The sequence below is a fragment of the Ceratotherium simum genome, chromosome 8 (assembly GCF_057802395.1).
Source record: "Ceratotherium simum simum isolate JZ-2026a chromosome 8, ASM5780239v1, whole genome shotgun sequence".
Lineage (NCBI taxonomy): Eukaryota > Metazoa > Chordata > Mammalia > Perissodactyla > Rhinocerotidae > Ceratotherium > Ceratotherium simum.
This window is the reverse complement of record NC_141907.1, coordinates 64,700,390-64,772,478: the sequence shown is the minus strand read 5'-3', so window position 1 is coordinate 64,772,478 and position 72,089 is coordinate 64,700,390. Positions and strand designations below refer to the sequence as shown.

At 37.1% G+C, this 72,089-nt stretch overlaps 1 protein-coding gene across 1 annotated transcript; it reads left to right on the top strand.

Moving 5' to 3' along the window:
* Window positions 1-47,026: 47,026 nt before the first annotated feature.
* Window positions 47,027-48,703, top strand: GK2 (glycerol kinase 2). Its single transcript, XM_004430872.3, has one exon. It carries the CDS (start codon window positions 47,042-47,044, stop codon window positions 48,701-48,703), a length of 1,662 nt encoding a protein of 553 aa, XP_004430929.1. The 5' UTR covers window positions 47,027-47,041.
* Window positions 48,704-72,089: the final 23,386 nt, after the last annotated feature.

Sequence of the window (72,089 nt, the reverse complement as noted above, 5' to 3'; positions counted from 1 at the left end):
TGAAGCTTGTGGGCACACTTCCACAGTTCATTGCTTCAAACTCATGATGCTTGGCTCTTATTCTTGGGTTTGTCTGTTAACAATAAGGCAAGACAGGTTACAGAACCCACTGGGATTTCATTCAGTGCAAATACAAAAGATAGGAATTTAATGTCCGGTGAATCAAACTGACCGACGGAGTATAGAAGCAGGTGGACAAATTTTCCTCCCTTCCTTCCACTACATATGTGGATGCAAGACCTTGATAAACATCCCTGAAGAGTTCCTCTAAGACTAAGAAGTCAGCTTGTCATGAAGTTATAATCATCTTGGTAATACACTTACTTATATTTATTCTTTCTCTTCTCTACTTCATTTCTATTTTCTCTCACACCTGTTTACCTGGGATTGCACTGACCCATGAAGTGTTAGCATAGAACTTTTGACTCAGGTTCTATTTCCTAGGAAACCCAGCTTAAGGCAGTGGAGAACAAGAGGGGCCCTAGAAAAGAGATATTCAAATATTTTGGATTTGAATTGCCCACCAGTCTGAAGGCCTTGTGGACTTTATGGTGATAGTAAGCAGGGTGATAACCCTGGCATTAACTTGTGGTTAATTGAGATGAGCAGATGAGATTAAGAGATATGCAGTGGCTGCCATACTTGTACTTGATAGGTGTGGCAAATATTGTCAGTGTCCCACCCTCAGAGTTTCAATGCGCTCTGCTGTCTTCCAAGTGACAACATCTGCATCTGTGAGTCTGAATGCTTTTTTTCCTAGAATGATGGCAAGACTTGATGTTCGTGTGCACAAAAGATTGGAAGTGTCAAGGAATGAACACTCCCACCAGCAGCCTTCAACCAAAGACTGTTGGGAACTGGTATGTAATTACCTTGTCCTTGGGTGGACTAAGTCTGAGGCAGGGTTTTACAGTTTCCCTGAGGCTGCCTGTGGAACTAATTTCCAAATGCCTACTGTGGTAGTTGGCTTAATAATGCACCCTGTATTTTATACATTTCCTTTCCTACTTGTATAACATGTACTTCCAAAATAGGACTCTTGCACTCAATCCTGGTCTCAAGGTCTGCCTCTGGGAGAATCCAAACTAAGACAATCAGTTTGGGGGAAATAATAATTACAAGGAATGTGGTGTAGGCTAGCTGCTTTTTATGGCATTGAATGCCTTGTGGGGAACAAAAAAAAAATATACAAATCAGTTAACTATCAATTAAGGCACATTGGGAAAGCCTGAGGGCATCTATGGTAGCTTGTCTTTTTCAGGTTGGAGTTGATAGGGATGATGCCACGAAAGTGGACCCTCTAATATCTAAAGTCTTACTCATCATAAGACTAATAAAGACACACAGTGCTCAGTGGGCTTCTTTGGCTTTTAGTGGCAGTATACACAACACATGGGAAAACAGATCCAAACCATTTATTGGATAACTTGAAAGGCTGCCAGTTTCAAATGGGGTCCTGAGCAAGAGAGGGTTTTTTAGTCTGTGCAAGCTTTGTTGCAAGCTGCCCTATTATTCCGACCATGTGATCTAGCGTATCTCTCATACTAGGGGAATCCGTGATGAATAAGGAAGTAAGATGAAATCTCTGGTAAGCCCCAATAAAAAAAACTGCAGTACAGACAGGAAGAGTTCTAGAGGAAAGCCATGCCTTCCGTGGCAGAAAATTCTCCATTTTACAAATAGTTTCTGACTTGCCCATGGGTCTAAATAGAACCTGAGCACCTGAAAATGGGATACCAAAGACTATGAAAATAGAGCTGCCCATGATGAGCTGGGTATTATATCAAATTATATGCCAAGTCATAGCAGGAATCCATTGTATAATGAAACTGATACATTCAAGATTGAACCTAGACAAGTCCAGATAGCACAAGTAAATTACATGAGCAAGTTGCCCATTCTCCTACCTCTGTTGTGCCAACATGTCTTCCTCAACTGATATCTTGGTTATCATTAAATGTTTCTGTGATGGCGGAGGGCCTAGTTCACAATTAGGCAACATACGTTTGCATTAGCTGAAAATGAACCATTAAAACCTGACTCATTAAAACCTCACACAGAGGTGACCCATAGTCCAAGATGCAAAGAAATTCTGCCATTCTCCTGTTTGTCAGAGCTGTGAGCAATGCATTTAATTGTTCACTTCATATGGAGGGAAAATCGGCCAGAAGTATATCCAGTTACTACTGAAAACCTTCCATCACCAAGACCATTGCTAAGTCTTAAATGGGACCATTCCTTGGGAACACAAGCCAACTACCTGTCAGATCAATTACATAAGACCTCTTCCACCCAGTAAGGTGTAATAATTTGACTTCATTGAAATCAGTACTCAAATATGAGTTTGCCTTTCCTGTGCACAGTGCCTCACCCATATCTGCCATCTGAAGGCATATAGACTACCTGATCAATCAACATCATATCTCACAAATAATCCCTTTGACCAAGGAACTCATTTTACACTAAGGGATATGAAATCGTGGTATCCACTGCCCTACCATTGCCCTTCATCTGGAAAATGCCAATCTGATATCATAGTGGAATAGCCTATTAAAGGCTCACCTAAGGTACTAGTTCAGGGGCAACATGCTACTGGTTAGGGTGCTGTCCTCTAGGGTTTGATATATGGGTTTTTCTAATGACCAATATATACTAAATACCAAAATACTAAAATATATGAGTTTGGGAACTGAGCAAAGGAAGTAAGATTGGTCTCATCTCATTATTACTTCCAGTGTCCCACTTGCAGAATTTGTGTTTCTTGCTGACAAAGCTTAGGCATTGTCTGTTTAGAGACTTTGGTTCCTGGGAATATTCTTTCTGCTAGAAGTCATAGTAAGGGTTCCACTGAAATGGAAGCTTCATATTATTTTGGCCACTTTGGGCTCCATGTGCTGGTAATGGACCAGCAGGCAAAGAAAGGAATTATTGTACTCGTGGGGATAATCAACCCAAGTTATCATAAGAAGCTAGGATTGCTGCTACACAGTGGAGACAAGGAGGAGTATGAATAATACCCAAGTGGTTTTAAAACCTTTTGCCACTTCATTGCCCGGTGATAACAGTAAATCAGTAACTGTAGCAACCATAGCCAGAAAAGGATAAGAGGTCAGACCTCTGAGAATGAAGATTTGAGTTTGTCCCGCCAGGCCAGCAACTTCAGCCCACTGAAGTGCTGGCCCGGGGTAAGGAAACCTTTAATGGGCATTTGAAGAAGGAGATAATAATATCAATTATGTATTCAGGGTCGGAAGCAACAGTAGAAATTATAACTTGGTTTGCTAACCCTCAAACATTTTGTGGAGGCAGGAAATGACTACCCTCTTGAAGAAGTGGACTACACTTAGGAAGAAAGGAGGTCATCCTGATTCCAGGCAAGACTCAGATTAGAGGACAAGGAGATCTGAGTGACTAGGGAAATAGACTGTACCAGATTCAGTCCTTCAAACACTGGCCTTGCATTGTGGATAGGGCAGTCCTGAGAACAGCTCACACTATTCCCACAGTCTTGGAGCCAGATCGTTGTTGCCCCTGCCACAATTATAGACCAACGATCATGCCATGGAGGCTGCCCCATCCCTTAGTTGGTTTGTAGGCACACACTTGTCTCTTACTCAGGACATAGCAATATACATTTATGTATGTATGTGAGTCAAGGTAAATTTTTGTTTGTTTATCTTTATTCTGGGCTGCAGTTTACAAAAGCTTGAAAGCCGCTCATCTGTTGCACCCTGGTTCTCAACAAAGAGAGGAGTATCAGAATCATGGGATCCCATTTCAAGTTGCACTCCCTTCCACATACTTCTTGTCTTCTACTTCACTTATCTATTAAAATTCTTGCTACAGCACTTGGCAATTGCAGATTGTGATTATTGCAGGCTGAAGTAGCTTTTGTTAAGAAGAATTGTGCTTGGCTTTATTTTTAAATTCTTTTTTCAAACTGTTCTTCAAGGTGATTTCCATATTGTTTCTATAATAGTCATAGGGACAAAAAATTAAAGGAAGAATGACAGAGAATGCTGAAAGAGAAGACACAAAGACGGTATAGTCTGCACGTTAGAAGTTAGAAGGTGAGGTTGCTTTATGGAATTAAAGATGTGACCCCATAACACAACTTCAAATGAGGACAGGCTTAGGGAGAAATGAGCGGGGAAAGGCATTGCTCTGTCAATCCTGCTACGTCTGCCTCCGGATTCTGATGACTCATGCTTCACAACTTCCTCCTTGGAATCCTCCTTTCTACATATGATCATGAATCAGATACCTCACAGTATCAGAGAGGTGAGTAGATGGTTGGAGTTGTCCACTTAGCACTACCAGCAGGATGAGCTACTTCTGTGATTTGCAGGCTAGAATAATTATTACAGCCCTGGCACAATGAGATTGTATAGAGTAGAAAGTCAAATGTTTCCAAACTATCAATAGATCCATTAAAGCATTGGTCTTAATTGCAAAAACCTTGTCAGTCTGGAGAAAAGAGAATTGTGCCAGAGATCACGAATATATTTGACTCTGGGAAACGAATTTGATACTCTACCTTTCCTTACCCACTCTGCGAATTCCAGGGTTATAAAGAATTTTAAAGGAGATAGTGAAGAGACTCTGAAGAAAATAGTAGAACTGTAAAGCTTTATTATCACTATAGATCCACACTTTCCACAATGCAGAAAGGCCTCAGACACTACCAGATTCTGAGGGATACCTCTGATTTCTTATATATTTATTCTTGACTTTTATTTTTACTCTTTCTTCCCTCCCATCCTCCCTTACTCTCTTCCTTCCTTCTCTCCTTCCTAATTCTTCCCATTGAATGAAATCATAAAGCATATTTACCATTAATCTACTAATATATAATTTATTTCCAATATGCTCTCTCTTCCTTGCTAACATTTATTCTTAAAAGGAGAAGGGGAAGGACAGAGACAAAAGACACAAAAGCAAACAAACAAAAACCAGACATCATCCCTGCCCCCTCCCTTTTGGGAACACTGGGGAGCAAAGACTTCTATTTCCTTTTCAAGGTCATTTCATGTTTGTTATTGGCTTGCAGCAAGATAGCCTCCTGCTCCCTCGTGCTTTTTTAAGTTTAAATTAGTTTCCCATAAAGATGCTCTTGCACCTTGCAGGGGCAAAGCATTGTTTTTAATACACTTATAACTAATGCTGCCGGTCCTTGGGGAGTTTCAAAGGACCGCAAAGGCGATAGTTCTCTACCCGGGAGCAAAGAAGCCATTACAGCTTGTACTGGAAGATTTAATAGGTGTCATAATTTATCATGTAAACCGAAAAGTGTTTCTTAATTAAGTGCGTACGTTAATGAATTTTTTAATTTGATCCCTGTAAGTACCTTGCTATACTAATTGCAATATTCTACACATTAGTCATCCGCTGTTGCCCTTGGCTATTTTCTACCCTGAGAGGAAGAGAAAGAGAGCTTTTCAGTTAAAGTTCATTTAACTCTTTCCACCCAACAAATTAGATTTGGTCTCACTCACATTGGAGTGACAGCTGTGGTTCAATTTCACTGAGCTTTCAGAGTACTTGTGTGTTAGGAACAGCTTAAATTTCTGTTATTTTTCAAATAACAGGAGGCTGGGGTAACTGCTCAGCAACTGGGGCCCCGCCCCTTCCTTAGGGTGCACTTTCTTTGGTTCTCTTGAGATTAAAGAGGTTTATAAGGGCTCAGATGGAGAAAGGGGCCACATTTTCTCCTGTGCTACTGAGTCCTCCACAGTGTGATTAATGAAGGGCTGAAATTTGTACAATACTTCCCAAACTCAAAAGAATTAAGGGGAAAAAAAATAAAACCTGGACGTATCTACATGACTGGATATTATATCTATAATGAATGAAGCATTATTTGTAATAAGAAAGGAAATGTTTATGACATAATGTGAAGTCCGAAAGCACAATATAACATTATGGTACATTATTACAATTATGAAAAACAAAAAAAAATGTATTTAGGGAAAAATATTTGGCAAAATTTTGCTTAATCATAGTGATGGTCTTCTGGTGATATGGTTATGGGTAATTAATTTTTTCTGTTTCTGTATTTCTGTATTTTGCAAATGTAATATAATGCTCAACCAGCCCTGGTGGTCTAATGGTTAAGATCCAGTTTTCTCACCACCTCAGACTGGGTTTGTTTCCTGGTCAGAGAACCACGCTGCCTGTCTGTCAGTTGTCATACTGTGGCAGCTGCGTGTTGCTGTGATGCTGACAGCTACGCTGCCAGTATTTCAAATACCAGCAGGGTTACCCATGGTGAACAGGTTTCAGTGGAGCTTCCAGACTAAGACAGACTAGGAAGAAGGACCTGGTCACTCACTTCCAAAAAAACTGACCATGAAAACCCTGTGAATAGCAGTGGAGCATCGTCAGATATAATGCCGGAAGGTGAGAGGATGGCACAAAAAGATTGGGCAGTGTTCTGCTCTGCTGTACACAGGGTCACTAGGAGTCAGAATCCATTTGATGGGCACTAACAATGTGTTATCTAACAGAGAAAACCCCTTTATTTTCAAAGAACTAGCATAATATTATAATATGAGAAGTTTAGGCTTCAGACTTTATTTTGGTGAGAGACGCTTTTCATTTAAATAGCTATTATATAGCTTTTTAATATTTTTTTCATATGTTCAAATCTCTCCACTGTTGAGTTAACAGGAAATTTCCAGTTACAAGGTGTTATTAAAGAAGGATTAAAAACAAAAAGCCTCCAATTCTTAGCTTTTCTCTTTAGTGGACATATTGGATTATGAAGGAGGAAATAACTGTATTGTAATAAATTTTATTTGGTTTTCTTATATTTAGAGACTTTTTTATGTGCTGTCTACACTAAGTGATTTACAAGTCTGAGCTACATAAGAAAATCAATACATTAAGAATATGTTGAGGGGCCTGCTTCGTGGCGCAAGAGGTTAAGTGCACGCGCTCCACTGCGGCAGCCTGGGGTTAGCCGGTTCGGATCCTGGGCGCACACGGATGCACCGCTTGTCAAGCCATGCTGTGGCGGCATCACATATAAAGTGGAGGAAGATGGGCATGGATGTTAGCCCAGGGCCAGTCTTCCTCAGCAAAGAGAGGAGGATTGGCAGATGTTAGCTCAGGGCTGATCTTCCTCACAAAAAAAAAAAAAGAATATGAAGAAAAATATCATTTAATTGACACAGGTCCCAATGCCTTTTTATGCATTTATATTTTACAAAAAACTGTTCTCAGGAGACTTCAGTTTGAATCCTACCTCTGATATGAGATTTTTAACAAGACATTTAAACTGATACTCTGTCAATATGTCAGATGAGTAGAATTGCCAGAAGAAATACAAGATGCTCAGTTACATTTGAATTTCAGATAAACAGTGAATACTTTTAATGTAAGTATGTTGCATCATTTGCTAAATTCAGTAATTCTACAAATGAAGGAATTAGGATGCATCAGAATCAACTAGACAATTTTTGTTTGTTTGTTTGTTTGATACACATGCCCCTACTCCAGAATTTTACCCTTCAGGAGTTGGAGCCCAGTAATCTAAAAATAAAAATTCTTTTCTCCAAGTCATACCTCATAAGGACTGCAAAATCTAGTGTTTGGAAATCAGTGTTCTAGAGCAGAACTACTTACGCTTTAATGTGCCTAAGAATCACCCGAGGATCTTGTTCAAATGTAAATTCTCATTTGGGAGGTGGGGTTGGGAGTTGAGATTCTGCACTTCTACCAAGCTCCAGGGTGCTGCTGATGCTGCTGGTCCTTGGACCAAATTTCAAGTAGCAAGACAGTATAGATGATTTCCGATGTCTCTGTTAGGGTTCAAATTTGTTGATTCCCTGATTTTTTTTTTTATACAGACTGTATCATTTTATTAAAATTTCATTTTCAAACAAATGACAAATTTTCTGTAATCTAATTCTTACTTAATAGATTGAAACTCAGAGAATTCCTTATGGTACTGTAATGTCAGACTTTCATTGTGATTCTTGTCTCAACCAGGTAGTAACAATATAAGTCCATCAGAAACATCAGAACTATAATATCATTTTCATCTATGAGATTTGTTTCTTGTCCATTTATTCATTTAATGAGAACTTATTGAATCCCTACTATGCACCAGCACTGCTGTTGTTCAGCAAGGGAAACTCATCAGAGAAGTCTATGAGCTTATTTAAAATGGGAAGTTGGTCTGTATTTCTGACCTTGTAATCCCACCACTCTTTCCCTCTTTATGGCCAGCTTGCTCCCTCCTCAGAGACTTTGTATTAGAACTTTCTTTCCCTGTGGATCTTTTCATGGTTGGCTTCTTCTCATCACTGAAATCTCAGGTCACAATGTCAGCTCTTTAGAGAGGGTTTCTCTGACTTTCCTATCAAAAGTTGATCCCACACCCCCCATCACTTATTTATGGTATTAACACATTTTATGATCTGAAATTCTCTTATTTACTTATTCATGCATGTGTATATTTATGTATCCATGTAAACATGTGTTTTTCCTCCATCTTACTCCCCTAGCATGTGACATTTGTGAACAGCAACCTTGCATGTTTTGTCCACTGTGATAAATTCTTGTGGATTCGATGAAGGTTTTTTTAATCTAAACCCAAATCAATTGAAATTTACATGTATGTAAGTGGAAGTAAAAACTTCACAGTGATAAGGTAATTTTTGTGAGAATTTTGTTTCTTTACACAAGTCCATCCGGAATATCCAGTAACTGTGTAATTCATTGTCTCACATTGGGAATTTGGATATATATTATTATCAAGGCCATATACAAATAGAATTTATGTTAAAGTGGCCTTGTACATTCCTAATGCCATCCTAACTATTTTGTGTGATATTTTGCTAAATATTTCTAGAAAAAGTGAGGAAATTTTAATGTAACCCAGCATAGAAGTAAACTTGTTTTACTTTACACCAAAACAACCACAATTAGATGTGGTAGAATGGAGGAATAGAGAGAGAAAGAATGAGAGAGCAACAGAGGGAGAGAAAGAGAGCAGTTCAACATCATTGCCAACTCTCATTTTTTTTTTTTATTTATTCTTTGTGTGTGTGAGGAAGATCAGTTCCGAGCTAACATCCGGTGCCAATCCCCCTCTTTTTGCTGAGGAAGATTGGACCTGGACTAACATCAGTGCCCATCTTCCTCTATTGTATATGGGACAACACCACAGCATGGCTTGACAAGCAGTGCGTTGATGGCGCCTAGGATCTGAACCTGTGAACGCCGGGCCGCCAAAGTGGAACACGCACACTTAACCACTACGCCACCGGGCCAGCCCTCAACTCTCATTTTTAAATGGCAAGAATGAAAAAGTATAAAAGCAGTCTCAATAAGTGCCGTAAAGCAATATCTGGCTAATTTTCTTTGGAGAGCTTGCTCAATACTTACACATATGTTTTACAGAATGTAGAAAGTCAAATTATGCTTTTTAGGTCATGCATTTGGACATTAATGAGCATTTCTGGAATGAAGGCTATGAGTCTCATGATTAACTGATGAAACTAGAAGATTTCCTTCACTATAATTTAGGCTCTAATATATGGCAGCCAGACTCCTAATTCACTCACGCTGTCACTTAATCAGAGCACACATCTCAAATCCTGAACATCCAGCTCCAGAAGCCATTGGCCTAATTATTGACCAGGCCACCAAGACTCACGCGAATCAGCCAGCATACTCTGGAAAGCTGAAAACTCCATTATCAGTGTCTTCTGACTGTGCTCTGAATACATTATTGATTCGTTTTAACTGAAAGTTCTCCTGACAAGCTTATGCGTGCAATTAAGTGGATTACATGGAACGTGTTAAATAGCCTAAGAACTTCTTAGGCTGGAAAGTCTTTGAGCATCAGCACTGATTCACTCACTCAACTCACACACTCACAGGCAGGACATAGGAAATTCACAGCAACCCGACAAAATCCTGTACTGCATGGGTGAGGAGCACTGTGTGCGTGGCTATCTCTTGCTTTGAAAAAATTCAGACAGTTTTGCCTATAGCTCTCTGTTGTGATAGATGAAACATAGCTTGACACCATTGTCTATTGTACTAGTGTATTTTTAAAAAAGCATGCACTAACTAAATCTTTTCTATTTTTGTTTTTATCTTAAACAGTTAATATGATCTAGGTATTTGATGTTCAGCATAGTGTCTCCTCAAAAAACTTTTCTTCTCTGCTTTCTAAATATTTTAATGGATCGCTTTTACTCATTTCTGTAGATAATCACACAGTACATATCAGTAGACTAATATGATAAGGCAGTATTAACATTAGAGATAAATGTGGAGATCTTTAGTTGAGAATTTTGATATGACATAGTCAAAAGTTTTGTTCCCAGGACACTTTTATCTGTATGGCAAAGCAATCAATCAAATTAAAGTGAAAATGACAGTCTGACCTGTATTGTTAATTAAACACACACAAACCACAGTAACAATAGGTCTTCAAAGCACCTGATTAAATACAGCCAAGTCCAAGGATTATGTGAAGAAAGTCTCACGGACACAGATATAAGTCTTTAATACAATCCATATAAAATATAAGATCTTTGAGTGTCTTCAGGAACAATAACAATGTCTAGGAAAACTGAACTTTGATGAATACCCTAAGCTGTTGCTGTTGTTATTAAATGTAAACCACATAAAAGAAGCCACTTTGGATATAATGAAGTACAGTTATTAGTGACATCTTGAAGTACTGCTCCCCTTTTCGTGAGCTTTGGTGAGAGAGTAAGAAGCACAGTAACTGTAGCTGACTTGGAGCTCCTTAGGAAGAAAGAAGCCCCGAGAAAAATCATGTGACTTCTTTTTGGTTTACCTCTAGTTGTAAGTGAAATGGTATGATATGGGATAGAAAACCAAGAAGATATTAGAAGGATAAATAATAATAGCGCCAATCATATTACACTCCAATATCTAAAATCTGCTACTTGAGCAATAGTTGTTATTGGAAAGCACAGGACTGAGAGAGAAACTGACTATAACCCAATGATTTTATGTGTTGTGACTAGGGGGGTAGACCTTTCTCTTACTTCCAGACCGCATATGACTGCATACGCTATTGATGACTAATAGCTTCCCTGGTTCTCTGAACAATAAAGTATTAAGATAAAAGAATCTCAGACTCTTCCCTCACCTATTCAGAAAACACTTAGTTGGTATTCCTTTAGTATCTTCAGTGTCTGGTATGGATATGCTATGGATAGAAAAATCAGGACCATGGATAAAAGTTAATACCAAATAAGCTTTTCTTGATAATCACCTTTGTATAAAAGTCTAATTCAATAATTGGTCTTGATATTGTTTTAAAAAATTAATTCTCAATTTTATTTTTAAAAAAGAAATGAAGATGATTTGTACTTGAAATAAAAAACAATAAGAAGGAACTGGAAGAAGTTTAAGCCTACGCTCCATCACCAGACTGTAATCTTTGTTAGGGCAGGAAATACGTCCATCTTATTCACCACTGTATCTCTTAAGGGAAGATTTTGATACTAGATGAGGTTCAGACAATAATTTTTTGATAGTATATAGTCCATTTATATAGATACAAGTGAAATGAGTCATAGACTTCTGCTTTTATAAATCTTTCTTTTATTAACTATGAACGTTAGTTTCCCATTGAATGAAGCTACTGGGAATATTTTGATGTAATAAACCTAAATTATGTACACTTTTCTGAAAATATATCCAAGTCATCACAGTCAGCTAAAAGCAATGTTTTTAACTGTACTTTTAACTTTTAGCAGTATTGATAGAAAGGGTGAACAAAATATTGGAAATGAAAGCTTATTGTCAGAGCTGTTAATAACATGTCAATTTCCACTTAGCAAGTAAAATGAAAATCAGTGTTGACATGGACCTATTAGATGCTGGGTTTAAAGGAAATGCATTCAGAGTCCTTCTCCCTTTGGTTCAGGTAAGAATCCACCTAAGTCACACTAGGGATGTACCTCTATTTAAAGCCTTCAGAAAACATTACCCAATATTCCTCAACTCCTGCAGTAGGGTCTTTCAAACTACTTTCGTAAACCCACAGAATTTACAGAGCCTTGTTGTAATGTCTGTAGATCTACATTAGATGCAAAAAGCAGACTTTTCACAGACTGAGTTAACAGTCAAATAAAATTATATAAAAATTGTATATTCATGTTTCGTACAAAATATATCTGGTCACACATTCTGGTGAAAAGTCCAAAATCAACTTTCGCTCAGCACTCATTACATGTGGGACTCAAGGAAATCAAACCTCTGGGAATTTCATTCTCTTCATCTGCAAAATGGTGATAGTAATATACCCAATCAATGGATTAATGTGAGGGTAAAATGAGCTATTATATGAAAAAAATTTATCACACTGCCTGGCATGAAGTCATATGTTAATAACAAAGTAGTAATAATTATTTTATTAATAACTTCTAAAATTTGTATTTGATAGATTTCTCAGAAGTTATTTCTCTGAATATTTTAAGTCGACTTTTATTTGCTTCATATTACCTGGTGACTAGGAGAATTGAAAAATGAAAAATTTCATGATCTTGAGGCAAACTGTTTAAGAAAATACATACATTTATGGTTGTTGATACTGTGTTGTATCAGGAATTAACACAAGATGGTCTTAATGTTCCCCTCAGCTTGACTAAACTCCAGACAGGTTTCTTCCTGACTGTTGTCCCCTGACCTCTCTTAGAGCATTTGCTTTAGAAAACTTGCCATTATAAAATTCTTTCCCTTTCCCTCTGAGATGCAAATCTTCTCTGGGCCTCTTTCCAGTTTCATAACCCAAGAATGCCTTTCTCAAGGATTTGGGAGCCATCCTTTTGAAATATAATCATAAAGAAAGATAGGGCCCCTATCTCCCAGCCTCTGTGGGAGAGTAGGAACCTAACATTGATAAGCACTAATTAGCAAACACAGATGGCCTAATCCAATTAACCAACCTTCCCTCTAACGTCCTCCAGGACTTTTCCACTAGCTCACGCCAGGGCTTAAAAACTCTTCTGCCTTTTGTTTCAATGGAGTTGAGTTCAAGCTCCCTCTCCTATTGTAATAGTCTTGATCCCTATTGAATAGTCTTTTTTTTTTTTTTCTGAGGAAGATCAGCCCTGAGCTAACATCCATGCTAATCCTCCTCTTTTTGCTGAGGAAGACCAGCTCTGAGCTAACATCTATTGCCAATTCTCCTCTTTTTTTTTCCCCCAAAGCCCCAGTAGATAGTTGTATGTCATAGTCGCACATCCTTCTAGTTGCCGTATGTGGGATGCGGCCTCAGCATGGCAGGAGAAGCAGTGCGTGGGTCGCGCCCGGGATCCGAACCCGGGGCGCCAGGAGCAGAGCATGCGCACTTAACTGCTAAGCCACGGGCCGGCCCTGAATAGTCTTAAATAAAGTCTTCCTTGCCTGCTTAACTCTGTGCAGTGCAATTTTTCTTTCAAAGTGCCCTGAAGAGCTTCTTTCAAATTATATTTTGTGGAAGCGTGGTAAAATCAGATTTTAAAGCTCTGTTAGACTAAAATTGGTTTGACTTTATTATTATAAAATATATTTCATAAAATTAAAACAAAATATTTCATCCATGAATGATATTTCGGTTATATAAAATTTTAAAAATTAAGATAGCATGACCAAAAAGTGTAGGTGAGAGTAAGATGTCCTAAAATGTGGCATTATGGGAACTTATCCCACATGCTTTCCGTAAATTTTCAAACACTTTCAAGAATTTGATTTTTGGCAAAACTACAACAAAGAATACCTGCTGAGTTTTAACTATGCATTTTATTAATAAGAAGAAAGGATTTTATTCATCAAAATATTAATATTTACTATGCAATATAGGTAAATACCTATCTAGAAATAATTTTCTCTCTTTCACTTTTCATTGACAAAAAAACTTAGTGCTTTCATTTTGTGCCTATGCTATTCTGCTCTTCTGTTATATCTTCTCCTTAAATTGTAACAACTATAACCAAAATCCTTTAAATATACCAATATCTCATTCATAATACAGCTACTTCTAACATATTACTTACCCAAAACATGTTAATTCTCAATGTTTGATGGAGATTATAATGGAGATTATACATAATCTCCAAAATTTGTGGAACCAAATAAAAAAATTCCTCATATTTAGTCTTCATATGCCAAATTTCCTGGCCTTCTCTGGGACTTTAAGATGAAATTAACAATTGAGTCATATTTGCTGTGAGGCCAACAAAAGCCCAGGTGAGAAATTGCTACCAATAGATGAATGCCACTAAGTTCCAAGGGGTTGGAAATCATTGTTTCTCCATGTGGATGTGAATATTTCTCTTTGATTACTGTAAATCAGGGATCCAAGTTTATTTAGACATTAATGAGTATTCATGGTCCTTCTTCATGCTTCTCAACTTCACTGTTTCAATTTTGAGCTAGAGGAAGCCCCTACTGCTTTCTTCCCCTGCCAAGAATTGAGAGATGGATCAAGTCCCAACTCTTCTCTAGCAATCATTTTCAGAATCCATACCCTTCCTCTTTCTCCTACCTTTTCTGGTTATTAGGAAGGATGGGAGAGTTATCTGTTCTGCTCCCACTAACTTTTGACTCCCCAAAGTTCTTCATTATGGAGACCTGATCATTTGTACTTATCTCTGATTTAGATCCAGTCACATTCTCGCTGTGAAGCCACAACAAATGGACCTACACATCAAACCCGCACACACACACCTCCTTCCATCCTTTCTTTCTCTATTGTCATACTGATTACTGCTCTGTTAATGGAGGAGAGAGAAGAAGAAAGCTGTCAACAGACATTAAGAAAGTCACTAGCCAGGTTGGGTGAAGCTATACTTTTTGTTTTTGTTTGTTTGTTTAATTAAAAGAAACAGAATTAGGTATTAGCTATGCAAAGACCAAAGGGAGCTCAATATACCCTAACTCTATAAATATTTAAGCAGATTCCCCTCTCCCCAACTCCTCAACAACATATGCCAGTGTCTTCTCTAGCTCATAAGAGCCAATTCCCTCCTGCAGGTTCAGAGCACCCGAAGTCTCTGTGTGGTGATTAGAAGATTCCGTGCAGCCCTGGGCCTGACTCCAATCACTTTCTCCTTGAAAATTGCTGAACCTTGATGCAGCAGCACAGCACAGAGCAGGCCTTGTCACTGGGGCTTGGTCCTCATTACAGCCCAGAGACTTCAGGAGATTGTTTGCGTGGCTGGAACATCTTCCTTGCGGGTGGCTAATTAGTGTTTCCCCAGGGCTTCTGCTCTGTGAATACTTAAGGATAATCATCACCAGCTAACTGCATAGGGAGTGTAGCTAAGCAATTTTACCAAGTCAACTGACAACAGCTTGAAGTATTATTAGCCCTGTTACATGAAGACAAGTGCTCTCCACCCAACAAAGACAGAGACTGGCACCACTCAATAAATCACTGCAGCATCCTTGAAAGCTTAGCATCAGTTCTGAGCCATTAATTTCAGTGAGATCTTTTGACAGGATGTTTTGAGAGCATGAAAGCATGCATTGAGAGCATGCTCTTTCTTGAGCTAAATTATTAAGAGCAAATTCTCCTAGTTACCAAACTGGCAACCCATCTAAATCCTAGGGTAATCGAATAAATCTCTCAACATTTTTTCATCAAATGATCTTATTACTCAGAATATAAAGAATAACTTTCTTTGAAACAAGAATATAATAGAAATGCCTATCTAACCTCTACCTTCATAGAATTGCTGAAGTTTCAGAAGAGGTATCTGAACACTTGTATAGGACTACATACGCATCAAAGTTCCCCCTATTGACCAAACACCAGATAATGTCACCAAAATTGCCACTTGACAAAATAAGTTCATCCAGAAAACTGAAAGTGAAATGTAGGAGAATAAACTTGTAAAAGTTATGTTAAGAATGTGTTAAGGATGAAAACAGTACTACAAAGGCAATGACCAATCAGAGTCTTGTATTTGAGTGGCGCCTTTTGTTCTGCAAATAGTACATGTCTTACTGTCCACAGGCACTCTAATAGGTACTGGGATATAAAACATTTCAGGGAATATTGTAGTAGAGTTATGTTCTTCCAGGACGTATCATGACAACCTTCTCTATAAAATAGCTAGTTTCTCATTTCACGAAACTTTTAAAGAAAGTGACCACTCTCCATACCATGAAATGGATGATAAATTTGGTGAAGGAGAATGGGAGGTTTGTAAAGAAATCAGAGAAACAAGACACAAATCTAATTATCATCTTTCTATCTATATCTATAAAAAAGGAATGAGAGATACTAGCTTTAGAGATTTTAAAAGCACTAAGTACCTATAAAACAAGTTTTATTTTTTTATGGAAAAAAAATAATTTTTTTCATTTCAGGGAAAGTATGATGGACCTGTAGCTATTTTTTCTTTTTTTTTTTAGTGAAGTAGGATAATCATATATCTTGTTCCAAATAATGGCAAAAATTATTTTAAATATACAACTATCCTTTGAAATACTAGATTCTGAAATTAAACAAAAATGCTATCATTTTCATATTTCAAACAAAAAAACAAGTGTTAGCATTTGATGGAGTCTAAGAGTATAGACCCATACTTTATAATATGAATGCAATGAAGCAGGGCTGGAATGAAGGCAAGGTGAGTGAGTGGCCAAATCTAAGCCATATATAATAATGTAGCTATGAAGGAAGTATGATTTTTAAAGCTTTGTAGTATGGACACAGTACTAAGATGATTAAATGGCTTTGATAAATTTAAGATATACATAAGTATGATAAAATTAAGTTTACAGGATCGTATTAAGTCATATTAAGACTGTAAAATTATTGTACATACTTACCCAAAAGTCATTTACAGGTTTTTTTCCCCCAATTAAATAGTAGTTCCAAAATGTGTTTCATTTGTGCTATAATGATTTTATATAAATTAAACTAGCAGAATACATTTTAAATACAACAACAGTTTTTGTTATTCTAATAAAATGGATTTAAAATTACTCTTTAACCTGTTGTCGGTTTTTCAGAAAGAAAATAGTTCTCCATTTATCATTTATTCTTCCAGATGCCAAACAAGAAAGTTTTCCTTCAGATTTCCAAACAACAAACTTTTGAATACAAAGGGTAAGCATATTGCTTTACTTAAATATTTTTGCAAAGACTTCCTATAATACTTTCTTTAATATAAAGAAACTTTAAGCTAAGATAAATTCCAATTTGGAAATCAATATCCACACACCAATTGATTCCCTGGCCACTTGAGTGTTTGAGGAGCTTTCAATACAATTGCTCATGTATTGGTAACCTCTAGGATCTCCTCCATCTTCACCAATAATGCATAATGGGTACCATGTGTTTTGGACAAGTCAAGGCTCCTACATTTAGTGCCTTTGCTCTACCAATATATTTCATAAACTTGCCAATTTTTCCAAAAATATGTGACTCGTGACCTACACAACAATAGTGACAGCACTTCAGACCTCTTTCAATTCCTTGCAAATCTTCATCACTCCCAAATCCAAAAGATGTAAATGACCAAGTATATATAATGCTCATTCACTTTCCTTCTTAATTTTGCTTTAATTTCATTAAATTTTCCACTGATTTGGTGGTGCCACTATAAGCCACACCCTTCACTTTAGGCAGATAAATTTATGCAGATATATTTGCTGAAGATGTATTTTATAATTGTGTAAGTTGGACTGAGATGTGTGATAAAAAATCAATGAAACCCCAAAATATCAATTTAATTGACAATTTTATGTGACAGCTATTATTTTATTGCAGCATCAGTTGCCTTTTTCATTACATATTAGTGAATAAGCTGAGGATACACTGATATTAAAAACTTATGTCTTAAAAGATTTCCTTCTTCATTACTTGAAATATTTAATTTAGAATTTGAACACTTTTCAGGAATAAACTATGAATTTGTAAGTAGAAATGTTTCTTATCTTTTCTTTTTTGCTCTGATTTTCAGAAACTCCAAAAATTTGCCTTTAATCACAGATGAAATAGACTTGGCTGTACTTTTAATAGTAACCGTTGTCTTACAAAAAATAAACTATTTTCAACTGTGAATTTCACATAAATTTAATTTTTCACTTTGTTTTGAGTGAACAGATGATAATTTAGTAGCAGATTTCTCCCCAAAATGCAATGAATTTAAGTGCATTTCACCTCTTTCATATTTTTTAAAATTTTCTAGAACTTTTCTTCCAATTACAAATTCCTTATGCTTTTATTTATTCTTCTACACAATGAATTTTTGTTTGAAGCAAGATAATGTCTTATCCTTTAGGTGGCCGTATGTTTCAATTTTCCTGGGACAGTCCCAGATTATATCTATTGTCCAGGCATCCACCCAGGTTAGCATTTTTTCCTGAATTTTACATTTTTAAAAATAAGTATTGTTATTAATAGATGCATAAAATGAAGCAAGGTGGTTTTTACCTCTACCTAGTTCTAGCTGTTGCCATGAGCTCACCTAGTATTTTGTGACAAGCACGTGCAGCAAAGTTGCGGTTAAATCTAAAAAGTGATCAGTAGTAACCAGAATCTCCAATATTTTCTACATGCAATATAGCAAACAGCTCCCATTCAAGGATAACGTACTGTCCACGCACAGAAAAATGGAGTTTAAGTTGAATCTCCAACAGCCAGGGACAGCTACTGCCTTCTGGTCCTGGATGGTAGTGGGGAAAATATTTGACTTGGCTGCACCAGGTGTCCACTTAGGGTTCTACCCAATAGTTTGGCGGCCCACCCCATAATCTAGAAGATGCATGAAGCTATCACATCATCAGTAGATGAGGTCAGAGGAAAGGTACAGGTTAATTGTGCATGCAACTAGCCTGTAACTACAATACATGTAGGAAATAGAGGCTGGGTAACCCTGCTGTTGGGAATATAGAGTTGTGCTGTCCAATAGGTAGTCACTAGCCATGAGTATTTAAATTTAAATTAATTAAAATTTAAAAAATTAAAAATTCAGTTTCTCGATCACACTGGCTCCATTCCAAGTGCACAATGGCCACATCTGGCTAATGACCTACAGTTTTAGACAGTGTGGATATCGAATTTCCATCATTGCCCAAAGTTTCATTAAAAAACATTAATATATTGTGTACCTCTTTGCTACAGTAGTTTTGTAACTATTGTAAGTTTAAGTCTACAAGTATTCCTTTTATTTTTTTGTATTTTGTATTAAACTGTTTGGCAGTAACGGACTCAATAAAGCCAGAGTGCATTAAAATGAAAAAAATTAGAACTACATTTCTCTTTCTAAGGAAAGTTGATGAGGAACACGTAACTTTCACAAAAAATTGTTGATGTTTTTCATCCATCATTGGCACCATGTTGATATCACTGACCTCTGAAAACCATAAGAAACAAATCTGGTGAAAAGTATTGTTAGTAGTTGCATTTAAAATAATGTGTCTGAAGACCCTGTTTAATACATGCAGCAGCAAAAGTTGCATTTCATATAACTTTGTTAAGCATGACTTTTCATTTACCTCAAACACCTGTGTGCCTAAACTAATGTAGCTCATTTTCCATTTAAGTTTTCTTTTATATGTACTAAAAGTGAAGAGTGATTATCATTAATGCATTGGTTCCAATCATAGAAGAACTTTGCAAACAGATAAATGATGCCAGGGCCTGAATTAGTCTATTTGATGCGTGTATCATTAACTCATTCATTTTTATTGCTAAGTAGTGATGTATATACCACAATTTGTTTATCCACCTGCCTATTGATGAACATTTGTGTTATTTCTCGATTTTGGACTTAAGAATAAGAATATTCTTGTACAAATCTTTTGTAGACACATTTTTATATCTCTTCAATAAATACCTAAGAGTGGAGTTGTGATGGCATAGAGCAGATGTATTGTACCATTTTATCCTCTCATTTTCAATGTATGAAAGTCCCAAGTCCCCTACATCTGTAATAATATTTAGTGTTGATGTTCTAGTGGATGTGAAGAGGTATCTCATTGCTAGTTTGCATTTCCTTGATGAATAATGATGTTAAGCGCTTTTTCATGCATTTATTGGCTGTTCGTATATCTTCTTTGTGAAGTGTGTGTTCAAGTCTTCTGTTCATTTTTTAATTGGGTTATTCAAATTTTCATTGTCAACTTAGACAAGTTCTTTATATATTCTGCCTATAAGACCTTTTATATCCATTTTCTTACTGGTATATTTTGATGAACAGAAATTTTTAATTGTGATGAAGCTCAATTTAACATTTTTTTTTCTTTCAATGATTTGTGCTTTTTGTCTCTTCTCCAAGAAATTTTTGCCTATGCTGGGGTTGTGAATATATTACATTATGTTTTCTTCAAGAAGCCTTATGATTCTGGATTTTACATTTAAGTCTATAATCCATTTCAAATTATTTTTTGTGTGTAAAGAGTGACATGGGAGTTTTCTATACAGATGTCTTATTGTTCCAGTAGCGTTTGTTAAAAAGACCTTTCTTTCCCAATTGAAATTCACTTTGCATTTTTTTCAAAAATTGATTGATCCTATATCTGTGATTCTATTTTGAAACACTCTATTCTATTTCATTTATTTATTTAACCGTCCATATTTCAAAACCACACTGTATTCTTTCTCGTAGCTTTGTATTAACTCTTGAATCAAGTAGTGGAAGTCTTCTTTAATTTTTAAAACTAGCCATTCTACATACTTTGCATCTCCATATAAATCTTAGAATTAGCTTGTCTATATCTTCAAAATAATATACAGCAATCTGTATATAAACATAGGGAAAATAACAATATTGAACCATCCAATCCACGAATGGGATACATCTCTCCATTTAGAAAACAATAGTGACTGCTATACGATGTACATTGCTATACACTGCCTTCAGCCTTTTCTCTGCTGGGAGATACAAACCCTCAAGGACAATAACCCATAACCACAGCACAACCAATAGTCCACAGTCAACACCTAATTAGCACCAACTCCTGGGTTAAACTCCAAAATTTGCCACTTGTTTGCTGCATCACTTTGGGCAAATTAATTAACTTTCTGTGTTCCAGTTTTCATATCTGTAAAATGGGGATAATGAAAGCCTCATAAAGTTGTTTTGAGGATTAAATGAGATTATCCACAAGAAGCTCTTAGAATACTGTCTGACATAGAATAAGCCCACAGTAAATGTCAGCTATTATTCTTGCTAATGTTTTTATTATAAGAATAATAAGTACTTAATACTTACTTAATCCTTCTCTCAGTTTATAGGTGTGGCAACATCTTAACTATCCTAGAGATATTTATCTCAGGAATCTTTAAAATTGCCAAAGAAGTTATTTCTTAACATGGCAGTAATAACAGCTTTAGGTCTGTTTTCATTACATCTTATTTTCCTAAAGGTGACTAAGTAACTGCTTCCAAAAGCTCTCCCAGTATCTCACATTGAGAAAGATGAAGATTATTATTTGAAATCACAATTCACGCTTTTATGCTCTTCAGTCACTGCTAAAATAAAATCCTTCTTTTGATGTATTAAATGCAATGAATCCAAGCATTTTGCTATGCCCTTACATCAGATCCAGCTGGATAATAAATATTTTGTCTTGTAAGTCATATAGCTTCAATGAGACCCATTCAGCTTGGGATAAAATAATATCTATTCTAATAAAGAGCAATAGATGGCAAAAACATTGGGAAGAAATGATGAACATCTGAAAAGGTGCCAAAACCAAAAATCCTGCCTTAAGTAAAGAGGAACCAGTGAATTTGTAAACACAGAAGTTGTCAACGTTACTCCGTACTGCTTTGTAAATTGTAAAACGCCTGTGATGAAGCTGTGCCAAAAGCAAACATTTCAAAGTAACAGTTTACATTGTGTCTCTCCATGCCTTGACTGTATTTACTGTATCATGCAAGGAAGTATCCCAGAAATACCAGTGGGCTAGATTCTCCCAGCTGTACATCTCCCTATGTGACACGGCTTGTATTTTTTTTGTCAAGGTACTTCTGGTGGTCTAGTGGTTAAGAGTCGGCACTCTTACCACTACAGGTTTGTTTCCTGGTCAGGGAGCCACACCACCTGTCTGTCAGTTGTCACACTGTGGCAGCTGTGTGTTGCTGTGATGCTGAAAGCTATGCCACTGGCATTTCAAATACCGCCAGTGTCATCCATGATGGACAGGTTTCAGTGGAGCTTCCAGAATAAGACAGACTAGGAAGAAGAACCTGGCCACCAACTGCCAAAAAAATTGGCCATGAGAACCCTATGAGTAGCAGTGGAGCGTTGTCTGATACAGCACCAGAAGGTGAGAGGATGGCACAAAAAAAAGACCCACCAGGGTTCTGCTCTGCTGTAGACAGGGTTGCTAGGAGTCAGAATCAACTCAATGGTACTAACAGCCAGGTACTTCAAGGAAAGCATTATAGAAAAATGACCATCCAAGTGAGTTGAATGATAGTACATCTACTAACGGATGCTTGATGAAACTGAGGAATTTTCCAAAAGGTTCATCACATTTTCAGAAAAAAAGAAGTAATTTAGAATAGCTCTTAAAAAAAAAAAAAGACAGGGCTTCAAACATTTACTTGTTTTGTGGATGTGTTAGAGTTCCTTTTATCAGATTTGTTTAATGTAGGCAATTTCACATGAGATGTGTCTAACGTGCATTTCCCTATGGATTTTAATCTCTTAATGTCTAACCTTTAATGTGCTTCATGGAAAGAAGTCTGGCATAGGCTGTCTGAGGTCTTACTCTCAACACTATTTTGCAATATGAACTTGAACAAGCCGCTAGAACTTCTCCAAGCCTCTGTTAATTCATTTCGTGATAAGAATAATAATGCTACCCTTAGCATACTCATAGAGTAATCATGAGTTTCAGCTAAAAAGTGCAGGTATGTGAAAAACAAGAAATGCATATGCAGAAAACATTTCATTTCTTGCACCTGTAAGTAGGCCCCACACCTAGACTGGTGCCCAGCGTATAGTGGCCGCTCAATAAATATTTGCCAACAAATAATTTACAACTAAGATTTGAGAAAAATGAAGTGAAGTTACTTCTATGTTGTGCTGTCTGATGATATTTTGGCAAAGTCAATGAAACAGTGGGACGGTTATTTAAACAATGCAGGCCTAAAAGTGAACTATCATCCAGAAAAGGAGTTTTCTGTATTTGGATCAATTTTCTGCATGGATTTAATTTTCAATAATTGACAAGTCACTTTACTTTTTCAGTGACAATAAAACCAACATAACTGTGACTCAGACAATGAGAAACTAGGTCAGATAAAATAAGGCCAAAATTAATCTCTCCCAATGGACTATAGAAACAAACAAGAGTGTGAACAAAGAAGCAAGACTGGGATCAGTCATCATAGTGTCAGACAATGAAAATATAAAGGAGGAAGGGAACTAGGACATCAGTTCATAGACAGAGGGACAGAAGACAATTGTTTGAGTACCTTTAGAAAAATTCCAAAATACAGTAAAAACTAGGTAGAATATTTGCCAAGCAGGGTAGGCAGCTGATGGTGATTTACTTAAAAAGGTTGTCCTAGCTGTGATCACCCAAGCAGACAGCAGCAGTCAAATGAAAATGGAAAGTAGTAACCAGATGTTCTGACCAGGAATTGCAATTCCTGTAAGAACTGGGAGCAAGACAGGAGTCAAGTGCCTGAAGAAGTGGGGGTATGCAGCCAGTAAGCCACTAAATGAGGCCCAAGGTAGCAGCCCACGTTGGAAAATTCACCACTGAACAGAATTCACCACTGAACTGACTCAAGTTTGGCCAATGCACCGCTGCCCAGACCACCTTGTTATATCCTTTCAATGCAGGCCAAGGCGGAGCTGTGGGCCAAGGAGAGGTAGTCAGCCCACGTGCTAAGAATAGTAGGCCACAGGCCATGACATAGTCTTTTCCAAATGATTTCCAAAAAAGAGATCTTGTACAAAAGACTGGCTACTATCATGGTAGAATGATGAGGCAAGAACAGGAAAATAATCATGAGTTTTCTCCCAAACATGGGAGGAAAAATAGAGAATAAATATCTTTGAAGAGGCAAATTTAAAAATTCCTCTCATTCATTTTTCTAAACTTCATTCTGAAGAATAAAAGCAAGTTTACTAGAATCTAGTAATGACATCTCTATTTTCAGATACCCCAAAGCATAAATTAATCAATGGCATGTTAACTGACTACTTATACCACAGAAATGTGGTATAAGTGAATGAATGAGTGGAATGAATTTTTATTCATTCATCCAGTGAATATTAATTAAATATCTTTGCAAAGTCACTTTAGTCTGGTGATTAAGAACACAGGCTCTGGAACCAAATTGCTTGAGCTCCAATATAAGCTCCACTTACCAACTGTGTGACCCTGAATAAGTTATATAACCTCGCTGTGCCTCAGTTTCCTCACCTGTAAAATGGGGACAATAATAGCACTTGTCTCAATAGTGTTGTTATTATATGTATAATATGTGTAAGGTACTTCGAATAGTGCCTGGCATGTAGCAAGCATTTTCCGTGTTGGTTATCATTGTTGTTATTATGTGACTACCACATATTCAAGAAATAATTATTGAGTCTTCAATAGGCTAGATGTAACAGGTAGGATTCTCTGGAGGCAGATGCTGAGACAGTGTTTAGTGTCTAGAACTGGAACTCAAAATAGCTGGAAAAGAGGAGGAGGAACTAGAATTGGGCAGAGGAAGAAATTGAACTTCAGTGCAGGCCCAGCAAAGCCTTGGCCAGCATCACAGGGAGCTCTGAAGTGTATGCAGTCCATGAACATTGTTTTACCATGAGCTAAAACAGTCAGACCTTTATACTCCAACTGTGACCAGTGAAAAGATGGGGAAGCAGTCCTTGTAAAGAGAGACCTTGGCAGTGTACCTCAACTCCCACTGCACTAGGCCATGAAGAAATCAAAATGAAATGTTTGACTTCAAATGACTCATAGCTAATGGAACAGCCATTCAATACAATATGAAACTTTAATAGAAATATGTAAAAGAATATGTAATACAAATAAGGGCAAGCTTCTTAATTTTCTTAGCCTCCGTATGATGAGAAGACATAAAAATAATACCGCTTTCATATACACTATTAATAGATACTATACAAAAGAATTCTAAAAATTAATCTTTTATCCAATAAATGTTTACTACTCCTCTAATGCAAATAAGTACCATGGGGGATGCTATGAAAGATAAAAAGTTGTACATGAAATTATTTTGTCAGTCAGGGAGATAAATATCTATTAGGAGAAATAAAATATACATCCAAATGTTTGCAATACAAGGTTTATTATAAGTACCATCTTAATGGTGCAGTGGATGATTATTGTACCATGTTGATTATTGTACCATCTAAATGGTGAAATAATCAATGAGTAATTATTGATTTAGCAGGGTGGTGTTTCCCAGACTTGCCTGAGCATAAAATTCTTCTAGAGTCTTTGTTGAATACTTGGGAACTAACTCAAATCACTGAGTTGGACTCTGGGAAGGAGTAACAAGGAATTTACACTTTAGCCAGCTTCTAGCACCCTAATGATTCCTACGATCAGTCAAGTTTGGGAAGCACTGGTGTAGTAGATACATCATAGTGAAACATGAAACACCTGGACAGAGTCTTGGCTCTGTCCATGGCTAACTTGGTGACCTGAGGCCCAGGCCTGTCCCTAAGATTATGGGACCAAGGGCAAAAGAACAAATAGAGGCCCATACCATATGTCTAAATATTTAAAATTATAAATCAAATTAACACACTGTTAAATAAAATATTATCTACCCTATCCCACCTTAACAAATACACAAAAGCTGGAAGGCCGGATTCAAATTAAGAATTCTCAGACTTCTCAGATTTCCCCCTGGAGCACAGAGGCATGGGGAAAATTGACCTCTGGATCCCAGCCCATAGCATTTTCACTTCCCATCCCTAGTACCGGTGCAAAATGTGAGAGACTTCGAGTCACAGGTATGGACTCTTGGTCCATGTCCAAGTTCAGTCTTCTTTGGAAATAGCTGTCCCTTGACCACACCTGGCTATGGGTGCACTTACCAGCTGTCTAGTCTGCCCTGAAGAGGATAGAGCCAGGGAAAAAGGCATATGCAGGCCTTGAGAGTGGGTGGGCCCAGGGCTATACAGGCAAGGAATTCCAGGGTCACTGAAACAGAAAGGGAGAGGGTACAGGCTCCTCTTAGTCTGGTAAATTCCTCACCCCCTGGGAGGAGCACAGCCAGATGAAGACCAGACTAAAGTCTTAGAGTGTAGAGCCCATGACAGGCACACCTCTAGTCCATGTCTAAGGAGGTATTGTGGCCAACAGGTCAATCATTTGACCTTCAAGTTCTTCACCATAAAGTGGATCTTACAATGCCTCTTCACAAGATGGTTTGTGAGCCTAAAACAGGGTGGCATTTTTGAAAGCACTATCTAAACTTAAAGTATTTACAGTATTCAAATGTTAGTTATTATTATCATGGTCCAGGTGTAGAGGAAATATTTCCAGTTAGAGATCAGGAAAGTCCTTCTATAGAAGTTGACATGTAATCTAGATTTCAAAAATGGAGACGATATTGAGAGTCCAAACTGTGAACTGTGTTTGGGACAGAGTTCCAGGCCAAAAGAATGGCCGGAATCAAAGCATGGAGATGGACGACTATTGTGTGTTCCACAAATAGGGAGTGGTTCAGACTGCCTGACTTGGAGAGCTTTTGCTCAGGGTGGTGTGATTTAACATGGGAAAGGTGGGCTGGGCCAAGACTGGCGCTGAGGAGAGTGGGGACCGTGCACGTGTGGAGGGAGAGTGGTTGAATATCAATCTTGGAACTACTAACAAGATATACCTAAATTAGGACAGCCTTCATACTTTGTTTCAAATTTTATATGCACACACACATATCAAACATAAAGCTAATTATTTTAAACACCACTATAAACTTTCTTGACATTTTGCATAAGAAAAATTTCTCATGACAAGAGACAGTGACAAATCTTTTGCCATGGTTTTTTTCTCTTCCTCCTTTTCTTTTTCTGCTTTGTGGCACTAGCTTCAGCTCTGAAGATACTACATGTGTGAACTTAGGTGAGTTATTTCACAACTCTGAGCCTCAATTTCCTCTTCTGTAAAATGGAGATGATCGTGTCTCCATTACTATTTCATGGAGCTGTATTATTGTTGCTGTCTTTTTTATTGGGCAGCTTTTGTACTTCCAGTCATCCTTATCTTTCTCATTCTGTCACTTTCCTACCTCCTTGTTGAAAATGGCATTTCTATTTTTGTTTTCTTATTGTTTTTCTCAAATTCGTGGAGAAAAATGTAAAGATGAAGAAACAAATTTTTTAAAAGATTTGTAAATGAATACTGGGCAAGGGGTTGTGTAGTAGGAGGAAACTAGTGATGGCAAAGAAACTCAGTCAGAGACACAACTGGTCAAATGGTGGGTGTGGGCTCGTGCAACATGAGCCATATTTGCACCGAAGTTTCAGTTGCAATATGATTACAAAGCATAACTCTTGAATCGAATTGATATAACATCAAAATTTTGGGGTTAGTGCTTTGAATATCTGGCAAAATATGCCATATAGAAGTGATTTCTATTCACATGAACTCTTTCAATAATTGATCTTCACTGCTGTTCTGCACTTAACACCTTCTCCCTTGCTCTAGCTTGCAAACTAGTTAACTCTCTGTCTGCCACATCCCTCCTACTTGATCATCTGCCCTTGAAAGGCAGATTTACATCTTATTTATCCTTGTACATCCCAGCACTTTAGCAAATTACCTTGGAAGTAACACTTAAATGATGAGTAGGTGTTGAATAAACCCTTGGATAATTCTTTCCACAAAAGAAAAATAAAATTAAGGGGTATAAGACACCAACTCATTTCCAAATGCTTTGCTATATAATTAGATAAAACAGAAAATACAATGGTTATAACAGAGGGAAACATAGAAGAAGAGAGACTACTCTAGATTGGCAGACCTACGGGGGTAGAGCTCCTTAGCTAGTTCTAACTGTTGCAGAAGCACTTGGTTATGTAGAGGGCTGGAGGAAGGATGTTATAGAAGATAGCATGAGCAAAGCCCAGAGAGGAAAAAGAGTTTGATGATCCTTATTCTTGAACCCTCAGTTTAGTGTTGCAAAAATATAAAGTGTGATTTTGGAGCAGTAGAAAATGAGGCTAGAAAGGAAGACAGTTTCCCCCCATTCAGAGGATATTATATGAATGTGAAAAGGGTTCGAGTTCAACATATACTCACCAAGGAGTCTTTGAGAGGATCATGCAGAAGGACAGTGTAATCAAGTATACATAGAGACAGAGCTGTCTGTCATGTGGAATTTGGATTTGATACAGACAAAATTAAAGGTAGAGAGGCCTTCAGTTGGAGGCTGTTACTGCAGTGTAGCTTGGAGATGGTGAGGGTTAAAGAGGAGAGCTCTAGAATGAGAGTCCTCACACTAGACAATAGCGTGAAATATTTGAGTGAAAACAGGCTGGACTGGGAGATTCATTGAGTTTGGAGTGTATGGGAAAGGAAAGTCAAGAATGACTCATAGCTCTCTAGTTGAGTGATTATAGCCAAGGCTTGTGTCAAAAAATAAAGAAGGGGAATCAGGTTTCTAAAGAACATGAGTTTTTTAACATATTGAATTTAAAAATAGGTCATACTGATATGAATGTACAACAGGCAGTTAGCTATATTATGCTTGAGCTTGGGAAAGATCTGGACTGTAGTTATAGTTTTATACACATATGGAAACCAATTTGAAACGCTGGACAGGAGAAAACCACCCAGTAAGTACATGATATGACATGAGCAGCGTGGACAGATAAGACCTAAGGCATGAGCAGATGAAGAAATGTCCAAGAAAGAGAGAAAAAAACAGCTGAGAAATCAGATAACTATAATGTCTTGGAAGCCAGGGATTGGAAAATTTCAAAAGGAGAGTGATTAACAGGACAATGCTACAGAGAGATAAAATAATATAAAGACTGAGAGGTACAGGTGGATTTGTGAATTGGGATATCATTATTGACCTTTTCAAGAGCATTTTCAGAAGACTAGTTAAAGGAGAAAATCTAATTGCAATGGGCTAATGAGTGAATGAAGGAAGAGTGAAACGGGGAGCAAACAAGAATAGACTACTTGGGGGGGATTTGAATGAAAAAGGGAGGTTAAAGACGGTGGTAACAGAAACTGGCATAAGATTGCTATGTTTTTTTTTTTCTTTTTAGGTTGAGCAAGGATTGAGTATTTTTAGAGTGTGGAGGGGTGGTAGTAAAAATTTAGGGATACTTTGAAAATAGCTAAAGTATATTAAACACATTATATGCCAGGCATTGCACTAAGTGTTTACATGTATGATTTTATTTAATGCTTACAATAATTCTATGAACAATTAGTTTTACAAAGGAGGATGCTGAGGGTAATAGAGATTAAAAGAAACTGTTAATGGATACAGAATTAGTAAGTAGTGGAGGTAGAATCAGAGTCTAGTTGGCCAAACTGAAAAGTCTATGTTCCTGACCACGACTCTGTAATGTCTCTAGAAGGAAGACAGAGATTGAAGATATGAGTTGAAATGAGGTGGGATGGGATGAGGTCGAGAGCACGGGTGAAATAGATATTCTTAAAATGAAGGAGAGAGACCTCATTCTCTGAGACGGCAAGAAAAAAGGAAAGGCAGAGTTTGGAAGTATACATGTTTGTAGCTCTTGAGCAGGAAGTAAGAGGGAACAATTTCTTTTCATCCCAATTTTGTCAATGAAGTGGTGGAACACGGTCCACGGCTTGGAGTAAAGGGGTGGGTGTTGAGTAGAGACTTGAGGAAAGTGATGAAGATCTATAACAGATGTTGAAGGGAAAGGGAAGAGAGAATTGACCAAGTTCAAGTGTAAGAATAACGAGTGGCCTGGAAAGTGAATATTAACCAGCCTGGCTGTATGACTTCTACCAGTAGTGCTACACTTCATGGTATAAAGCAGAGGTGGGCAAACATTTTTCTGTAATGAGCCAAATAGTAAACATTAGAGATTGTGTGGTCTATATGGTCTCTGTTACAACTACTCAACTCTGCTTTTGTGTGTGGAAGCAGCCATAGACAATACGTAAATTAAAAATCACGTTCCAATAAAACTTTTTCTATGGACACTGAGAATTGAATTTCATATGATTTTATGTGTCACGAAATCCTTTTTTGAGTTTTTTCAATCTTTAAAAAATGTAAAAACTATTTTGAGCTTGCAGCCTATAAAAAAGTGGTGGGCTTGATTTGGCCATAGTTTGCCACCCTTGGGTATAGAGCACAGAAGCTAGACTGTGTCTTTGATCCAGAGTTGAGCTTTGCTCATCTACAGAGTGATGACAGTAGTACACAAGAATAAAGGCTACTGGTGTGGCAGTCATTCACTTTCTCAGATCACTTCCTGCCCTTCAATTGCTCTGCAGGGAATTATATTTTCTAGGTACCCTTGCCAATTGGCTCTAGGTACATTCAGTCAACAGGAGGCATTGATGGAAGATGGGGTGGGGTGGGGTGAAATGGTTGCATAATTAAGCTCTCATCTCTCAGCTCCAAACCCACCTTCTTATACTCTGCTCTGTGATGCTCAAGGTGGAACTCTACAAACTCTTTTCCCTTTTGCTAACTGATCCCTGTTGGACTTTATAAATAGGGAGTTCTAAGAAGAGCCTGGAAGACAGAAGAAGGGAGAGAAACTGAACTCCTGCCTGTTTGATTCCTTCTACAATGGTTTTTCATCACTGCAGTGGTCGTTTCTTCAGGTAACAATTGAGTCCAGTTCTCAGTTTTTTCCAGACTTCCAGAACCAGCCCTATCACACCTCCTCAGAAGATCCTGCACCAGCGGGCTCTAGTCCTCTCCTCAGAGATCTGAGTCACGGTACACAAGGATTCCCTTCCAAGATCCTGAAGGTCCAGCAGCAGCCGGGCAGCACCCCTGCTACAGAGGTCTGGGTCCTACTTCTGCAAGGCCTTTCTTGAAGCATCTAAGTTCCAATATTCCCAACCTCTTCCTTTTGTGCCCCCAGCCTTAGCATTGGTGGTTGCTTTCTTCAGTTACTATGTCTATGCTACCTCAGTGTTCCCCTTTTAATATTTCAGTACTCCAGTTCAAATATAGCCAATTGCCTATATTAAATTCCCTCAGTTAAAAATAATTGGTGTGGGGGCCGGCCTGGTGGTGTAGTGGTTAAGTTCACGCACTCTGCTTTGGTGACCCAGGGTTCGCAGGTTCAAATCCTGGGTGCGGACTGTTGCACCGCTCATCAAGCCATGCTGTGGTGGCGTCCACATATAAAATAGAGGAAGATGGGCACAGATGTTAGCTCAGAGCTAATCTTCCTCAGCAAAAAGAGGAAGATTGGCAACAGATGTTAGCTCAGGGCCAATCTTCCTCACAAAAAATGTAATAATAATAATTGGTGTGGGAGGAGTGGCGGCAGGCAGAGGAGCAGGGTAAAGTTGGGACCGAGCACTGTGGCCTGAGTTGCAGAGCCCCAGGCAGAGCATCCTGTACCCCCCGCACAGGGCCCTGCAGAAGCCTTGGGACCCTCCCCTGCACCTGCCACAGACCCAGGGTGGAATACAGGAACTGCAGCCATGACCACCCGCTTCACCCTGAAAAATGTCCTGTCCAACACGGACTTGGTCGAAGAGCTGCCCCTCCCTGACCAGCAGCCATGCATCGGGCCTCCACCTTCCCCCATCATGCACCACGCTAACTTTCATACAAACTTCAAGGACAGGAAAGCATTTGTCACAGGCATTGCAAGGTATGTTGAGCTCCGGTCCACCCCAGCATGATCACTGGTTGTGTGGAATTTTGTCTCTTGATCAAAGCAAAAGATTTCTCAAAAAGGGGACAGTGGCTTTGGAAGACACGTTATCGACTCGAGGAAGCTGGTGGCCTAAATCATTTACAAGCGGGGCCACTTGTCTGATGGGTCTGTGTCCGACCCATCTGTGAGGGATCATCCCCTTTCCTCTTGAGCTTTCATTGATTTTATGCTCATGCAGCACAAAAATTTGAAGAATTTCAGATTCCTCATTCACAGCTCTGCCTACAGCTCAATGGACCTTTCTCCCTGTATCAGTTATATTCTAAAGCCTCGTCTTACCATACCCTGCACTTTCATTCAATAAATACCGTATACTTGGTTAAAAAATAAGATTGATGTGGTTTCTCTTTTTCTGACTGGATTCAATGATAGTTACCCCGGGGCTTTTAAACTCCTCTTGCACTGTTTGACTGGTCTTTCTGCAAGCAGCTGTATCTCCTCCAACTCTCTTTGCACATACTCTCCCTTCATGACACCAACTCCCGCCAAGCAACCCTCACCATAGTTCTAGTTCCCATCAGTAAGCCCAGGCTTCTGGAATATGGGAATGCTACCCTTTCATGCTTTCTCTTCAGCCCTGGGGATGGTAGCAACTTCCTATATTTGCTAATCTCTGAATTTTCTCACCACCCCCTGTTAGGTTTTTCAGTTCATCCATCATGTGTCATTAATTCTTTATATTAAATTCTACGTGTTTTAAATATCTAGTGTGATTCTGTTTTCTTAACCAAACCCAGATTGATACGGCCAGTGAAAATATAGTTCAGAAGATCAAGCATGAGATTCAGGCTGGGTAGGAAAGAGACAGACAAGAAGAAGTCTGTTTGACTAAGAGAACATACAGAAATCACGATAACAACAGTCTTCATGGGGTCAAATAATGGCACCTTGGGAGTAACGAATAAGTAAGCTGTTGACAATAGAAGGTTTCAGTAAGAAAGTGAGATAGTTGAGGTTTTGTTTTAGAATGATAAAATATAATTGAACATAATTTTTATCAAACATTTAAGGAAATCTTATTTTGAAGTGAGGAAACCAACTCAAGCAGTTAGAGCAAATAGAAACAAAATTGTTTCTTTGCAAAGTCAATTTTAAATGAACATTAAAATTGTTATTTTCCAGCTTTATCAAATTGCCATTTAAAACATATTGAAAAGGAAACTGCTACCTGCTCTTACCAGATGTTCTGCAAAAATTCAGCACCATTTAATATGTATTAAGTCACTATGCAAAAGTAGCACTGGACCTCAAACAAATTTTTCTTGCCAATTTGAAAACAAATTTTGTCTATAAAGATTACTATGATTATTTTTAATTAACTTTCTTAAGGTTTAACAACTATCCATTTATTAAAAACTCATTGTAGAGTATCACTAGATACTTCTAATAAACTATAAAGTCAGAACTACACATCAGATTTTCTCATTCTTTAATAGGAAAGACATAGCAATTTTGCACTGATTGACAGGTGACGCAGTAACACTAGTTATTTTGTTAAAAGAAAGAATTCCATTTCTGAGTTTACTGAAGTGTTTAACCAACTGCATTATATTTATTTATCTTTATTGATCTCTTCACAGTTAGACAAAGTAGATGACTTGCTTTTCACTGAGCTTCTGGAATACCACACCTTCTTGGTTTTTCCCCTAACTTTTTTATCTACTATCTAGTTCTTTCTCTTTTCCCAAACCTATTCATACTGAAATGTCCCCAGGTTCAGTCTTTGGACCTTTTCTCTCCTTTATCTACACTCATTTTGTAGAGGATCTCATTTAGCCCATGGCTTTACACCCCATCTATATACCTCTCACCATCCCAAAGCACATCTCCATCCCCTGCCTCCCTTCTGAACATCACACTCGTATATACAGCTGCTAGTTGGCATTTCCCTTACATGTCTCACTGACATCTGAAATTGATCAGGTCTAGAATGGAGCTCCCACACCTGCTTACATGCAGTCTACCCTACCTCTCTTGATGACAAAAACACCTTCCTTCTAGTTTCTCAGCCCAACAACCTCAGAGTCATCCTAGACTTCTCTCTTTTCCTCACATTTCACATCTAATCCATCAACATATCCTACTAGCTCTATCCTCAATATATATCCAAAATTTGACTACAACCAACCACCTTGACCAAGGTGAGCCCCCAGTAGGCACACACAGTCCATGAGTAAGTAATTGTGGTTATTTAAGAATGAAAAAATATTAGTTATCTCTAATGTATGTGTATTAGTTTTCCACACAACTACTAACTTATTTGGACAAAAATACTTATTAAGCTGTTTGTGACAAACTGTTTAATGAACAGAATTGTTAAGTATTTCTTTTGGTCTAGAGTCACTGAGAAAAAAAATTCCTTAGACACTGAGCTCCATGAAACTAAAAGGTTTGGCAATGTCTGTTCTAGGCATTCTACTACCTTAGGGCCTTTCCATCCTGTTCTCTCTGCCTGGACACCTCCTCTTCCAGACAGCTGTATTGCTAACCTCAGCACCTCCTTTAAGTCTTTGCTCAAATGTCACCTTCACGAAGAGGACAACTCTGACCACCCTACTAAAATGGCAACCAGCCCCCTACCTCCATCCTGGTACTTCTGATCTTACAACCTCATTCTATTTTTTTCCTCATTTTATACAACACTTCAAGTGACCCTACAATTTATTTTTCATGTTTATTGTTATTCTCACTAGAATAAATGGTCTGGTTTTTTTTTTTCCTGATGTATTTCAAATGCCTAAAGCACATCTGGCCCATAGTCAGTACTCAGTAAATGTTAGTGGAAGGAATAGATTTATTTCAAGATCTACAAAAATGGCCATGCAAAAAGAAGGAAAAAAATAATAGAAAAGATCTATTAGCTTAGAATACTCATGCAAAATTTCATGAGCCTTTTGATATTTAGATGGGACAAAAGGGTATTTCTTTGAATTCTAGGCTAAGAATTCTCATCTACATAACCATAAGATGAAATACATCTTCCTTCAAAAAGGAATCAAAAAGAAAAAAAAATCCTTATGTTCTATTAGCTTTGTTATCCAGAATGGTAAAGATGATGGAAAAATTGTAGGAAGGGTAATAAGATTAAAAATAAGATTAAGTGGGAATAATGGCAATATTGTAAGCATTTTCTTAAGTATAATAATTCACTAGATATACTTATTGATCTTCAATAATGTGCAAGCTGCAGTATTAAAAACTATGTGAAATATAAAGACCTCACGCTCGGATCTTAAAAAATGCATTAGTTGTGTGTGTGTTATATATATATAGTTGCTAATATAGATGGGAAGTTCTTAGTGCCTTCACACCAATATAGACAGAATGTAATAAGGATTAAGAAGGAAGAGGAGAAAAGAAAAATTTGGGAAATTTCAAGGAGAATTTAAGCAAGGCTTTAAATGCTTAGAATTTAGAAATGCACAGATTGTGGGGTAGGAGGGGGAACGGGTCTTCCAGGCAAAGAAGTGGAGAAATATTTTTAAAGAAATTACAAGGATAAAATAAGTAAGTCTTGTTTGGCCAGTTGTGGGTAGATTTATATAACAGTCACTAACCATAAATATAAATATGTAAATCCTCCTTCATTTATTTGAAGGACCATCTTGAGTCACTTTATAATCTCCTTTTTTTAGTACTTGTGCCAGTATTGGGCTTGTTTGCTCTCAAATTCACTCCTTGCCCTCCTCTTGTTCTGTCTGTAACGCAGGAGGACAGACCCCAGCAGGCTGTGATTGTCAGGCTCCATGTCAGCTGACTTCTGTCCAAGTTTGGCCATTAAGGAGCACTGGCAGAAAAATGGAGAACGGAAGGAAGGAAGAAACCAGGGTACTCTCCCCTCTGTCTCTGCCCTGAGCACTATCTCTGGCAGTAGCTGTGTTTCTTTTGTGGTTTCAGTGTTTCCAGGCCCTTTAGATGTGCCTATGTGCTTGCAGCCTCCACCAGGTAATCCCATCTCTGTCTCTGCTAGTACTGCTTCTTTCCTGTGTCTCTCTATTTTAGGCTTATAAAGAATTTCCTACTTTTTAAGCCTTGGGTTGCCTCATTATCTCGTTTGGATATGCAACTTTTCTATTACTTATGAAATCAATTTCTTGATTTAAATTCCCTCCGTTGCAAATAATTGAAGTGCTTTCCATTTTCCTGGTTAGACCCTGACCTTGACAATTCAGTAATTGTTATTTTAGTACCTGTTATGGGTTTAACTGTGTCCCCCCAAATTCCTATGTTGAAGTCCTAACCCACAGTACATCAGAATGTGACTGCATTTGGAGACAGGGTCTTTAAGGAGGTGATTAAGGTAAAATGAAGCCATATGGGCAGGTCCTAATCCAATCTGACTGATGTCTTTCTAAGAGGAGATTAGGACACAGACACAGACACACACAAAAGGAAAACCATGTGAAGACAAAGAGGAGAACATGGCCATTTGCAAGCCAAGAAGAGAGGCCTCGGAGGAAACAACCCCGCCAACACCTTGATTTCAGACTTATAACCTCCAAAACTGTCAGAAAATAAATTTCTGTTGTTTAAGCCAACCAGTCTGTGATACTTTGTTATGGCAGCCCTAGTAAATTAATACAGTATCTCCACAGATAGTCCATTTTCTAAACTTATAGCTATGATTTCCAAGTTCTTCATCCCTCTCAATTTTTAAAGTTCATTTGTAAACACAGCTTGTTTGAGGGTCTACCTTTGCAGAATGTAAAAGCAAATTATTTGATGGATCTACTGCTGTTTATGTTCATTGAAGAATCACGATCCCTTATTTAGTCATGAACTCATATTCCATATTTGATTTCTTATCAGTTGTAACACATGTATAGTTTTCAGCTTAATTCGCACAGTACGCCTGTGTATCTGTTTATTCTCATTCTAAAACTACGTATGAAGCTATATAGGGACCATTACTATGAACTAATGGCATATATAACCAGTCTTGAACTAGAATAATCAACTAAGGAATAATAATAATTTTCACCCAAAGCCTATCATTCTGCCCTTCTATACATACTCATCATGAACCTTCTATGGGCTTTGTAAGCCTGGCTCTTGGCTTGTAAAAACTATATGCCATGGGGATATTAACAATAAGATAACCACGAAGTGTCTGAAAATATGTCTAAATTTTCAGTGTTAGCAAAGTGTATCTTCTGTATTCTAATTTAATCAATAATTCTATACATAATATGTTGACTGTGTGGCACTCTGTAAGGCATACTGTATCTGGCAATTGAAAAGCCATGGCCTCTCCTTACTTATGGGCAATCTGCTTATATACACCCAGGAGGAGTGTACAGGAAAGAGAAAAATAATAACAATAGTGGTTAGCCTTTCATAGTTCTTATTCTGGGGACATACACTCAACTGAAAGAAGAGATTTGGAATATTTGATTTGGAAGAGGAGATAGCTAAGATAAAAGCAGGAAAGAAAAATAGCAAGAAAAACCAGTCCCTCTCCCACTCCAAGCTATACTTAGTTTTAGCTATTTATTCTGTTTTAACACGTAGTACAATTTGTAATTAGTTTACCTTTATTTACTGAGTTTTTGTCTGATTTGCCCACTAGAACCTCACAAGGACAGAGATTGTGTCTGTCTAGTTCACAGCTGTTTCCCAGAGGCTATACCAGCAACTATTAAATAGTTGATACTTGGTCAATATTTTTTGAATGAATGAAGGAAGGAAAAAAGAGAAGAGCAAAAGTATAGACTATTATTCTTATGTGCAAAGCACTACTAAGACTATAAAATGCCTAAAGCAATCTTCTCCCCTCAGGTATCTTACACTGTACGCAGAGAAAAAAGAATGCTAGATATTAAAAAGGTATTGAGAGTGCTGAATGAAGAGCCATTGTATGCCTCAGAAGTTCAGAGGAAGAAGAGCAAAGGGTACTCACTGATAGGTGGAATTATTGAAGATATGTAGAAATAGCTAACAAAAAGAGAAAAGAAGCCAGTCACAGAAGGACAAATACTGCATGATTCCACTTACTTGAGGTATCAAATATAGTCAAACTCATAGAAGCAAAGAGTGGAATGGTGGTTGCCAGGGACTGGGGGGAGAGGGAAATAGGGAGCTGCTAATCAACGTGTGTAAAATTTCAGTTATGCAAGTTGAAGAAGTTCTAGAGATCTAAGGTACAGCATTGTACCTATAGATAACAATACTGTACTACACACCTAAAAATATGTGAAGAGGGTGAATCTCATGTTAAGTCTTCCAACCACAACGAAAAGAGAGAGAGAGAGAGAGAAAAGAAAAACACTAGTATTGTTCATCAGCATCAACCCCTGAATGTTTTCCATACTGCAAAACCCTCAGAGTGTCTCTCATATGCTATTTTATGTCAAAGCCTGGCTGTCACAAGGAAAGAGCTATACTTTCAACACTCTCTGTGAAACCAGGTGTCAGCAGGAAGTCTACTAGGCACTTCAATGGTGACCACCTGCAAGACCCTCTGGGATATCACTGAATTCCTGGCCTCGGTGGGTCTATTAGCCCGTCTGATGAAAAGAAGGAATCTCACAGCGCCCAGTGCTTTGACGTGTGTTACTCCTGTCCCCTCAGGCTGACTGGAGTGCCCATCTGCCTTGGTTTTCAACAACTGCAAAGAAGCCCAGCATGCGGGGAATGAAATATCTACTGAGTAAGGGGGACTGTCAATTCTGAAAATGCTTGTCAGTTTGCACAATTGCCTCTAAGGGTTGGAGGTAATTTTTATGCATTGTGGCAAAATATTCCCAGCCTAAGTCTAAACATTTGGCAACTTTCTACAGAGTATAGTTGAGTATCATTCCCAGTTTCACTTACCTTTTTAGATGATTATCACAGACATTTTCATTCCTTATGGCTGCTTTTTACTAGATTTTCAGTTTATAATACAATAAGGCAATAAGTATATTTCCTAGTATTGGAATTATATATTATTAATAAACATTTTACATCAATATGTCTTAAAATACTAAATACACAATGAGTTAAGCATGTATATTTCTGTGTAAGGTATGTGACTCTATCTATATAACAGATCTGACAACAACTTCTGGGAGGACAACAGTAACTCATTTTATCATTTCAAATCAGACTTAATCACTTGGCCAATTCATTTCATTCTAAACATTATAGCAAAGTAACACGTGAAGAGATGTATACTTCCTACTTAATATTATAAAACATATTTCTCTGCCAGTTTTCATGTCTATAAAATTAAGCTCATTTGTTTCCCTCAAGATAAATAAAATTTGGTAAAATGATGGACTCTAGTCTACTGAAGAATAACTTGTCCAGGTATGACTTAAATGCTTTGGTAGATTCAGACTATTGGATCAGCCCCGGCACTAGCTAAGAATTTATTAAGTACATTGTTCACCTTTTCAATAATATATTCTCAGACTATTAAAAAAATGAATCCAAGAGCCTTGGAAGAGCCATGAACTGTTTTGACATCCATGCTAGGACGTCCTTGAAACATTCTAATTGCTCCAGAGGAACACTAAAATAGTGTCTATTTTTCTCTGTGCCTCCAATAGGAATGATGACCTCTGGAAGAGTCTCCTAAAGTTCACCTGAGACTTTCAGGATAACTGTGGGATGACGCCACTACCAAAGACACATTCTATTTTCCCTGAAACCTGATAAAACCTGACAGTTATTTGGGTAACCAACTGTCAATCAATAAAATGGTATGTATTAAATGGCTCTATATGCCTGGCAACATTGGTGACCATGACAGAGAGACAAGAGGCTGCCTTCACGAGACTTATGGTCCAGCAGAGATGGCATACACTGAACAATTAATCCAAGTGTGATGACTGAATAAGGAAAGTACAAGGTACAATGGGAGAGTACAGCAAGATGATTTAACTAAGGTTAAGGGGTCAGGAAACGTTTCCTTGAAGAAGGAAAACAAGCTGAAGTTACCTTGGAAAAGAGATGGTATAGGAGAGAAGGAAGGGTGTCCAGGAAGGTGAACCAGCATATGATCCAAGACTACAAGAGCAAATTAACAGGTCTATGGCTATTCATCAATAGACAGTGGATTCTGTGTGCAGATCCTCTAACTGAAAGTACAAAAATTGTATCATTTTCTAGAAACATTTCTAAAGAATGAAAAATATAAATCTCTGTTCATTAGACACATAGATGACTGGAGTGAGGTGGCAGAGTCTACACCTAAGTCAGGAATACATGGTGATATTTCACCCTTAGTGATAGAGTCATATATGTAACAGAAGAAAAGTCCACCCAACAAAACAGATCTCTCTCCAAATGCCATCACAACCTGTCTAGTCGTTGCCTGAATGAAAGTTGGCAACACTAATTCACACTTGACCTTCCAGGGTCATTCAGGTTTTAGGTGTAAATACTGCCAAAACGACTGCTCCTTGCATGCCATTTTTTTTTCCATTAACTTAAAATAAACATCAAGTTTCATTGGACAATATTTTTTAAAATCTCTACATTTTAGAGGGGGTAAGTTTCTTTAGAGATTACCTGAATTTTACCCCTGAGAAAAAGGGCCTGAGAGGTAATTTGACTTACCAAAGATCATAAAGCCGGGTAGAGTCAGAGCAGAAACTACAATCCTGATTCTTATTCTAAAATTCTTTACATGATTGCATATAGATATTTTTAATTTTTTAATTTTTTATTTTTTAGTGAGGAAGATTCCCTCTGAGCTAACATCCGTTGCCAATCTTCCTCTTTTTTGCTTGAGGAAGATTATCCTTGAGCTAACATCTGTGCCGATCTTCCTTGCATATAGATATTTTTTAAATTATCTATATAATTGCTGCTTTCTAGCAAATTTGATAAAAATTGGATATAGACCAACAACCATAAACAGGGAATAACTATTGGTCAAATTATTTATTAGGATTCTATTATACGACAACTGTAATTTTGTGAATAGACTGAGACCTAATGTGGGTTTGAGTCACAAATTTGAAGTGACAGTGAGCAATGACTAAAAGAAACTAGATAGCACACTGTTATAGCAAAAGGTGTGTAAATATGGCTGTAATAATGACTCAGCGACTATAACCCCAATTTTTCCAAGTTCAGTTTGACCTCCAGCCTCTGTAGCTTTATTTATTTTATTGACATATGTAAAAGACACAAGCACAAAAAAAAAGTGCAAGAAAACCTTCCCATCACATTGCTTTAACATGTTTGTTCTCTTGTAAAGTATGCACAGGCATCTCACACAAAATCCACTAGAAAATACGTGGCAGGAACACTTTACTGACTAAACACAAACTCAGATGCCCATTAGACATTCAAGAAAAGGCTACAGCCACTGACTCTCCTCTTCGGCAGTCCTCTGCCACCCACGCCTTCCACAGAAGGGTTTGAAAGCTCTGATTCTGGTGCAAGATACGTCATCAAAACAACCTTTTTCTGTCCTACATCTATTTTTCTCCATCCAGGTAAGAAGCTATAGAGTAACATGGTGAATAATAAGTGGATGGAATCAAAGAAGTCATTCATTCCATCTGCATGAGGGGCTCTTTTGCTCACTTAGTCAGCAACAATGAACAACAGCCAGGCTTTAAAACGAAACACTTTCCTTCCCCAACCCCACCACACACACGCGCGCGCACACACACACACACCAAGGAAAGATTTAATGTTTGTATTTTTTTTTTCCAAAAGAAAAGATTGGGGTGAGCAAGAAAGAGCATCTTTCACATTCTGCATTTTCAGAGTAAGTATCCAACGCGACTTGCCATGATAACTAAATTTATTATTAACTGTGTATTTCATGATGTTAGTGACAATATGTTAATGTGATTTTTCACGTCCTCCTGCAGTGAACAGATGGCTCCTTTTACTTTACTTTCCACATCAAGAGTGATTATTTCTTGGTGCCAAAAGCCACCTGCCGCTCCTCGGTCTCCAGTCTAATTTTTTATGTTGGTAAAACACAGCAGGACTTGTTATCAGTTGGATGGCATCTTAATAAAAGGAGACATGCCAACATATTGACATCATGTTCAAGGGGAAATTTCAGCCCCTTCAAACCCTTAACCCCCTTCCCCTACCTCCTTTCAAAAAACGAGGGAGAAAAAGAAAAAGATAGATGCAAAGACCCCACTAGTTTCAAGATGTTGGATTACAATTGTTGGGCCTAGATCCAGGATGCTGAATTGGCCTCCCTTTGTTCCTAAACCCAAGCACCTCACTCAGGGCTCTGATCTTTCATCCTGTGTAATGATAATTAGCCGTAACATATTCCAAAGTCAAATGTAAGCAGGCATACATTAACATTGAGATCAGTGTCAGGGAAATTTTCACTGGGAAAATGACAAAGAACACACACACACACACAATAAAAAATTTGAAGATTCAAACATTCATAAAGTCACTTTTGTAGCCATGAATATTAAACTCATTGGCTTGTCTATTGCGAGTGCTTACGTAGAATGCTAAGGCCTCCAAATGTGGATGCAGTGACTCCCACAGCCCATGCTTAACAGAGAAAACACAAGAAATAAACCACAGTAGCTTGCTTTAATTTTTCCATTCTTTATTAGAACAAAGAGGGATAGTAAGTTAGGTGATTTGTGGTCCAGGAAGAGGTCTTCCAGGCGATTGGATGGCATGGCTCTCAACAGCTGGTCCAGCACATTTGGGAACAGCATGTAGAAAAATGCGTCAGTGTTTTCAAGATTACCAACTGTGATGATGCATTGGTTATGACACAATCTAAAGAAAGTTATATTTTCTAGCCACAAACTATATAATTTAATGCCCTTACCATCAGGGCACACATTCTCAAATTCAAGACTTAAGATATGTCCAAATTTGGTGAAATTGAAACTCTCATATCTGATTCCCACTCTTTACAGATTGAAAAGAGTAGCAGCATTCTTAAATGCCTGATATTTCTTGCTAAAAGCCAAGGAGTTAAACATGCAGCTGGCTTCCTAATAAAGCCTGATAAAATCCTTTACAGGACTTATAAAAGGCAGAAGAAAATTCCTACAAAAAAAGTGCAAATATCTTAATAAAAATGATTCACATTTAATAGTTTTCTTGAGATGAACAACTATCACTGGATTATTCCACCAGAGAATGTCTAAAATTAATGTAAACTTGGCAGAGACTCTTTTATTCCTTTCGATTATCCCTCCAAACAAACAAAAGAACCTGCATGAACTAGGTCTCTAGTAACTGTGTTTTGCAGTTTGATCAGCTTTTTATTTGCATTACCTTTCCCCAATATTTTGTTATAAAAATTTGCAAACCTAGAAAAGTTGAAAGACCTTTACCATCAACACCATTGTATCTACCACATAGAGTCTACAATTAATATTCTACTATACTAATTTTATCACATATCTTCCATTTATCCATCCCTGTATCTATTCATCAATCTACCTTCTTATATTGGATTGTAAAATGAATAACCAATAGCCCATCTGGCAATCAAAATTAGAATATCTTGACTTTATGATAATTACTTAATAAAGTTAAGACCATATATAGCGCTGTTCATTAACTCACTCAACAAATATTTCTCCAGTTTCTGCTTTGGGTCAGGCACTGATCTAAGTGCTGAAGAAAAAGATTGAATAAAACAGCCAAGATACTTGCCCTCATTAAACTTATAATTTAGAGGGTTTGACAGAGGAAAAGTAATAATTAAATAAAAAAGTTCTCTAAAACATGATGTGCAAAGAAAGATATGTCAATATAGACGAGTAAATTGAGTTGGGACTGTTCCCAACTTAGATGTTGTAACAATGACGGGAAGAATGTTTTATGCACCACTATATTATTGCCTATAATAGAGCCTTTATATAGCAACCTCTCAAAACACATTGTTAAATTACTGAATGAATGAATAAATTTTAAACTTTATAGTGTGGATATCATTGAAAAAATCTTATATTAGGAAGTAACTGCATTCTAAAAGAGTAGCCTTAAAGGGAAATAAATAATAGAAAGCCAATTAGTTTAACAACTCTAATTTTAATAATGCTATATTAAAAGACTTTTAAAGAAATTTCTGATTTTTTTGACTATTCTGAATAGAATGTCCGCCATTAAAGCATTTGCATTTGCACGGAATAGAATACAAATGAAATAACTATTTCCTTGTAAAGGATGTCTTGGATGTAAAAGAACGTTCTCATGAATAAGGTAGTGCCAACGATTATTTCAGAGGTGCTTATATTAGAATATGGGGAAGCTGTTACAGACTAACAATCAAAAGTTTTGGTGTTTTTAATTTTTTTTGAAATGAAAAAATAGTAGAGTTAGTTTAAACTTCTTAGTTAGAGAAAAGCAAAGTATTGTTAGCTTTGGTTAAATCCATCAATAGTTTGCAATTACTCGAAGAAAGTTAATCAATCTGGTCAACTTTTCTTTCTAAACTAAATGAGACACTTAGTATCTGATTATTTAGTGGATACAATTTATTAACAGTAAAATGAATATGTAAACTACTTCTTTATAAACAGAACTGATAACTTTATAAATAGATTACTTGTATTAAAGACAAAATGCTTAAAGTATTCCTAGGCTCAAAAACTAATGGGATTGGGAACATTCATGTGTATATAGTGGCGTAGCAGGAGAGAGGGGATATAGAGAAGAAACGCTGGGTCAAATCTTTTTATTGTGTAGATTAATCTATGATATAATGTTTACTACTGCCAAATACTTGGAAAGAAAAAAATTTTTTTTAAAAATTTAAAAACAGCTTGTTCTGTGGAAATTCAGACATAGTATGGTAAACTGGCATACTGGTAAGTGTTGTCTTTAAATTTTTGCTTAGAAATCTCTGACAGAATTTAAAAAACTAACAAAGATATGATCAGGAAAATCTGTACTATTTTCTGATGATGTATGTCAATCCCCTACTACTCAAATTGAGTCTGGTTGCTAATTTTGCTTTTCTGACTTCATAAAATTCCTTGAAGCATTTACTTAAGTGGAATATATGATCCAGTTAAAATAGTAAAATAATATTATTGTTGGGTTTTATGTTATTTTCTATCTTGTTTTGTTGGCTTTATTAATGATAAATGAGGTTCATCCTTGAGCTAACTCAAAAGTATAGCCTATGGCCTAATGCAGAAAATTGCCATTCACTGAGTGGATATTTAATAAATTTTAATTAGCGAGTAAATGTATATTTATTCACCAACTTTCCAATCAATCTGAAAATTTAAGCTTCTATTCAGTGGACTTCCACTCTGGCCAAGATGGAGTAACAAAGATTAGACTTATCCTTATTTATCATCTGAAACAATTAAAAAATGGACAGTTTGCATAATTCGTAACACATGTAACAACAGTTCACAAGATGCTGGATAACAGACAATGAAGATAATGATCCCTAAGAGGCAAGAAACAAATGGCATGAGTACTAAGACTTCCCCAGCTCATTGCCTTGAGAGAGTTTTGATGCCACAGCACTGCAAGGGGAATCCCAGTTGAAACCCTGTAGTGAGGAGATGGCACTGAGCATCTACAGAGACAAAGGCAGCTACAGTGTGCAGGAGGTGGTACTGAACAGAAAAGAGTTGCACAGGAAGAGAACTCTGGAGATCTTCAGAAGGTCCCCCCAAGTATTCAGTTGAGTACTGATGAGTGCATTTGTGTGAGGAAACTACTTGAGGCTGGGGAAAGATGGACATAAAAAGATTAAAGATAACAGTATCTAATGCTTACCAAGGATTGGGAACACAGTCTTCCTACCAGCCATGAAAGCCTCACTTTTCGTGGGCCTTGGGTAGAGTACACTGAAGGATCTTGTCAAAGTAAAGCGAAACAATTAGCCCCACACTGAGCACTATCCTTGCTCCACCTAACAAATTTTAAAGGCAAGACTCAAAAGAATCAAACTGTTTCCAAGTAATCTAATTGCATCCCAAAACAAAGCTTGATTTATAGGAATACAAAAATATCCAGCAACCCAATCAGGTAAAATTTATGATGTTTGGTATCCAATCAAAAATTATCAGGCATGCAAAGAAGCAGGGATATACAAGCCATAATGAGGAGATAAATTAGTCAGTCAAAATTGAATCAGAACTGATACAGATGTTAGAATTAGCAGAAAATGAAATCAAAAGTTATTCTACCTGTATTCCACGTGTCCAGAAAGTTAAGTAAATCTTTTAAAAACTCCAATACAACTTCTCAGGATGAAAACTACAATGTGTGAGGTGGAAAATACACTGGATGAATTAATAGCAGACACTGGAGAAGAAAAAATTAGTAAACTTGAAGATACAGCATAAGAAACTATCTAAAATGAACTATAGAAAGAAAAGATAATTATAATGAGAAGAGCATCACTGAGTTGCAGGACAACTCCAATATGTGTAATTGGAGTCCCCAAAGCAAAAAGAGAGAGAAAATAAAACTTACTTGTAGAAATAATGGCCCAAAGTTTTCCAAATTTGATGAAATCTATAAACCCACAGATCCAAGTAGCTCAATGAACCCCAAGCACAGGAAATAAGAAAATTACACCAAGTAATATCAACATAAATTTGACCAAAACCACTGATAAAGAGAAAAAAACTTAAAGGTAGTGAGAGAAAAACAGACGTTAAAAATAAAGATGACAGTGAGGTTCACACCTGAAACAATATGAGAGATGGTGGAGCAACAGTTTCAACGCCCTGAAAGTGGGGGGGGGGGGGGGAGGAGAAGTTAATTAGAATTCTATACCCAGAGAAAATATCTTTAAATATTAAGATGAAATACTTTTTAGACATTCAAAAGTTGGAAGAATTCATTTCCAGCAGACCCACACTACAAGAAATGTTGAGGAAAATCTTACAGGGAGAAAGAAAATAACAGAAATACGGATCCACACAATACAATGAATAGCATTGGTTTCTGTAATTATGTGGGTAAATTATGATTTTTTTTGACTTAAATCTCCTAAAAAAATAATTGAGTGCACGGGGCTGCGGGCGCGGCCTCGAGGGGGAGAGGGGCAAGTGAGAAAACCCAGCGTCAAAGTGCAAAGGCTGTCTCGCGCAGCTTCACGTTCAACCAAGAGGCAGCCACTGCGCCTGCGCCTTAGCTCCAAGAGGCAGCCACTGCCCCTGCGCCGTATGCTCCGTACGCTCCTGGCGCTCCTGACGCTCCCAGCGTGCTGCGCGCCCCTCCCCCTCAATGCCTCCATCACCGGGGAAACGGCAGCAGATCGGCTAAGCTGACCTACTGGTTTCATGGCAGCCCCAAAGAAAGCAGTTGTGGGGCCGTTGGTGGGGGCAGTGGTCCAGGGGACTAACTCTACTCGCTTTCTGGTTTTCAATTCAAAAACAGCAGAGCTGCTTTGTCACCATCAAGTGGAATTAACACAAGAGTTCCCAAAAGAAGGATGGGTGGAACAGGACCCTAAGGAAATTCTTCAGTCTGTCTATGAGTGTATAGAGAGAACGTGTGAGAAACTTGCTGAGCTGAATATTAATATATCGAACATAAAGGCTATTGGTGTCAGCAATCAGAGGGAAACCACCGTAATCTGGGACAAGTTAACTGGAGAGCCGCTCTACAATGCTGTGGTGTGGCTTGATCTAAGAACCCAGTCTACTGTTGAGAATCTTAGTAAAAAAATTCCTGGAAATAATAACTTTGTCAGGACCAAGACAGGCCTTCCACTTAGCACTTACTTCAGTGCAGTAAAACTTCGTTGGATTCTTGACAATGTGAGAAAAGTTCAAAAGGCTGTTGAAGAAGGTAGAGCTCTTTTTGGTACCATTGATTCATGGCTTATCTGGAGTTTGACAGGAGGAGTTAATGGAGGTGTCCATTGCACAGATGTAACAAATGCAAGTAGGACAATGCTTTTCAACATCCATTCTTTGGAATGGGATAAAGAGCTCTGTGACTTTTTTGAAATTCCAATGGACATTCTTCCAAAAGTCTGGAGTTCTTCTGAGATCTATGGCCTAATGAAAGCTGGGGCTTTGGAAGGTGTGCCAATATCTGGTTGTTTGGGGGACCAGTCTGCTGCATTAGTAGGACAAATGTGCTTCCAAGAAGGACAAGCCAAAAACACATATGGAACAGGTTGTTTCTTACTATGTAATACAGGTCGTAAGTGTGTATTTTCTGAACATGGCCTTCTGACCACAGTGGCTTACAAACTAGGCAAAGATAAGCCAGTATGTTACGCATTGGAAGGTTCTGTGGCTATTGCAGGTGCTGTTATTCGCTGGCTAAGAGACAACCTTGGAATTATAGAGACCTCAGAAGAAATTGAAAAACTTGCCAAAGAAGTAGGTACTTCTTACGGCTGCTACTTCATCCCAGCTTTTTCAGGATTATATGCACCTTATTGGGACCCCAGTGCAAGAGGGATAATCTGTGGTCTCACTCAGTTCACCAATAAAAGTCATATTGCTTTTGCCGCATTAGAAGCTGTTTGTTTCCAAACCCGAGAGATTTTGGATGCCATGAACCGTGACTGTGGTATTCCGCTCAGTCATTTGCAGGTAGATGGAGGACTGACGAACAACAAAGTTCTTATGCAACTACAAGCAGACATTCTGCATATTCCCGTAATAAAGTCCTGTATGCATGAAACAACTGCTCTGGGAGCTGCCATGGCAGCAGGAGCTGCAGAAGGAGTGGGCGTTTGGAGTCTTAAACCTGAGGATTTGTCAACTGTCATGATGGAACGGTTTGAACCACAGATCAAGGCCACAGAAAGTGAAATTCGTTATTCTACATGGAAGAAAGCTGTGACGAAGTCAATGGGTTGGGCTACAACTCAGTCTCCTGGAGGTGGTGATCCTAATATCTTCTCTAGTCTGCCCTTGGGCTTTTTTGTAGTGAGTAGCATGATAATGTTAATTGGAGCAAGATACATCTCAGGTATACCATAATAATACCAAGCATGGATTTCCAAGATGTGACCTTTCTACATAATGAAGGAATCCAGCAATTCTGTTTCTTACTGAGATGACACTATCATAGACTCTGATTTTATTTATAAACCACTTGGTACATGACTTAGGGAACCCTACAAATAGACCTGAGGCTTGAAATAAATAAATTACTGCAGAAAACGCTGTATAAACATTTGGTGTGTTTTTTAACATTGACAGTTAAGGTTGGACCAGCCACTTTAGAGGTTAACCCCCTCCATTGTTGTAAAATCCTGCTCCATGCCCTGTAAAATATAGGATATTTAGATTCTGTCTGTGGAATTTTTCATTAAGCATTTTCTTTTTTTTTTTTTTTTTTTTTAAATTAACAACAGATATTTTAATTTTAATTTTTATTTTTTTTTTCCCCCCAAAGCCCCAGTACATAGTTGTATGTCATAGCTGCACATCCTTCTGGTTGCCGCATGTGGGACGCGGCCTCAGCATGGCCGGAGAAGCGGCGCGTCGGTGCACGCCTGGGATCCGAACCCGGGCCGCCAGCAGCGGAGCGCGCACACTTAACCGCTAAGCCACGGGGCCGGCCCCATTAAGCATTTTCTAACACTTACAGACCAGGATTTGGTTCTCTGTGCTACACACACTTGATTAAGAGGTGTAACTAACCTGATAAAACTGAGGGACTTCTTGTTGTTGTTTTTAATAGATCCCAAAAGTCCTCTTTTGTACATTATTAGGGAGACCACAATATCTTTACTGAATGTTTAATGAAATTTAGTATTCTCATAGCTTAGATATTTTCCTGGGAAATATTTGCCAAATTAAAATTCTTCAGACATTTTACATGGTGTTACTAATTACACTGATTTGCTATGTAGATCCTATAGGGAGAAAGAAATTTTTTCCTTTGTTTTTTCTTTTCATCTCTCCACTTTATGTACTTTACTTGGCATGTATAACACATATGCTTATATACTTCATTGTAGCCAGTAGCTTATAAGAAGAGCAGTCTTAAGTGGACCACTATATACATAAATATTTTAGGTAGATATTTGGGCAATGAGTATGCATATTATTTACCAGGAGAAACTGTTTCTTAAAGAGGCAGTATTTAAAATTTAAGTATATATTTTACATTGATACCAAAAAAGTGTATTATGATTTCAACTATATTTCTTACACCTTACCTTTTCATTTAATCGTCTCAGCTGGATATATGCTGGAAAAGAAAAAAACCTGTGTAATACTACATTAAACATTATTTTCAAGTAGAAAAAAAGAATTGGTTGTTTAAATAAAAATAATAATAATACCATAGTATGGAGTTTAGGCATATGTAAAAGAAAACAAAACAGCAAGAAAATTGGAAGTGGATAAATAGAAGGATAATATTATAAGGATTGTACACTATATGGGAAGTTGTATAGCATCATTTGAAGTTTCACTGATAATTAAAGATGCATACTCTAAATCCTAAAATAACAAAACAAAAAGTTATACTTAATAAACAAATTAAGTACATAAGCTAGAACTATAAAAATATTCAGTTGATCCAAAAGAGGGCAGAAAAGAGATGAAAAGGGAAAAATGAATAGATAGGAAAACAGAAAACACAGCAGGAAAAGATATTTAAACCTAACCATACCAATAAGCACATTAAATATAAAAAGTCTAATTACCTCAATTAAAAAGCAAGATTGTCATATTAGATAAAAAAGCAAGACTAAAATATATGCTGCCTCCGAGAAACACATTTCAAATATAAAGAAAAAAACAGGTAAAAAGAAAAAGGATGGAAAAAAGACATACCATTCTAATATTAATTGAAAGAAAGCTGGAATGGCTATATTAACATCAGAAAGTAAATTTCACAGCAAAGAATATTACCAGTGCTAGACAAGGTCAATTTGCAATAATAAAGGGGTCAATTCATCAAGGGGACATAACAATCCTAAATATTTGTGCACCTAATAACAGAGCTTCAAAATACATAAAGCAAAATCTGATAGAACTGAAAGAAAAAGTAGATAAATCTAAATTATAGTAGGAGATTTCAATATCTTTTACTCAACATTTGATAGAACAACTTAATAAGATATAGAAGATTTGAACAACACTATCAAACAACTTAACTGACATTCATAGAATATATCACTGAACAATAGGAGAATGCATATTCTTTTCAAGTGCATATGAAACATTTACCAAGATAGACCTCACTCAGGCCATTAACCAAGCCTCAATAAATTTAAAGGATTTCACACAAAGTATGCTGTCCGAGCACACTGGAATTTTAAATCAATCAAAGAAAGATTTTTGGAAAATCTCCAAATATTTGGAAACTAAATAACAAACCTTTAAATAATCTATGAGTTAAAGAGATAAGAAGAGAAAATAGAAAGTATTTGGAACAAGATGGAGCCATCCCTGCTGGGCCTGGCCTTCAAGCGAGAGTGCCCCAAATCTTGCTAGGACTCCTTTGAGTCCAGCCAGCCAGCAGCGGAAGCTTTCACCCTGGAAGATAGCAAGGAGACCCCAGAGGGTGGAGGCCGGAAGAAGTGCGTGAAAACATACAGGGGAAAGGGATAGATCTTGATGACATGTCAAAGGCACTAGGGCCGGTAAAGAATTAAGTGTCAGAACAGCTCACCAAAGTTGCTTTCTCCTAAAACACCTCCAAGTGTATAAGTGACAAAAGACACAGATCCTGTTGCAAACCATGAATATTCTGATAATGCCAGCATAGTTTGATTTATTAAATGCAGGTCCTCCAAAAAAATTAAGAAATGATGAGGCTGGCCTGGTGGCATAGCTATTAAGTTTGCACGCTCCGCTTTAGCAGCTCAGGGTTCACATGTTTGGATCCCAGGCGCCCACCGATGCACCACTTGTCAAGCCATGCTGTGACAGCGTCCTGTGTAAAATAGAAGATGGGCATGGATGTTAGCCCAGGGCCAATCTTCCTCAGCAGAAAAGAGGAGGATTGGCATCGGATGTTAGGTCAGAGCTAATCTTCCTCACACACACAAAAAAGGAATGAAAATGAAAACACAACATATGAAAATTTATGAGATATTACTAAAGCAGTACTTAGGGAGAAATTTGTATGACTAAAGGCCTACATTAGAAGAGAGAAAAGGTTTCAAATCAATGACTTCAGCTTCTATCTTAAGAAACTGGAAATAGAATAACAAATTAAATACAAAGTAAGTAGAAGGAAAGAAATAATAAAGATGAGAGCAATAATCCATGGTATAGAAAATAGAAAAACAATAGCAAAAATCAATATTACCAAAAATTGGTTCTTATAGAGTATCAATAAATTGATACACTTTTAGCCAGATTGACTAGAAAAAAACAATGACAAAATTTATCAGTATCAAGAATGAGAATGATTTCGCTATAGATCCTAAGGATATTAAAATGATAATACAGGAATATTATGAAAACTTTATGCCAGTAAATTTGACAACTTATATGAAATGAACAAATTCCTTGGAAAAAACAAACTACCAAAATCCAAGAAAAAATAGATAACTTGAATGGCCCTATATCTATTAAATAATTTGAATTTCTAGTTTAAAACCTCCCCACAAAGAAAACTCCAAGCCCAATGGCTTCAACAATGATGAAATAATACCTACACAAACTCTTCCAGAAAACTGAAAAGGAAGGAACACTTCCAATTCCTTCTATGAGGCCAGGATTACAGGATTACTCTGATTCCTACACCAGACAAAGACATTACAAGAAAAAACAACTGCAGATCAATATCCTTTATAAACATAGATGCAAAAATTCTAAACAAAATTATAGCAAAATTAATCTAACAATAGGTAAAAAGGATAAGACATCATAACCAAATCAGGGAATATAAAGCTAGGATAAGGAATCAGTATAATTAGAAAACTCAATGTACTTCACTATGTTAACAAACTAAGAAAGAAAAACTGCATAAGATATAACTATACACTGACTAGAATGACTAAAATTAAAAAGATAACCATACCAAATGTTGGTAAAGATATAGACGAACTGAATCTCTCATATGATTCTGCTAGAAATGTAAAATGGTACAAACATTTTAGAAAAGTTTAACAGATTTTAAAAAATTAAATAGATAATTATCATATCATCCCAGGTATTTATCCAAGAGAAATGAAAACACATGTCCATACAAAGATTTGTTCATAGCACTTTACTTGTTATAAGTAAAAGTTATAATAAAAACTGAACACAGCTCAAATGTCCACCAACAGGTGAATGGATAAACAAACCATACAATGGAAGACAACTCAGCAACTATTGACACATACTACAACACAGATGAATTTCAAAATAAGTAAGCCACGTGAAATAAGTCAGACAAAAGAGTACATACATAGTGTTTGGTTCAATTCATATAAAATTTTAGAGAATGTTTAATGCCAAAAAGCAGATCAGTGGCTAGGAACTGGGGGGAAGAGGAGAAGGCAAGAAGGGGTAGGAGGCATGATTACAAAGGGGCACAAAGAAAATTTGGGGAGTGATGACTATGTTCATTATATTATGGTGATGGTTTCAAGGGTGAATATATATGTCAAAATTAGTCAAAATGAACACTTTAAACGTGCAGTTTATTAAATGTCAATTATATGTCTCAATAAAACTGTTTTAAAAAGGAGAAAAAAATTATCTTCAAACTCTAAAGGAATATAACCAAAGTTTGCTCAAATAGGTTAATCTTTGCTCCTCTCTATGATGTATCCTGATGTATCTCACTGATTCTAGAGTCTGCTAGCACGGGGTGTGCCCCTTCCTGTCTCTAGCAGATGTATGAGCTTTATTTGAAGTCATTTGTGTGATTAGGCTGGAGAAGTACATGATAATGTCTAGTATCATTTAAAACAAATTAATTTCCCATTTCATTTATCTGGTCATAATTCTCAGTCTGGGACCCATTGCAAATGACCTTATGAAGAGTCACAAAGAAAGATATCATAAGAAAATCAGGCTAAAGTTCCTCAAATTCAGTATCTCATTCTCATTCCTTCAATATACACTCCTGTGACTATTAGCTTTCCTTTTTTTATATTGTTGCCTTTCTAAGTCTCGTTTCCATAATTTAACTTATATGATATTGGTAAATTACAGTACTTTGCCTCAAGGCTATAAAGGAGCTTCTGTATATTCTATTATAAAATTAGCTAATTAATCATTTCTCTATATTGCCACTAAGCAGAACTACATGGTTAAATTATGATGGTGGGGTCTCATTGCATGCATGTTATGAAGCAGCAAGTCATCATTTAATGTCAGGCATATGTCTGAGGGGGAGAGCACAAGCTCCAATACTAACCAGGAGAATGAAAGCATCTAATTCTGACATTATTTTCCAAAGATGCAGTTTGTGAATTAAAACAAGTAAGTCGTGGTTGGGAGGGGAAGGGGTGAGTAAGGAGGAAGAGACAGAGAAGAAACAAAGAAGATCATGAAGGGAAAGGAATGTTCAAGGTATTCAAAGAGAAACAAGCTGTACTATTAAACCTAATTGAAGGCACCTTATGTGGGATCCATGTAGAAGCAGCACTGAACAGCCAAACCATTTCTAGCTTAGCTCACGAAAGGCGACCATATACATCGCACTTAGAGGGATAAACACCTTCCCCTCCTCACCCCATAGAGAATCCTAAATTATTATCTGTTTGTGCCTGATTTCTGGTGCTTATATTATCATTTTGATATGAATACCCATAATCTCCCAGTGAAGCTATTGTTTCACTCACTGTAAGCCCTTGTTCTCAATGCGTAAGTATAAATGTTGCATTAAACAATCCCATTTAGGGGAAACATTATGCACCAACTCTAAGACTGTTAGATATGGAAAATTTGTTTCCATGCCTTTTTTTTCCAATCATGTGAACTAATAAGATCCCCTAGGGTAATCTTCCAGCAAAGTCTAGAGTAAATACAATATCATCTCAGTCAGTCACCTACTTTAACCTCCCACTGAAATGACAGCTCTATAGTCTATTCTGATTGTTTCAATCAAAACAAAATGAATAAACTTAATAAACTTAATATTTAAATATTCTGCCATAGTTTCCATCAACAACCTTAACGGCCCAATTTATTTGAGGCTTGGAGAAACTGCACGTGAGCCTTGTCCTCTATGTGTTTGGCATACATTACAGTTCATTATCATATCAGCCCTCAACAAACTGATTTATTTTACAAAAAGAAAAGAAAAAAAGACCTTGACCTTTGGTGGGAAAAAAGTAGAGGATGATGAAATGGTGTTAATAATCTTATATTAAACTATCTATGAAATTCAGTTCATTGTAAACAATCCACAAATCTTTCTTATATTCAGTTATTAAAGTATGTTTTTTAAGTGTCATAGGAAATCCAAGTTTGGAAAACATTTACAAAGCCAAAAATATTAAGGAGACGCTTACTTAGTATATGTCTATACTAGTAGCTTTGAAAGAGAGCTGGGCAAAAACCAGGACAAAAATGTTCTAGTGATTGCAAATAAGGATAACTGATCTGTCTAGCTTTTTCTCTGAACTGAAGTAGGCAACCTACTCAATTGCATCTCCCTGTTTCCACCTTTATATGGCCTGAGGAAAGTAACCAGAGCAGGGGAGTAGACACCCTGGAGCAGGAAGCTTTGATTAAGGTCTCTCTTTCTCGTCTCTGTCTCTGTCTCAGTCTCTGTTGTAAGATAAGTTTTGTTTGGCCTTTTGTTTCACTGAAAAGACTGATCACTTCTTCCAACTCTATTTCAAATAGGCCATGGATATCTACCATTAGCTCAGTTTCACAGATGAGAACACTGAGAAAAGAACAACAAAATTACCTTCCCAATCTAAAAAGGGTATAGCTTTAGAATTTTAGAGATGATTTATCTGAGGAATATGATTACTTGCATAGAATTTAGTATTTTCAAAAAACAGTGTTCTCAAAGAAAACTCCAAGTGACTTTCATAATGTCAAAAGGGCCTGGAGTTGGACAAGGTTTGAGAGATCATCTAGTCCAATATCTTCCAATACAAAAAAGTGAAAAATTTAAATCACTTGCTAGATGTCATAAAAACATGTGGGGAGCAAGATTAAAATAGAAGTTTTTATATACTAATGTTCCTTTGGCTTCATTCAACTGATGGGCTTTTGTTGGACTCTCTACCTCAAACAACTCTGTTATGACTTTTCACAAGATGAAAGTTAAGGTGATAATAACTTATTAATTTCTTACAAAACTTAGATTTATGTCTTAGCCAACAAATAATTTGGTGCACACTCACAAACTCATACACACATATAATTTTTATGGCCGCTTAAGCCAGGCACAGTCTGGAAGATTCTGAGCTATAATAAAATCATTTTCTATTCTCCAGTTATTTTCTATTCCTGAAAAAAAAAAACAAAAAAAAAACAGTTTACAGACTCTTTGAGGAGCCCTTTCCTTAGTCATGAAACATGCCAGAAATTTGGGAGTGGACTGGTAGATGCACCATTCCTTTCTAGATACAAAGCTTGCTACTCACTTCCCTAACACTGATATCCTCTCGGACTTACCTAGTCCTTCCCTTCATTTCAGGGAGAGATGCAAATTTCTTCTTCTTCCTTCTCCTCCTTCCTCATCCTCCTCTTTGTCTTTTTCTTTTTCCTGACACAAATCCATTGAGTCATATCATATGGTATTTACTACTCGTATTCACAAACATCAAAAGGACGGCAATCTGTTTAATATCCTGCAGATGAACATGCGCTAAAAAGTGGCATTGACAATTGGGCACTCGCTGCCCACTGGGCACCAAGCAGCGATGTGCTAAAGATCTGGCGTGTTGTTCCATAGAGAAGAATGACATTCATTACAATTGTATCAAAAACAAATTACGTACCAAATGTTTGCCTCGATAAGTACTTGGAAGATCATTTATCTATCTTTCATTCATCCCCGCACAGCCTCTACCCTTCAGCTCTATTGCTGTCAATACTTCCCCTGTTTATGTGTTTTCCTCTCCCATTTGTTTCTGAGTTCACTGCAGTTTCATCTTCTCATACCAGTCCCAATGTATATTATGGCATCATGCAATGCCTACAAATAAGAGGAGCAGAGCCAAAAAGTGTATAAACCTTTAATAAAATAGTTTCTATAGTATCTCATGGTGTCTTGTGTTTGTCATGTAACTGATAGTTGCCATTGGAGAACGGAGGCATTCACTTTTCATTTTCCAGATATTAGAGACTGCTATAAGGAGATGATCTAAGATTTAGAAAGATAAAACTTTAAATTTAAAATAGATCCCTAATGAATTTTGGCTAGAAAAGAGACCTTGTATATCAGGCCCCTTATTTTAAATAGTTGGAAACTGCAGTCCAGAGGAGGTGATGGCTCAAGGTATCAGGGCTGGTTTGTGCCTGGAAATGCAAGGATTAGAACCTAGGGGAACTTTCCTCTACACCATATGCCAAATTTTCTTCGGAGATTTCAATTTTAAGGATAAAAACACCTGGTTTTCTCTAAGATCAAATTTACAGATATTTAGAAATGCAGTGGTAACTGCTTAGGATTTACCCCTAAACATTCAAAATTGTTAGGTCATGGGGCAAGATCCTAGGGGAACTGAACTTAAAAGGTCTCTTCTCTATGTTTTTCCCTCTGAATTCACACTCTTTTAGTTCAGGCATCACCATTATCTCCTGATGATGGTGTCTGGTGGACTACAGTAACCTAACTTGTCCTGTCCCCCCATCACTCTAACTTATCCTCTGCATTTCCACCATTGTTCTCTCTCCCTTCCCTCCCCTCCTCTTCCCACTCTGTCTCTCTCTGCTTTTAACATAATTAATTGTTTTTTTCCCCAGCGCCCCAGATCTGGCTTGGAAAGCACCACCCTCACCTCCACCTCCCCCTCCCTCAATAGGGGCCTCCTGGCCGCCTCATCTCCAGGCAGAGTCTTCTAGGTCTCTCAGCTGCAGGAGCTGCTCGGAGGCACACAGGGGAAATTAGTCATTGCCTGTCATCAGAGAGTGTTTATGGGCTCTGACCTTTCGATGTTGCCACATGGGTGCTTCATAATTGCGGATCTGGACAGTCAAGGCAACAATCCAAGCCTCCGGGATGCTAGTGTCCTCACGGCCTGCCGCAACCTTGTTCATCAGCTGCTCATGCCTGATTTTCGGCTACGTTTTCCTTTTGGCATCTCCAAAGAGGAGAGTCTATTCCTGACATTTCAACTTTGATTCCAAAGATGTTCTGGCGATCTTGGAGCGGCGCGGAAGCAGGAGACTCACCTTCTGGCTGGGCGTGTGGGCGGCCTGGACTCTGGGCGAGCGCCTGAGTGGGTCTGGAACTCGAAGCCCTCCGCTCGGAGCCCGTCTGGTGGCTCTGAGGCCGCAGCACCCACGTGTCGACCTCCGCTACCAATAAGGTTAGGCAGGCGCCGCCCTGTTGGCTCATTCCAGCCACAGCCACACTTCGCTTTTGAAAACGGAAATCTGATCGTTTTACCTTACCGCTTTAAGGCTTGTGCTAATTTCACCGTTACCCAGATAAGCTAATTAGCATAGTATTTAAGCTTCGTATACGTATAGTCTGCCTTCCACCTTTTCCTTTAGGTTCACTTCGCCCACCATCACCACCAGCCTCCACCACACCTCCCAGGTATCCGGGTGCTCTAGTAAAATACCTGAACACCTGATCATCACTCACAGGACCTCGGGTCCCATGACTGAAAGTCTTGTGATCTTTTCACTTATCACGCAGCTAGGTCTTCCTGGAAGCTGTCAAATTAAAGAGAGTCTCTGCACATTTTCTAGGCGCCAAAATTAGAGGCATAAAATACGATTTTGTTCATGCTTTTTCCCTCTCATAGGATGAATATCATTCTTTCATTGTAAAAAGTAGATGTTGTCTTCATTATTTAGGAGTGAATAAGTAGGATTCTTGGGAGATTTAAAGGTCTGAGAAGCTTGATCACTCACCTGTTTTCGAAACCAGTTATTGCATTATAACTTTTCAGAAATTTTCTCAATACCAAGTTACTTCAGTTTTTAATATTACTCATTCTGTGTGTTGCTTTTCATTAATACTTTTCACTTAACCCTACCTACTGCATTCTTCTAAAGATAACTCTAACCACATCAGTCAGATTGGTCAAATTTCTTTATTGAAAAAAAGAAGTCCTGGGGCCTGCCCAGCGGGGCAAGCGGTTAAGTGCGCGTGCTCAGCTGAGGCAGCCCTGGGGTTGCCAGTTCGGATCCCCGCATGCACCAACGCACACTTGTCAGGCCATGCTGTGGCAGGCGTCCCATATAAAGTGGAGGAAGATGGGCATGGATGTCAGCCCAGGGCCAGTCTTCCTCAGCAAAAAAAAAGAGGAGGATTGGCAGATGTTAGCTCAGGGCTGATCTTCCTCACAAAAAAAAAAAAAAAAGAAGTCCTTGTGTCCAGTCCACAATGCCCACCATTTATTCCAAAATCAGAATTTCATTATCTTTTTTTCTAGTTTATGTATATATATATTTAATTGAGGTAAAATGGGTATATAGCATTATATAAGTTTCAAGTGTACAACATTATAATTTGGCATCTTCATACACTACAAAATGATCACCACCAAAATCTAGTCACCATCCATCACCATACAATTGATCCCTTCACCCATTTCATCCACTCCCTAATGCTGTTCCCCTCTGGTAACCACCAATTTGTTCTCTGTAACTATGTGTTTGTTTGTTGTTTATCTTCCACATATGAGTGAAATCATATGATATTTGTCTTTGTGTGACATTTCACTTTTCATAATACACTCAAGATCCATCCATGTTGTTGCAAATGGCAAGATTTCATCCTTTTTACGGCTGAGTAGTATTCCATTGTGTGTGTGTAGATATATATATACATACATATATATCACATCTTTTTTATCCATTCATCCATCAATGGACACTTAGGTTGTTTCCATATCTTGGCTACTGTAAATAATCCTGCAATGAACATAGGGGTGCATATATCTTTTTGAATTAGTGTTTTTGTATACTTCAGATAAATACCCAGCAGTGGAATAGCTGGATCATATGGTAGTTCCATTCTTAATTTTTTGAGGAATCTCCATAGTGTTTTCCACAGTGACTGTACCAATTTACATTCACACCAACAGTGCACAAGCATTCCCTTTTCTCCAACACTTGTTATTTCTTGTCTTCTTGATAACAGCTATTCTGACAGAGGTAAGGTGATATCTCACTGTGGTTTTGATTTGCATTTCCCTAATAATTAGTGATGTTGAGCATCTTTTCATGTGTCTGTTGTCCATCTATTTGTCTTCTTTGGAAAAATGTCTATTTAGTTCTTCTGCTCATTTTTTAATTGGATTGTTTGTTTTTTTGTTGTTGAGCTATATGAGTTCTTTATATATTTTGGGTATTAACCCCTTGAAAGATATATGATTTTCCAATCTCTCCTCCCATTCAGTAGATTGCCGTTTTGTTTTGATGATGGTTTCCTTCTCTGTGCAGAAGGTTTTTAGTCTGAGGTAGTCCCATTTGTTTGTTTTTGCTTTTGTTTCCCTTGCCTTTGGAGTCAGATCCACAAAAACATTGCTAAGACTGATGTCAAGGAGCTTACTGCCTATGTTTTGTTCTAGGAATCTTATGGTTTCAGGTCTTACATTTAAGTCTTTAATCCATTTGTGTGTGTATGAGGAAGATTAGCCTTGAGCTAACATCCATTGCCAATCCTCCTCTTTTTGCTGAGGAAGATTGGCCCTGGGCTAACATCCGCGCCCATCTTCCTCTACTTTATATGGGACGTTGCCACAGCATGGCTTGACAAGCGGTGCGTTGGTGTGTGCCCGGGTTCTGAACCTGCGAACCCCAGGGCTGCCACATTGGAGCACGCGCACTTAACCGCTAGGCCACCAGGCAGGCCCCTAAAGTCTTTAATCCGTTTTGAGTTAATTTTGGGGTATGGTGTAAGATAGTGGTCCAGTTTCATTTTTTTTGCAAGGATTTCATTATCTTTTATCTTTTTATCCTTTGATTTGTTTGATGTCTAGTTCAGTATAGAGCAGTCAATTCTTATATGATTTTCCTTTTTTAGTCCTTATTTTCTCACTGACCGTGATAGAAGTTTCTGAAAAAAGAAGGTTTATCCTCGTAGCAATAATCTCTCATAAAAGTCAAATTGTCAGTTTTAGTTTGGTCATATAACTCAGCTTATTAATGAATCAATCCATAAGATTCATTAGGTTCCCCCTATGCTGGGCACCATGGGAAATATAAAAGTGGAAACTATGTGGTGCCTGCCTCCCAAGACTTTATAATCTAGTAGTGGCAAAATGTCATATACGTAAATGACCATGAAGTAAGGTAGTATTTGAAAAGTATTATTTAGTGAATGAATAAATGAATGTGCAAGTGAGTGGACTGCATATGCAGTAAGTGATCCAGGAGGGAAAGGATACTTGTATCTGGAATTAGAAGACAAATATTATAATGGCAGAACCAGACTTCTAAGGTGTGAACCAGACTTCAAAGATGGATGGGATATCAATAGATAAAGTTGGAGAGATGAAAATAAACTTAATTGTGGGAAATGATATGAGCAATAGCATCAGAGACAAGTTCTAGAGTCTAAGCTCATCAGTTTAAACAGAGCAGATAATATTGGAAAAGAAGTGGGTAATAAAATTTGGAGCCAGATTTTGAAGAAACTTGAATGTCAAGCTAAAAACATAGGTCTCATTTTTTTCCTGTAGGTACTAGAGCTCCATGAAAGGTTTATGTTGAGGTCAGTAACATGATAAAGATTTCATGTCTGTGTCTTCTTGACTTGTCTAGCTTTCATTCTTGAGAGAAAGCATGGAGTAGCAGTAAGAGAATGGACTACTGGCTTTAGATCTGGGCTCCACCACTTACTGTGTGACCTTTGCCAAGTTACTTAACCTCTCTGTGCTTCAGTTTCTTCAACTCTAAAATAAAGATGAGGAGAAGGATGGTGATGATGATGATAATGACAGTGGTAAGGAATAAATAGACTGTTTGAGGAGTAAATGAGTTAATGTATGTAAAATGCTTAGATCAATTCCTAGAAGTGGGTAAGCCCTATGTAAGAGTTTGCTATTTTTATTGTCATTTTCATAAAGATGGAAGATGAGTTGAGTGATTCTTTGGTTTCTGTATTTTTAAAATTGAATCTCAGAAGAGTTCCTAAAAAAAGAAAGAATAGTCATAGACCAGTACGGGTTTAATTTTGTGTATTATAAGCAGAGACTTACAAACTAAGGCATTATTTGGCAATCTAGATGATAGTTCTATTTATCCTTTGTGTGATTAAGAGGGTATAAAAAGTACAACTAAGAAGAGTAGAAAGAGAAGTTAATGTAATCAACTGGTTTCTAGGCTTTAGAAACACATTTAAAAAACTTCTTACGTTGGATTTGGCAATGATTTCTTAGATATAACACCAAAAGCACAGGCAACAAAAGAAAAAATAGATTAATTGAGCTTTATCAAAATTAAAAACTTTTGTGCATCAAAGGGCACTATCAAGAGAGTGAAAAGGCAATGCACAGAATAGAAGAAAATATTTGCAAATGATATCTCTGATAAGGGATTAATATCCAGAATATGTAAAGAAATCCTACCATTCGGTAAAACAAAACAAAAACAAAAAAACCTAACCCAACTAAAAAATCAGTTTAATAGACATTTCTCCAAAAAAGATATACAAATGACCAATAAGTACATTAAAAGATGCTTATCATTAGTCATTAGGGAAATGAAAGTCAAAACCACAAAAAGATACCATTTCACACCCATTAGGATGACTATTATCAAAAAAAAAGAAAAGAAAATAACAATTGTTGACAAGGATGTGGAGACATTGGGACTTTTGTGCATTGCTGGTGGGAATATAAAATGGTGCAGGCACTATGGAAGACAGTATGAAGATTCCTCAAAAAATTAAACATAGAATTACCATGTGATCCAGTAATGCCACTTCTAAGTATATACCCAAAAGAATTGAAAGCAGAGACTCGAACAGATATGTGTACACCAATGTTCATAGTAGCATTATTCACAATAGCCAGAAGGTGGAAACAACCCAAATGTCCATTGACAGATGAACGAAAAAACAAAATGTGATATGTACATACAGTGGAATATTATTCAACCCCAAAAAGGGACAAAATTCTGATACATGCTACAGCATGGATGAACATTGAAAACATTATGCTAAGTGAAATAAATTAGACACAAAAGTACAAATGTTGTATGATTCTACTTACATGAAGTGCCTAGAATAGTCAAATTCATGGAGACAGAAGGTAAAATAGTAGTTGCTAGAGGCTGGGAAAAGGGAGTAATGAAGTTTTATTGTTTAATGGGCACAGAGTTTCAGTTTGGGATGATGAAAAAGTTCTGGAGATGGACAGTAGCAACTGTTGTACAACAATGTGAATGTACTTAATGCCACTGAATTGTGCACTTATAAATGGTTAAAATGGTAAATTTTATGTTATGTATATTTTACCACAATAAAAATAATCTTCAGTCCAAAAAAAGTAGTCCAAGTGAAATTCTTTCACCACTCCTATGTTATATTGGCATACTACGAGTTTAATTGCATTGATATGAAAGTATGGCTGATTATGAACAATCAGAGAACAATGAAAGAGAGAGATTGAATGATCCATGGTATAATTGACATTAGAATCTTCCAAAAGAAGTCTTAAGACATAGGGTTCGTCTTGCTAATTCGATTATTCTTTTCTAGGAAAACATATCCTAATAATGAAGAACTTGCATTTTATGTGCTGAAATATACTCTCTAAAGCTAGTTAGTTTGTTTGCTTTTAAATACAGTGTATTATCCATAAAGCGATAGTTCTTTCAGTATTCTTTGCATAATAAACCTGAAATAATATGAATTTTAGTTTCCAGAATCTTTAGGACTCTAAAGAGGGATTTTTCACCACGGAGAGCTTTAAGTCCTTCTCCTTGTCTGTTCCCTTTCTCACATCTCCTGAAAAAATGGGCATGACCCCAAGAGTGGCTCTGAAATTGTTGCTTTGTAAAGATATCCATCTGTTCCTTTCATTGTCTTCCTCGTCATATCTGACTGCATTTGGGATGTCCAAACACATTTCTGTTATCATCAACACTACAGAGCCAAGAACTCTTTGGAGAAGTAAACTGCATTACAAGCTATTGCCTTATGTGTCCTCAAAAGAATTGCCCTTGCCTAGATCCAGAACCTTTATTATTAGAGAATGTGGAATACTCAGCAGGAAAAAAAGTATTTGGTATTAGACCTGCTATCAAAATGAATTTTAAAGATGAATACCAAGCAACAGAAAACAAAACATGTTAAAATACCTAGGAATGTGGCATTTTAAACTTGACCTTTCCTAATGAGCTGGTATTTCCGAGATTATTATTTTTTATGACTGTTTTAAACAGACTATATAAACTATATGAAAAGGTATAATTCCTGTTTATTCTCCTTTAAGGTGTAATCACTGGGCCAATTTAAAAGAATGCAACAGGAAAATTTGTTGAGCTGGAGGTTTTTTGGATTGTTGGGTCTTTTTAAATGAGTAAGCATAGATATGAATTGTATTGTTTTCATTCCCAGAGATTTTTTTTGGTCAATCTTGAATTATAACTTGCCTCTTAGTTGCTACCACTTAAAGCAAAAATATTATGGAAGTACATTTTTTGATAAGTACTTCTATTTTCATAAATAGAAAATTCTACAGGTTTTCCAATAAATCCAAATAACCACAGGATAGAAAACTTGAGATAGTGCTATGACATCACTAGATTCATTAGTTCAATTGTCATTTACTGAGTGTCCAGTATGTGCCAGGTATTGTGTCAGCTAGGCAGTGGGAATACAAAGACGAGTAAGATATGTTACCTTTGAAGAATGGACTGTTTTGCGGCATAAGCAAACAAATGTAAAAATGTGATAGCTATTTCCCCTAGGCTACATCAGACTGGTGATAAAACCAAAGGTAAGATAATAATAAATGTTATTTCTTGAAGGTGTCTTACGAAATGCCATCTCCTCAAGCCATTAGCCTCTGGTCATTGCGAGGTTGCTCCAACCTTCATACTTAGGTCACTCCTTAGAGCAAAAACAATAAGTGTTCTAGTCACAAGAACGCTGTTTGCTTTGCTCACTGTTTTTTATGCAGTCTTGCCTGTACCCTTTCCTCTGTAGGCAAGCAGTCTCTGCACCATCTGGGACTAGAATAACCATAAGGTTTCTTTTCCTTTCCACATCCAAAGAACATTTAAAAATATCCATACCGGAGGCCCATCACCAGAAATTCTGATTTAATTCATTGACTTTTTTTTCAATTATGGAAGTAATTCTAACCTGCAGCCAGGTTTGAGAACTGCTATCCTAAGTGACATCCCGCTATAATAAATTCCTTGACAACCAACCACGCCAGTGTACAAAAAACACAGCCTCTTGGACCTCAAGTCATTGAAAGGACTTCTGGTTCTTGGCCTTTCCATCTCTTGCTTCTTGGCTTTGAAATTGCTTCTCAACAGGGAAGGAAAGAGACTGAGGTGAGAAGCTTGACCATCCCTCAAATCTACTAAAATAGAAGGCATTATCCCTATCTCACAACAATTTCCAGTCCTCCATAGGAGCAGTCCATCGCAAGCAGATATAAGGGCAATTGCTCAGTTATGTGAGCAAATAAATCCAGATTTGGCTAAGCCTGAGTTGGAATTCTATCATATGCAACTGAAAAGACTCCTAGCTAATATAATATCTCTCCCAGGCTGAAATTTGGGCTACATGTTTGGAGTTCCCATAAAATGTTGTGCACTCTTCTAGGAGCAATTAATAAATTACATCTTCCTTATGTGTTTGATTGTCTCTTTTGTCTACTAGACTACAAGTTTCTTGAACTTTCTTCTTCTTTTCTTCTTTTTTTTGTTCCCTAATAATAGACTTTGGCAGAGAATAGATGTTTAATCAAAAAAAAAAAAAAACCTATAATGGATGAGTAAAAAGTGAATATTTTCCTCATATTTAAAGTTTTTATATTCTTTCTTCAACAGAAATAATAACAGAAGTAACGGCTTCAAAGAAACTCTGTTTTAATTAAAATTTTAAAAAATGTTAATATTGCTCAGCACTTCAACAGTGGATCTTAAACACCACTTAGCTATCCCATCCCCCATGCCCTTTCCCACATTCTAAAACTCAATATCTGTCAGAAAGTTGGCAGTATTTTAAGTCAGGTATGAGACATAGTAAAAATATATATATATATATAAACCTAGAATTCTGAAGGCACTAAATTTTATCCACTGTAAACACTGCGTGTTTTGAAGAATTGTACCTATCACTGAATAAGTTTTCTGTTAGTCTTTCTTGATTTAAAGCTAAAGGGTCAATGAAATTACTCAAACTATGGCCAGCTGTAGAACAGAAGAAAGTTGATTATATGGTTTTGTCTGTATTTATTTTTGTCTGAATTTCCTTCATTCAAAATGGATCACATTTCCTTAATGATACACTTTGTGATTACACTAAAGAACCACTGTGTATAAAATATCATATTTGGAAAAATCAATACTGCCTAATAAAGCTGGAGCTATTGAACAGTGGAACATTAGCATGGGTCTTGTCTGTAATTTAAAATCCCTAAGTATAAATTCTCTTTTTATATAAACTAGAAAAAAATCTTTGTGTGTCCAAATATGTCATCATTCTCCTGAGGCAATCACGAGAAGTCCTCAGAATGCCAGCTGCATTAACATACGATGTGAACAAGGAATCTGAATAAATAGGGAAGCTCTGAAGATAACTCCAGGTAGTCCATCTTTGCTCTGATTGACTAGAAAATTCTAATATAAAGAGTATTAGCCAATTTTAAGGTTAACTAGAACTTTTTCTGAGTTTCAGCAATTATATCTTGAATTTATCCTGGATTTACACTTCAGACTCTTTTCAAAAAGTTAGATTGAAAACAAACATATTCTCATGTTGACTTAAATCTCAAGTAAAGTAAAATAAAAACAAATCCGGACTTAGATAAGGAGAGACTTTGATTGGAAGAAATACTATTGCAATAGAGAGAAACTTGCAATCTCAAAAATCTTCAAGCTTCTCAAAATCAAACAGAAAAAGCTTCTGTTTGCTTTATTGCTTGCTCAGGCTTGGAGACAAGCAGATTTCACAGGAAGGAGAGAAGCCTGACTCAAGTTTAATCAAAACAAAGCAGAGGGTAAGAAACGGGCAATTGTGAACACTTGGCCAATATGAGATTAATTTTATTTGAATTTCAGTGGAAAAATAATTACGTGAAACTGCAGAGACTGATGAAATTCAGATGTTTCTCCACAACAAAACACTTCAATTTCCAGAAGAGTTCTCTAAAGTAAAGAGTATTATGTAAGAGGTCAGAGTTCACGTCTTGTTTTGTTTTGTTTAACTACAGGATTCAGCTTTAAACAGTATCTTTTGACTCGATGCCAGGAGAGATGGGGTTTATCACACCTGTAGGTGTTTTCACCTCCTAGAGGCTCACCCCAACTGTTCGTTAGGTGTATTATTAGTTTTAGATTGCCAAATTTTATAACGTATGTAATTACCACAATTTTTCATCAGTCTGTTCATCACAGGGTCTCCATTCCTGCAATATTTCTTTTCATCCATCTTTTGGCTGGCTTAATTTTGGCATAGAAGCATATTCTTTTCTTTTTTCTTTTAGTTTTAATAAAAGAGTCCTTGTTCTAAGTTTTTGCATTCTTGATAATATCTCTCCTTTCATTTAAACTTGAAAGACAATTTGGCTAGGTATAAAGTTCTTAAGTCATACTATCGTTTTCTCAAAACTTTGTAGACATTGTTTCTTTGTCTTCTGACATCTAATGGGGCATTGAGTGATGTCTCAGACCCATCATATTTATTCCTCTTGTCTGTAACTCGTTTTGTAACTTCCCATCTGCAGGATGCCCTTATAGTTTCTTTCTTTATTCTCTTAGGTTACTAAATTCACTGCAATATAATTTGGTATTAAACATTAGATATCAATTTGTTCTGGGAGCATTGTATGCTGTTTCAATCTGCAAATTAAATTCTTTTTTCTTTTAAAGAAATTTATGTATTTATTTTTATTTACTCTGTTTTGTTCTCTTTTTTTGGAGTACTAGCTATGCGTTTGTTGGATTTCTATTGATGGAATTTTATTTCTATTATCAACTCTGATGTCATTTTCATGTTCTCCTTTTCTATTTTGTTTTGAGTGAATTCTTCAAGCCTATTCATACTTCATGTTCTCACATTATTTTATTCATGTTTATTCTAGGTTTCTTGTGGTACTGTGTATAATATGGCTTTCTTGTCTCAATTTTGTTTTGAATGATTTCTTCAAGCCTATCTGTGCTTTATTAATTTTCTTTAATTCACTTATTCTAGTTTTTGTTGTTTCCAACATAGTTTCATGTCTCTACTCATGTTTATTTTTGTTTTCCACTTCTATTTAAAGTTCTGCCTCATAACTTTCATTTCTTTTTGTTGCTTTATAATCTCCTTTGTATCATTGTCTCCTCTCTCACCTCTCTCTTTCTCTGTGTGGATGCGTATATATATAACATATATATATACATATCTTAGACTGTTCAGATTGTTATAAAAAAATACTAGACTGGGTAGCTTATAAACAACAGAAATTTATTTCTCACAGAAATAAAGTCCCACATCAGGGTGTCAGCATGGTCAGGTGAGAGCCCTCTTTCAGGTTGCAGACTGCCAACTTCTCTTTGTATCCTCGCATGGCAGGAAGGAAAGGAGTGAGAGAGCTCTCTAGGATCCCTATTATAAGGGCACTAATCTCATTCAGGAGGGAGCCACCCTTATGTCCTAGGTACTTCCCAAAGATCCCACCTCCTGATACCATCATACTGGGCATTGGAATTTCAACATATGAATTTTGGGGAGACACAAACATTCAGACCATAGGAATATATATGTATATACAGAGAGAGAGAGTTGTAATTTCTATAAGAGTATGGACAATTATTTGTCAGACAGTTGTCTGTGTCTTTTTGGATGACTACTTTTGTGACGTATGTCTAACACTTATTGAGAATTGAGAATTCACTATTTGCAGACACATTCTAAGTACTTTATGTTAATTATCTCATTTAATGTAAGTGTTTAATTTGCTTTGCAAATGTTATTTTACTTTTTTCTTTTGCACATTTCTTTCTGATAATTAGTCAAGTTTGAAGGCATAGGATGAGTTACTTATTGGAGAGTATAAAGCAGTGTGGCCATAAGGGAATATGGAGTAAGCTGAAGTTGTCAACAGACTCAATTGGGCTTTTTGCCTGCAACAGCTCCTCCCCAAATATATTATTTTCTTATACCATTGGAACCTTTTCCCTTATTGTTCTTTTTTTTTTTTTTTTTTGAGGAAGATCAGCCCTGAGCTAACATCCATGCTAATCCTCCTCTTTTTGCTGAGGAAGACTGGCTCTGAGCTAACATCTATTGCCAGTCCTCCTCCTTTTTTCTCCCCAAAGCCCCAGTAGATAGTTGTATGTCATAGTTGCACATCCTTCTAGTTGCTGTATGTGGGATGCGGCCTCAGCATGGCCGGAGAAGCGGTACGTTGGTGTGCGCCCGGGAGCCGAACCCGGGCTGCCAGTAGCGGAGCGTGCGCACTTAACCGCTAAGCCTCAGGGCCGGCCCTCACTTATTGTTCTTACAGCCAGTGTTGCATATAGAAAAGCACTTTATATCCATTGCAACCTAGCCCTTACTATTTCTTCTTCCTCCTTCACTCTATTCCACTTCCAGCAGTGGCAAATTCATCACTCACCCTTCATCTCTCAACCAAACTCAATCTTAGATCAGGAATTGCAAACTGGAGTGCCTACACAGACCAGATATATAGATGTTATGAGTTTACCAACTTTGATAAGCCAGTCTATTTTTTACATTAAAATAAAACCAGTTTTTAAAGATTATATACTAAGACATTTTTCTCAATTTCCTTAGTCAAACTCTACTAAAAATGACAATTACAAACAAAAAAAACATACACACAAAACAAAATCAAAATATAAAAATATGAGTAATAGAAGCAATGCACTGATCTCAATGAAATAAGGAAGGTACCACAATGCTAAACCACAAACTATTAATCACACCAACCAAACACTGAGAAGCCTTCAGGAAGCAGAGGCAGCATGCACAGAAGCAACACATCATACTTCTGACCTTGAGCAGGACACAGTTCTTCCCAAAAAATGAATGTCCTCATCCTAAAGGCATATCCGATAATCTATATATCTATATCTATATGTATGTATCTATGTATCTAGGTATCTATCTAATTTTTAAAAATTCTTCAGCATTTATTCTTCCTATTTCTGTGGTTTACAGAGTCATATTCACTTCTTTGGAGAAACATCTTTCCTTTTTCTTAAGGTAGGGAGAATAAGGGATACCACCCACTAATCCTACTCACCCTTGTAAAGTGTGACTAAGTGTTATCTGCTAGTGTAGCAGTTGTCATTTGATAGATCTCAGAGCTATTTCTCATATGTCAACACATCAAAGGTAGATCATGAGTTTTCCTGACAAATTGCATAGAAAGAAATAAACATAAACTTTCTTTTCCACTTTGGATGAAATGTTGCTAATTCAGGGCGACAACACTGGTTTCTAATGTTGGTCTGAAAATCTGGATGGCAGTTACTATGATTTTGATTAACTTTTAAATGGTGTGGTATCTGAATTATTTGTTGACAAATTCAATTTATTTTATAGACCAAACGTTTCAAAACACGGGACTCATATCTATTACAGCATCTCTTATTATAGTAAATGAAAGTTTAAAAACAATGTTAATGTCCAGCAATATTGAGGTATTGAAGTAAATGTTAAAAAGCCATTAAAAACAATGCTTTTGAAACATTTAATAAAATTTAAAATGTTCAGGATGTAATCACAAGAAGAAATAAAAGTGGATACAAAATCATATTTACATTATCTCAATTTTAGAAAAAATATATAATACATATATAAAGTAACTCTGACAGGAAATATGTTAAGCTGTTAGTAGTTATGATTATCTTTGGGTCATGATGTTATGAATGATCTTTAATTTTCTTTATGTTTTCATTGACTCCTCTAAGCTGTCTCCATTAGACCAGAGTTTTATAAGGACAAATAAAATTATAGATGAATAAATGGAAAAATAGCCCTTGGTAAGGAAAAGTTTGGAATTACTACCTTAATACCATAATGGAAATTAGCAAGGCAAAAAGAGAGGTAAATCCGAATAGCTAAAGCAATCCTAAGAAAAAAGAACAAAGCTGGAGGCATCACAATCCCTGACTTCAAAACATACTACAAAGCAATAGTAATCCAAACAGCATGGTACTGGTACAAAAACAGACACACAGATCAGTGGAACAGAACTGAAAGCCCAGAAATAAAACCACACATATATGGACAGCTAATTTTCGACAAAGGAGCTAAGAACATACAATGGAGAAAGGAGTCTCTTCAATAAATGGTGCTGGGAAAACTGGACGGCCACATGCAAAAGAATGAAAGTGGACCATCTGCTATTGCCATTCACAAAAATTAACTCAAAATGGATCAAAGACCTGAAGGTGAGACCTGAAACTATAAAACTCATAGAAGAAACTATAGGCAACACACTATATGACATTGGTCATAAAGGAATCTTTTTGGATGCCATGCCTACTCAGACTAGTGAAACTAAAGAAAAAATAAGCAAATGGGACTTTATCAGATTAAAGAGCTTCTACAAGACAAATGAAACCAGAATCAAGATGAACAGACAACCCACCAGCCAGGAGAAAATATTTGCAAAACATATATCTGACAAGGGGTTAATCTCCATAATATATAAAGAACTCACACAACTGAATAACAAAAAAACAAACAACCTGATCAAAAAATGGGCAGAGGAAATGAACAGACACTTCTCCAAAGAAGATATACAGACGGCCAATAGGCACATGAAAAGATGTTCAACATCACTAATCATCAGGGAAATGCAAATCGAAACAACACTAAGGTATCACCCCACGCCCGTTAGAATGGCTATAATCACCAAGACAAAAAACAACAAATGTTGGAGAGGATGTGGAGAAACAGGAACCCTCATACACAGCTGGTGGGAATGCAAACTGGTGCAGCCTCTATGGAAAACGGTATGGAGATTCCTCAAAAAATTAAAAATAGAAATACCCTATGATCTAGCTATCCCACTACTGGGAATCTATCCAACAAACCTGAAATCAACAATCCAAAGAGGCTTATGCACCCCTATGTTCATTGCAGCATTATTCACCATAGCTAAGAAGTGGAAGCAAC

What these genes read in the sequence shown, in the direction of transcription:
- GK2 (XM_004430872.3), top strand. Translation starts at nt 47,042, where the DNA reads ATGGCAGCCCCAAAGAAAGCAGTTGTGGGGCCGTTGGTGGGGGCAGTG.